The sequence below is a fragment of the Oncorhynchus nerka genome, linkage group LG27 (genome assembly GCF_034236695.1).
Source record: "Oncorhynchus nerka isolate Pitt River linkage group LG27, Oner_Uvic_2.0, whole genome shotgun sequence".
Classification (NCBI taxonomy): domain Eukaryota; kingdom Metazoa; phylum Chordata; class Actinopteri; order Salmoniformes; family Salmonidae; genus Oncorhynchus; species Oncorhynchus nerka.
The window spans coordinates 57785459-57857547 of NC_088422.1; the positions used below are offsets into that span (position 1 = coordinate 57785459).

The 72089-nt window shown below is 43.3% G+C and overlaps 1 long non-coding RNA gene across 1 annotated transcript; it reads left to right on the plus strand.

Moving 5' to 3' along the window:
* The first annotated feature begins 18929 nt into the window (after positions 1–18929).
* LOC115111092 (uncharacterized) lies at positions 18930–29040 on the plus strand. Its single transcript, XR_003860767.2, has 3 exons — positions 18930–19255; positions 26976–27037; positions 27728–29040. It is a non-coding gene; the product is annotated as an uncharacterized LOC115111092 (long non-coding RNA).
* The last annotated feature ends 43049 nt before the right edge of the window (positions 29041–72089 follow it).

Sequence of the window (72089 nt, forward strand, 5' to 3'; positions counted from 1 at the left end):
CCTGCCTGCCTTTCTCGTCCCGACTCCCGTCCCCTACACGTTCTTTGCTAAGGGACAGCTGGAGATCGAATTTCAATATAGAATTTTTTTTGCAAATGTCAGAGAGACAGACCACAAGTTTTATACAAATCTCCACTATTGAAAACCAATTGCTAGTCTAAAAGAAATGGGAGATAATGTCTAGATGCTTTTTACAGTGGAGATCAAGCTTATATATTGTCTGGCTGGGCTGATGAGACAGTGGATTGCACAGTGAGATGGAACAGAGTAAATAGGCATTTCAACATCATAGCCTTAGCCGGTGGTAACTTGTGGAATAAAAACTGTCTGGAATGTTGTTTTAACCAATCAGCGTCCAGGATTAGACACACCCATTGTATAATAATGTAATAATGTACTGTATGAGGTATTGTTTTATTTATGATGCAGGCTGTTGTTTTGTTGTATTGTAATTGTTTTATTCCTGTTTGGACCCCAGGAAGTGTCAGGGTTTTCCTGTCAGAGACAACTAATGACACCTGCCTCTGATTGAGAACCATACTAGGCCGAAACATAGAAATACCCCAAAACATAGAAAAACAAACAGACTGCCCACCCAACTCATGCCCTGACCATACTAAATAATGACAAAACAAATTAAATAAAAAGGTCAGAACGTGACAGTACCCCCCTCAATCAGGTGCGGACTCCGGCCACAAAACCTTGACCTATAGGGGAGGGTCTGGGTGGGCGTCTGTCCGCGGTGGCATTGAAAAACAAACTGACTGCGCGGGACGCAACTCACCCCACTTCAACATTGTCTTAGTCCGCTTTATTGTCCGCCTCCGTGGCTTTCTAACCATGGCGACCCCTCTAAATGACCCCACTGGACTGAGGGGCAGCTCTGGACAGAGGGGCGGGGGTTCTGGGCTGAGGGGCTCTGGCGCCTCTGGGCTGAGGGGCTCTGGCGCCTCTGGGCTGAGGGGCTCTGGCGCCTCTGGGCTGAGGGGCTCCGGCAGCAGCGCCGGACAGGCGGGAGGCTCCGGCACCAGCTCCGGACAGGCGGGAGACTCCGGCACCAGCTCCGGACAGGCGGGAGACTCCGGCAGCGCTGGAGAGGAGGAAGGCTCCGGCAGCAGCGCCGGACAGGCGGGAGCACCTGTACGGATGAGCCAGAGAGACAGCCTGGTGCGGGGGGCTGCCACCGGAGGGCTGGTGCGTGGAGGTGGTGACGGATAGACCGGACCGTGCAGGCGCACTGGAGCTCTTGAGCACCGAGCCTGCCCAACCTTACCCGGTTAAATGGTCCCGGTCGCCCTGCCAGTGCGGCGAGGTGGAATAGCCCGCACTGAGCTATGCAGGCGAACCGGGGACACCGTGCGCAAGGCTGGTGCCATGTAAGCCGGCCCAAGGAGACGCACTGGAGACCAGCTGCGTAGAACCGGCTTCATGGCACTGTGCGCTTCACAGCATAACACGGTGCCTGTCCGGTCTCTCTAGCCCCCCGGTAAGCACAGGGAGTTTGCGCAGGTCTCCTACCTGGCATAGCCATACTCCCTGTGAGCCACCCCCCCAATACATTTTTGGGGCTGACTCTCGGGCTTCCGTCCGCGCCGCCGTGCTTGCTTCGCCAACTCCATTCTCCGATAACCCTCCGCACACTGCTCCATCGAATCCCAGGCGGGCTCCGGCACTCTCCCTGGGTCGACCGCCCACCTGTCTATCTCCTCCCAAGAAGTATAGTCCATACCGTACTCCCATGTCCATTCCTCTTTGCGTTGCTGTTGCCCGTTACCACGCCGCTTGGTCCTGTTGTGGTGGGTGATTCTGTCAGGGTTTTCCTGTGGTGAAGTAGAGGAGGACCAAAACGCAGCGTGGTTATATTGACTCATGTTTAATAAAAACAGATAAACATGAACACTACAAAACAATAAACGTGGAAAACCAAAAACAGCCCTATCTGGTGCAAAACACAGAGACAGGAACAATCACCCACAAACACACAGTGAAACCCAGGCTACCTAAGTATGATTCTCAATCAGAGACAACTAATGACACCTGCCTCTGATTGAGAACCATACTAGGCCGAAACATAGAAATACCCCAAAACATAGAAAAACAAACATAGACTGCCCACCCAACTCACGTCCTGACCATACTAAATAATGACAAAACAAAGGAAATAAAGGTCAGAACGTGACAGGAAGAGTGAATACTAAATAGCAATTAAAGAGAGTATTATTATGAGTCCAGCTATTGACCAGAATGCAGGCCATAAGTGGAGTTCTACAGAAAATCATCAAAATGCAATACCCTTATCCTTAAGAACCTTTTTCATGCAATTCAATGTGGTGGAGATCCACACTATGTCTCAGTCATCAGTCATTACAAGGAAACAAACGTAGAAAGAGAGGGAAAACTATAAGCCTTGGCCAGGATAGGTGATTACTTTTTATCTAACAATCTAACATGGACACCTGCTACCATCTGCTATTGGACATACAGTGCCTTCGGAAAGTATTCAGACCCCTTAACTTTTTCCACATTTCGTTACGTACAAATATAGCTCTAGGTCGACAATCATTTCACAATCCTGTTATTGATCTGGCTTGATTCAGCGTGAGACATTAATATGTATGAATTGTTTTTATTGTTACTGCTGGCTTAGCACACAATATTATAATCAATAACGCCTACTGTGGTTGGTGTGTTTAATTAGGGATCTCTATCAATGTTATTGAATTGTGTTCAATCCCCCTAAGGGTGTATTAAGTTGAACTGTGGTTGCATAAATATTTGCTTTCAGACCAATTATTGTTGGCTAATGTCTGTGGGCTAAATCAGTCGCCTTGCGTATAATGTCTACCCTGCAATTGGAAGGATGAGGGTTCGATCATGAGTTGATTCATACCAAAAGACTTAAACAATTGGGACGTGATGCTTCTCAGCATTAACCCTGTGAGACCCAAGCATAAATCAAAATGAAGGAAAAAAATGTGTTATATTTCTAATAGGCCTATGATTGTGAAAATAATACCTTTAGTAACATTTGGTTGTCCTTTCTGGTTTAACTTGGAGAGAAAACCTCCTATGTTACTTCTTTTTTATTTTTATTGATTTATTTCCATTTAACCATGAATTGAGAACAAGTCAATGGCATAAAGAAAGCAGTTCGAAAAACCCACACAAGTTACACATGGAGTAAAACAAATATACAGTCAATTACAGTAAAAAAAACAAGTCTATATACAATGTGAGCAAATTAGGTGAGAAGGGAGGTAAAGGCAAAAAGGCCATGGTGGCAAAGTAAATACAATATAGCAAGTAAAACACTGGAATGGTAGTTTTGCAATGGAAGAATGTCAAAGTTAAAAATAATGGGGTGCAAAGGAGCAAAATAAATTAATTAATTAAATACAGTTGGGAAAGAGGTAGTTGTTTGGGCTAAATTATAGGTGGGCTATGTACAGGTCAGTAATCTGTAAGATGCTCTGACAGTTGGTGCTTAAAGCTAGTGAGGAGATAAGTGTTTCCAATTTAAGAGATTTTTGTTGTTCGTTCCAGTCATTGGCAGCAGAGAACTGGAAGGAGAGGCGGCCAAAGAAAGAATTGGTTTTGGGGTGACTAGAGATATACCTGCTGGAGCGTGTGCTACAGGTGGGAGATGCTATGGTGACCAGCGAGCTGAGATAAGGGGGACTTTACCTAGCAGGGTCTTGTAGATGACATGGAGCCAGTGGGTTTGGCTGAAGCGAGGGCCAGCCAACGAGAGCGTACAGGTCGCAATGGTGGGTAGTATATGGGGCTTTGGTGACAAAACGGATTGCACTGTGATAGACTGCATCCAATTTGTTGAGTAGGGTATTGGAGGCTATTTTGTAAATGACATCGCCAAAGTCGAGGATTGGTAGGATGGTCAATTTTACAAGGGTATGTTTGGCAGCATGAGTGAAGGATGCTTTGTTGCGAAATAGGAAGCCAATTCTAGATTTAACTTTGGATTGGAGATGTTTGATATGGGTCTGGAAGGAGAGTTTACAGTCTAACCAGACACCTAAGTATTTGTAGTTGTCCACGTATTCTAAGTCAGAGCCGTCCAGAGTAGTGATGTTGGACAGGCGGGTAGGTGCAGGTAGCGATCGGTTGAAGAGCATGCATTTAGTTTTACTTGTATTTAAGAGCAATTGGAGGCCATCATTGAAGCTTGCCTGGAGGGTTGTTATGTCAAGAAGGGCCAGAAGTATACAGAATGGTGTCGTCTGCGTAGAGGTGGATCAGAGACTCACCAGCAGCAAGAGCGACCTCATTGATGTATACAGAGAAGAGAGTCGGTCAAGAATTGAACCCTGTGGCACCCCCATAGAGACTGCCAGAGGTCCGGACAGCAGACCCTCCGATTTGACACACTGAACTCTATCAGAGAAGTAGTTGGTGAACCAGGCGAGGCAATCATTTGAGAAACCAAGGCTGTCGAGTCTGCCGATGAGGATGTGGTGGTTGACAGAGTTGAAAGCCTTGGCCAGATCAATGAATACGGCTGCACAGTAATGTTTCTTATCGATGGCGGTTAAGATATCGTTTAGGACCTTGAGCGTGGCTGAGGTGCACCCATGACCAGCTCTGAAACCAGATTGCATAGCAGAGAAGGTATGGTGAGATTCCTGTTTGTTGACTTGGCTTTGAAGACCTTAGAAAGGCATGGTAGGATAGATATAGGTCTGTAGCAGTTTGGGTCAAGTGTCCCCCCTTTGAAGAGGGGATGACCGCAGCTGCTTTCCAATCTTTGGGAATCTCAGATGACACGAAAGAGAGGTTGAACAGGCTAGTAATAGGGGTGGCAACAATTTCGGCAGATAATTTTAGAAAGAAAGGGTCAGATTGTCTAGCCCGGCTGATTTGTAGGGGTCCAGATTTTCAGCTCTTTCAGAACTTCAGCTGAATGGATTTGGGAGAAGGAGAAATGGGAAGGCTTGGGCGAGTTGCTGTTGGGGGTGCAGTGCTGTTGACCGGGGTAGGAGTTGCCAGGTGGAAAGCATGGCCAGCCGTAGAAAAATGCTTATTGAAATTCTCAATTATGGTGGATTTATCAGTGGTGACAGTGTTTCCTATCTTCAGTGCAGTGGGCAGCTGGGAGGAGGTGTTCTTATTCTCCATGGACTTTACAGTGTCCCAGAACTTTTTAGAGTTAGTGTTGCAGGAAGCAAATTTCTGCTTGAAAAAGCTAGCCTTGGCTTTTCTAACTGCCTGTGTATAACGGTTTCTAGCTTCCCTGAACAGCTGCATATCACGGGGGCTGTTCGATGCTAATGCAGAACGCCATAGGATGTTTTTGTGTTGGTTAAGGGCAGTCAGGTCTGGGGAGAACCAAGGGCTATATCTGTTCCTGGTTCTAATTTTCTTGAATGGGGCATGTTTATTTAAGATTGTTAGGAAGGCATTTAAAAAAATATCCAGGCATCCTCTACTGACGGGATGAGATCAATATCCTTCCAGGACACCCCGGCCAGGTCGATTAGAAAGGCCTGCTCAAGTGTTTCAGGAGCGTTTTACAGTGATGAGTGGAGGTCGTTTGACCGCTGACCCATCGGATGCAGGCAATGAGGCAGTGATCGCTGAGATCTTGGTTGAAGACAGCAGAGGTGTATTTAGAGGGGAAGTTGGTTAGGATGATATCTATGAGGGTGCCCGTGTTTAAGGCTTTGGGGGGTACCTGGTAGGTTCATTGATAATTTGTGTGAGATTGAGGGCATCAAGTTTAGATGTAGGATGGCTGGGGTGTTAAGCATGTTCCAGTTTAGGTCGCCTAGCAGCACGAGCTCTGAAGATAGATGGGGGCAATCAGTTCACATATGGTGTCCAGAGCACAGCTGGGGGCAGAGGGTGGTCATAGCAGGCGGCACGGTGAGAGACTTGTTTTTAGAGAGGTGGATTTTTAAAAGTAGAAGTTCAAATTGTTTGGGTACAGACCTGGATAGTAGGACAGAACTCTGCAGGCTATCTTTGCATAGATTGCAACACCGCCCCCTTTGGCAGTTCTATCTTGTCTGAAAATGTTGTAGTTTGGAATTAAAATTTCTGAATTTTTGGTGGTCTTCCTAAGCCAGGATTCAGACACAGCTAGAACATCCGGGTTGGCAGAGTGTGCTAAAGCAGTGAAAAGAACAAATTTAGGGAGGAGGCTTCTAATGTTAACATGCATGAAACCAAGGCTATTACGGTTACAGAAGTCATCAAAAGAGAGCGCCTGGGGAATAGGAGTGGAGCTAGGCACTACAGGGCCTGGATTCACCTCTACATCGCCAGAGGAACATAGGAGGAGAAGAATAAGGGTCATGCTAAAAGCAATAAGAATTGGTCGTCTAGAACGTCTGGAACAGAGAGTAAAAGGAGGTTTCTGGGGGCGATAAAATAGCATCAAGGTATAATGTACAGACAAAGGTATGGTAGGATGTGAATTGGAGGTAAACCTTATTGAGTGATGAAGAGAGAGATATTGTCTCTAGAAACATCATTGAAACCAGGAGATGTCATTGCATGTGTGGGTGGTGGAACTAATAAGTTGGATAAGGTATAGTGAGCAGGACCTACAGTGAAATAAGCCAATAAACACTAACCAGAACAGCAATGGACAAGACATATTGACATTAAGGAGAGGCATCCTTAGTCGAGTGATCAAAAGGGTCCAGGGAGTGGAGAGGTTGGTTTGGGGGTCACGGCGATTTAAACAGCTAGCCAGGACATCGGTAGCAAGCTAGCATAGGATGGAGGTCTGTTGTTAGCCACCTCTGCGTTCCGTCAGTAGATTAGTGGAGTTCCGTGTTGTAGAGGGGATTAGTCCAAATCACACAACAACAAAAAAATAAAAACAATAGATATAGTTATAGAGGCCCAAGAAGAAACATAATAATAATAAAAATAAATAAATTGTCCGATTGTCTATTCTGAGAGCAGCCGGTAAGACAGCTAACGGTTAGCCCGCAGATGGGCGTTCAGGTAACGTCGCGACGGAGGAGCCAGCCGGATCTCCTTCGGGTAGATAACGTCGGCAGTCCAGTTGTGAAGGCCCGGTGGGGCTTCCAGTAAAACGGGTCCGGATAGGTGACTGCAGCCCAGGAGTGATTGACGGAGCTGGCTAGCTCCGGAGTAATTGATGTTTGCTCCGGAATCGGAAAGCAGATAGACACACGGATAGCAGCCAGCTAGCTGTGAGATCCGGGAGTGAATGTCCAGAGAGCAGTTGAAATCGGACATGGAGAGAAAAATCGGTCCGGTATGTTCCGTTCCGAGCTGGCGATAGATTTTCGAGTTAAAGGATAGCTGATGACCACAAACCGTGGTTAGCTGAGTACTAACGAGCCAGTAAAGAAGCTAACAGCTTCTGATTAGCTTCTGGCTAGCTTCTGGCTAGCTTGGAGTTTCTGGCTAGCTTCTGGCTAGCTTCTTGGAGGATTGCAGATTTGAGGTAAATAATACGTATTTATACATATCAATTGGTGAGGCAGGTTGCAGGAGAGTATATTGAAGATGAGTTGATGGAAAATAAAAATAAAATGTATGTGTAAAAAAGTTGTAAATATATATATATATACACGACACGACAAGACGAGGACAAAAGACGTCTGAACTGCTATGCCATCTCGGGCATTCACTCTTTACCATAACATGAATGGTAGTCAATGGCATGACAGCAAAAACCCACCAATTGTTTTTAAGATCTCCCTTTTTTGGTCATTTAAATGTGCAGAGGGAATATCAAAGTTACTCCTGAAGTATCTGGTAGTCAATCGGTTTTAACATATGATAATTTATACAGTACTTTTCTTTTCCCAGTCTGTAATCCCTGTGACCACCATTGGCTCTGTTCCCAAGAACTCCAAGGTAACCTGCCTAAATGACTATCGCTCCGGAAGCACTCACGTCTGCAATTCTGAAGTGCTTTGAAAGGCTGGTCATGAGACACATCAACACCATCCTTCCAGACACCCTAGACCCAATCCAATTTGCATGCCGCCCCAACAGATCCACAGACGACGCAATCTTAATTGTCACACTGCCATCTTCCGCCTGGACAAGAGGGGAAATAACTATGTGAAAATGCTGTTCATAGACTACAGCTCAGCGTTCAACACCATCCTCCCCTACAAGCTCATTACCAAGCTAGTGTCCTGAACCCCTCCAACAGCAACTGGATCCTAGACTTCCTGACGGGCCGGCCCCAGGTGGGGGCAACAACACCTCCATCAGGTTGACCCTCAACACTTGGGCCCTTAGGGGTGTGTGCTTAGTCCCCTGTTCAGCCACGGCCACTCACGACTCCAACACCATCAACCATTTTGCTGACGACACAACGGTTGTAGGCCTGCCGCATGATCACCAATGACGATGAGTCAGCATACAGGGAGGAGGTCAGAGACTTACATGTGTAGTGCCAGGACAAGAACCTCTCCCTCAATGTCAGTAAGACCAAGGACCTGATCATGGACTATAGGAGAATGAAGGAAGAGCACGCCCCCATACACATACACATGGCTGTTGTGGAGCGGGTCAAGAGGTTCAAGTTCCTTGGTGTCCACAACACTAAGGATGTAACATGGTCCACACACAACGATTGTCACATCTACTCCCACTCCCCCTCTCTGGCACTCGTTGTCACCAGATTACTCATTATTACGCACACCTGCCACCATTGTTACACACACCTGCGCCTCATGAGACTCACCTGGACTCCATCACCTTCCTGATTACCTCTCCTATATCCGTTACTCCTTTTGGTTCTTTCCCCAGGTGTTATTGTTTCGGTTTATATGTGTCATGTCCACATGCTACTCCTGTTTCTTGTTCTGTTCCACGTTCGTTTATTTATTAAATTCACTCCCTGCACTTCTTTCCTGAATATTAGCGTACACGCTACAGAATAACGCCTCGACAAAGGGAAGCAACAGGGATTTGTTTTGCTTTTTTACTGGTGATGTCGGGTCCAAGGGCGGCTTCCGAAGCAACCGGGGATGCCTCAGCTGGCTTGTCAGTCTTTCATGCCTCAGCTGGCTCGACAGGTTCACAAGCCTCGGGTTGGCTAGTCAGACTTCCATTGCCGAAGCTACCGGGGATGCCTCAGCTAGCTCGTCAGATGGCTCTACAGGTTCCTTCACCTTAACTGTCTCTACAAGTTCCCACGCCTCAGCTGGGTCTACAGGTTCCCACGCCTCAGCTGGGTCTACAGGTTCCCGCGCCTCAGCAGAAGCGACCGGCCTGCTCCTGGTCCTAGGTACTGTCCTTTTGTTCGGCGTCCTGCAGCTGGAGCCCTGCGTCAGGGAGGGGGGTACTGTCACGTCTACTCCCTCTCCCCCTCTCTGGCGCTCGTTGTCGTCAGTTTACTTGTTATTACGCACACCTGCAACCATCGTTACGCGCACCTGAGACTCACATGGACTCTATCACCTTTCTGATTACCTCCCCTATATCTGTCACTGTCTTTGTTTCTTTCCCCACACGTTATTGTTTCAGTTTATATGTTGCATGTCTGTACGCTATTCATATTTCTTGTTTTCTTGTTTATTTATTAAATTCACTTGCTTACCGATTTATTAGCATAGACGTTACACCGACACAGTCGTGAGGGTACAGCAGCACATCGTCCCCCTCTGGAGTCTGAAAAGATTTGGCTTGGGCCCTCGGATCCTCAAAAGGTTTTACAGCTGAACCCTCGAGATCATCTTGACTGGCTGAATCACCGCTTGGTATGGGAAATGCACTGCCCTTGACCGCAAAGCACTACAGAGGGTGGTGCGGACAGCTGTGTACATCACTGGGGTCGAGTTGCCTGCCATCCAGGACCTCTATATCAGGGGTGTCAGAGGAAGACCCAAAAAATGGCCAAAGACTCAAGCCACCCAAGCCGTAGACTGTTCACCATGCTACCATCTGGCAAACGGTACCCGGAGCATGAGCTATTGGACTCACAGGTTCTGAGACAGCTTCTACACCCAAGCCATAAGACTGCTAAATAGCCAAATAATGGAACCCAAACTATCTGCACTGACCCTACACACACTCACTAGACTATATATACAAACACTATACACACTCACACACACTACATTGACATTCCACACAAACACATGCAAATTCACATACACTACATATGTACACACACACACACACACAAACACACATACAGTGTATTCGGAAAGTATTCAGACCCCTTGACTTTTTCCACAATTTGTTACGTTACAGCCTTTTTCTAAAATGGATTACAATTTTTTTCCCTCTCATTAATCTACACACAACACCCCACAATGACAAAGCAAAAACAGGTTTTTAAAAATGTTTGCAAATGTATTAAAAATACAAAACAGAAATATCACATTTACATAAGTATTCAGACCCTTTACTCAGTACATGGTTGAAGCAGCTTTGGTAGTGATTACAGACTTAAGTCTTCTTGGGTATGACGCCACAAGCTTGGCACACCTGTATTTGGGGAGTTTCTCCCATTCTTCTCTGCAGATCCTCTCAAGCTCGGTCATGATGGATGGGGAGCGTCGCTGCACAGCTATTTTCAGGTCTCTCCAGAGATGTTCGATGGGGTTCAAGTCCTGGCTCTGGTTGGGACACTCAAGGCCATTCAGAGACTTAACCCGAAGCCACTCCTGCGTTGTCTTGGCTGTGTGCTTATGGTTGCTGTCCTTTTGGAAGTTGAACCTTCGCCCAAGTCTGAGGTCTTTAGCGCTCTGGATCTGGTTTTCGTCAAGGATCTTGAACTATGTGAAGAATTAATTTGGGCTGCAATTACTGAAGCTGGCAACTCTAATGAACTTATCATCTGCATTTGGGTCTTCCTTTCCTGTAGCGGTCCTCATGAGAGCCAGTTCTTGCAACTGCACTTGGAGAAACCTTCAAAGTTCTTGAAATGTTTCGTATTGATTGACTCTCATGTCTTAACGTAATGATGGACTGTCATTTCTCTTTGCTTATGTGAGCTGTTCTTGCCATAATATGGACTTGGTCTTTAACCAAATAGGGCTATATTCTGTATACCACCCCTACCTTCTCACAACACAACTGATTGACTCAAACACATTAAGAAGGAAAGAAATTCCACAAATTAACATTTAACAAGGCAAATTCTGTTAAATGAATTGCATTGCAGGTGACTACCTCATGAAGCTGGTTGAGAGAATGCCAAGAGTGTTCAAAGCTGTCATCAAGGCAAAGGGTGGCTACTTTGAACAATCTCAAAGATAAAATATATTTTGATTTGTTTAACCTTCTTTTGGTTACTACATAATTCCATATGTGTTATTTCATAGTTTTGATGTCTTCACTATTAAAAATAAAGAAAAACCCTTGAATGAGTAGGTGTGTCCAAACTTTTGACTGCTACTGTATATATGGACATATCTGAGGGGTCACGTGCCCATGTCCTCCCTATTGGCATGAAGCCTTTGACTGAAATAACTGTGCAGGAGATGTGTCACGCTGCATGAGGCAAATGGTGGTCACAGCCAGAAGAGGACTGGCCACCCCACATATGCTCTCTCTAATTCTCTCTTTCTTTCTCTCTCTCGGAGGATCTGAGCCCTAGGACCGTGCCCCAGGACTACCTGACATGATGACTCCTTGCTGTCCCCAGTCCACCTGACTGTGAAGAGGAGGACTGGCCACCCCACATAGCCTGGTTCCTCTCTAGGTTTCTTCCTAGGTTTTGGCCTTTCTAGGGAGTTTTTTCTAGCCACCGTGCTTCTACACCTGCAATGCTTGCTGTTTGGGGTTTTAGGCTGGGTTTCTGTACAGCACTTTGAGATATCAGCTGATGTACGAAGGGCTATATAAATACATTTGATTTGATTTTAAGGTATCTGTGACCAACATATGTTTTCCCAGTCATGTGAAATCATTTCGAAATACACGTTTTCACTTTTTCACAATAGCTATTGTGTGTAGGCGGGTGAGATTTTTATTTTATTTAATCCATTTTTATTTTGGGGTGTAAACACAACAAACTGTGGATTAAGTCAAGGGGTATGAATACTTGTTACATCCATTTGTGGACTCACAAATTAATAATATAAAGCCCTTGATTCTTGAAGAATGTAACTTATAAACGGTCATTCCCCATCAGAACCCAAAATATCAGCTTCTCTTACTCCAATGTGTGTAAATGTAAACACTGTATAGCCTCGAAATATGGATGACCAGTCCCTCTGTCTATGCATTTGAGAGTGGTTACATTTCTCCAGTCCCACCCCTCAGCTTTTTAGCAAAACAGAGGCAGGGTCACCGCTTTGTTAATTTTTAAACAGCAGATTCTAACTTTAGATGAGTTAAACAGTAGGCGTATAATAGGAACTATATTTTTTTCATTGAAATCTATAGCACCCTTAATAATAATAATTTACGACTTACGTCAGGGGCAGGCAACCCTGTTCCTCGGGTGCCGCAGCTAATTGATCAGTTCAGTGATTGCCTAAATTCAACCCACCTAGTCTTCCAGGTTGGTTCAATCAAAAACATGAAGTGCCGGACAAGGCTTGCCTACCCCTGATCTACCTACTGTCTCTACTAAGGTATGTTGCTCTCCAACATGCATGTTCTGTACATCTCAATGGAATAGAAGTCAAAGAAAAATAACAATATTTGTATTTTACATTTTTATATATTTGACCACCTAACTCCCTGACCGACTGTCTCTTGACACGATTAACATTTTAGAGAAAACTTGAGAGAAAACAAACTCCAAATGTGGTTTAAAACATCAAGGCACGGTGGAATAAAAACAACAACTCACTGCAAACTGAGGTTTTCATTTCAGTGGGCAATGACTCACTGTATGAAATGAACCTATAAACCCTTACCACTAGAGAACTGCCCGGTCCCAAATATATCCCTATACTTTTATCTCTGTGTGCTGATCAAGTAAAAGGAGGTAAAGAAAGGGCATGATAAGGAAACCTCTCCACTCTCCAACTTTAGGAGTGCATCTCAACCGTCTAAATCAGCATCTTTCCTTTATTTCCCCCTGTCGCTACACATTGATGTGGATCAACTTTACAGTTTATCCAAAGGTAGGTGCCCGCAAGGAATTTGCTTTCACCTATCCTGTGCTTTCAGATCATTGCAAATTAAGGAAAGGAGACAAGAGGATAGGAAGAAGGGAGGATTTTAAAGCATTGGAGCAGGCCCCTGGATAGTTAGTAATAATAATAATAATAATAATCTGTTTATGAGGCATTTCTGTTGCCTCTCAGGGACTCTGTTGCCACTCAGGGACTCAGTCAGACCTTTGAGGGTTTTTTGAATTGCAGATTTCTAGAATACTAATCCTGTCTTGTCAACCTTGAAGCCCTGTAGCACCTGGGCCAAGAAGACACATCCCCCTTGAGTCACCTGTCACCCAATCATCAAGCACACACACACCCACACCCACACACACTTCAATGATGTCTCTAGACACTTCTTAACAAATTCTAACCTGACTGATACAGTTATGCAAGCATGCACACAGAGAGAGAGAGAGAACCTCACAGACATCCAGACCAAAACAAACGCTCCTCCAGTCTTCCAACGCATAAACCTCTCCAGCACCCTGGACGGATGATTTGGAACGCTTAGTCACGTCTGAGATGAAGTGATAACGATAAATTAATTAACTTCCGTCTGAAAAACGCTCCTCCTCAGTAAGACTGAGAGGGATTGGTGAGCAGGAGAACTAAATCTGTTCCCTTCTCTCTGGTGAGAAGCCATTTACATAGGAGCCGTTTGCTCTTCAAGCCCGCATGGTTCTCCTTTCTACCATGAAGCAGCATTTTGCCCTCCCCTGGAGTCTGAGGGAGGTTTTTCCTCTTTCACTTTGATTCAATTGTATCAAATTTCACACTGAGCAAAGTTGGGGAGCACGTTTTGGAGCAGGATTGGGAGTACAGGCTTTCGGATTCTTTCAGAAAAATAGGATGTGGAAAAAGTAGTCTGCTATTCAGTCAGTTACTCCCTGCTGTACTGTGTCAGGGCGCAGACACATTCTGGACATGACATTGAGATTTTAGAAAATGTGAAACCCTAGTTGGAAAATCGTACCACTTATTGTAAATGTTTGGGATTGTGGTGTGAACAGAATAACATACAGAGGTGAAGCCTAGCCCATCTAGCCAACCATCCTAAACTCATCTAGGCAGGTTTTGATGTTACTCTTTTTCAAGCAACCCCCCCTTGAACCTCTAAATTGATCTAGATTGGACCCTGGAAGGACATGGTTTATTTAATGTAAACCTCTACACACTGTGAGGCACACCAGTACCACGCAGTGCTCAAGGCCTTGCAGTGTTTGACTTGGAGCCCATTTAGCTGCTGGCAAGTAGATAGACAGAGTACAGAGCAGCGTGAGTGGGTTTAATGGGACTCTGCTATGAACTGGGGCCAAGCTGGACTGCAGGCCTGTTTTAACAGTGAGGCTGCCAGAGCAACAGAGAAAGGGACAGGCACCAGGTTGACCAACCAGTTAGAGATGCCACCCAGCATAAATCATGAGGGTAGTTGGGTCTGTGTGTGTGTGGAGGGCGTGGGGGGGGGGGGACCTATAACCTTTAAGTTCAGATTGTTGTCTACTCTTTGCCTTGGTTTGGAGTGCTGAGTCAGCAAGTGTTTCAGCCCCAAGTACAGTGGTAAGGCTCGCTGCATGGTATGTCTCTCTCTTTCTCTTTCTCTGTCTTCCTCGCTCTCTTGCTCTCTCCTCTCCAGGCCTGTAGATAGTTCAGATTGATGGGGCTAACCTTCTCCCTCCTTAGTCAATAGCCTAGCGCGCTTCGTCTCCATCACACATATCGAGCCGTCTGAGAAACAGACATCCACAACAATATAATTATCCTTTAGATTATGGAAATCCCCTGAACCAACCTCACAACTGCTCCCCATTGTGTCTGGCCAATCAACTCCAGAGGCTCCATTAAATCAGAAATATTTATGTCCCTGCCTCACATGTGCCTGGTGTGTAGAAATGATGCCTAAATAATAAAGAATAACATTGGTGTCACTGAACTCACTTACCCATGTTGAGGCATACATGTGTGGTAGATCTATCATGTGTGATAGATTTAGGAACTGCTGACGTAGTGTCTCATTATAATCACAAACCCAACAAGACCATATTGATTTAATGTGTTTCATTGATTTTACTGACTGTGTAGTGTATGAGTGCTAATGAAAGAGAGATACATTGACTATATATTAGAAATCAGTATACTAAATCAACTGGCAGATCTGTCAAAACCCCATCATAAACAGTCACTTTGTCACTACTGCCTACACCTTAGCTAGCTAGCTTAGTTTATACTGCATCGATGGATTCCCAGGAGAGCAAAATCACTAGATTTTTAAATAGCAATGTTTTGCTATGAGCTGGTTAAGACGATTAATGGCATCAACTTATTTGTGACTACTTTTTGACACCTGAGTCGGAGAGAGTTTGCACACACAGCATGTTAATGTTTTTAAATGGATGTAAATTGTAAAGTCTTTGTCTGTAATGTATATTTCGTTATAGGTTGGACCCACGGTAGACTAGATGTTGCCATTGGCTAATGGGTATCTTAATAAATCAAATCAAGTCTACACCAGTGCCTCCGCAGACAGCACAGACACCGACTCAGATGAGCTCACCGAAGTCGAGGACAATCCACTTGAGGAGGTAACTGAGGAAGACCACCCATTAATGGTGGATCCGTCAATTACCATGCTTCAGCTGGTCGAGGGGGAATATGTCAGTGATGCTGGACAAGAAATTAAAAAGGCCCGCAAGTTCAGGTGCACTTGCAAGTCCAACGAAGGAAAGCCCTGTAATTTGCTGTTTACCCCAGAGGAGACGGTCAAGAGACGTGACCAGATTAATTAACTCACAAATGGGAAGTGCTTGCCATTCAAGTTTAGTTGGCTGTGAGTGTTTAATGTGTACAGTGTGCTTGTCTGTGTCTGCCTATCTGTGAGTGTCTGTGTTTGTATGATGAGGCACAAGTAGACTGACTAGCTAGTCAGTGTATTACAGCAAAGTGTGTGTGTGGTATGTAAGAGAGAGAAGTGGGGGATGTGTAGCCCATTAACATTTGCAGTAACTTATGAGACCTGTGTGTGTGTGTGTATGCGTGCGTGTGTTCACGCATGCATTTTAATGAGTTCAGGTTGTGTGGGTATTGAAAGTTTGTTAAATATTACTTGAAAATGTATAGTGCGTTTTGTTATGTTACAGCCTTATTCTAAAATGTATTAAATATAATTTTTGCCCTCATCAATCTACACACAGTACTCCATAATGACCAAAAAAACAGGTTAGAAATTTTATAAAATAAAATAAACTAAAATATCACATTTATGTCAGTATTCAGACCCTATACTCAGTACTTTGTTGAAGGACTTTGGGCAGCAATTACAGCCTCGAGTCTTCTTGGGTATGACGCTACAAGCTTGGCACACCTATATTTAGCTCATTCTTCTCTTCAGATCCTCTCAAGCTCTGTCAGGTTGAATGGGGAGCATTGCTGCACAGCTATTTTCAGGTTTCTCCAGAGATACTCAATCGGATTCAAGTCCAGGCTCTGGCTGGGCAACTCAAGGTTCAGAGACTTGTTCACACATGTCTCGAAATCACTCCTGCATTGTCTTGGCTGTGTGCTTAGAGACGTTGTCCTGTTCGAAGGTGAACCTTCATCCCCAGTCTGTCCTGAGTGCTCCGGAGCGGGTTTTCATCAAGGATCTCTCTATACCTTTCTCTATTCATCTTTCCCTCGATTCTGACTAGTCTCCCAATCCCTGCCCCTGAAAAACATCCCCAGCCACCACCATGCTTCATCGGAGGGATGGTGCCAGGTTTCCTCCAGACGTGATGCTTGGCATTCAGGCCAAAGAGTTCAATCTTGGTTTCATCAGATCAGATAATCTTGTTTCTCATGGTCTGAGAGTCCTTTACGTGCCTTTTGGCAAACTCCGATTGGGCTGTCATGTGCCTTTTACTGAGGAGTGGCTTCCGTCTGGCCACTCTACCATAAAGGCCTGATTGGTGGATTGCTGCAGAGATGGTGGTCTTTCTGGAAGGTTCTCCCATCTCCACAGAGGAACTCTGGAGATCTGTCAGAGTGACCATCGGGTTCTTGGCTACCTCCCTGACCAAGGCCCTTCTCCCCCGATTGCTCAGTTTGGCCAATCGGTCAGCTCTAGAAAGAGTCTTGGTGGTTCCAAACTTCTTCCATTTAAGAATTATGAAGGCCACTGTGTCTTGGGGACCTTCAATGCTGCAGTCATTTTTTTGGTACCCTTCCCCAGATCTGTGCCTCGACCCAATCCCTTCGTGGAGCTTTACGGACAATTACTTTGACCTCATGGCTTGGTTTTTGCTTTAACATGCATTGTCAACTCTGGGACCTTATATAAACAGGTGTGTGCCTTTCCAAATCATGTACAATCAATTGAATTTACCACAGGTGGATGTTGTAGAAACATCTCGAGGATGGTCGATGGACAGGATGCACCTTAACTCAATTTGAGTGTCATAGCAAAGGGTCTGAATACTTATGTAAATAATAATTTCATTTATTTATTCATTTTTAATTTACCTTGACAAAACCTATGAAATAACACATTATCCAGTACAAGTGACAGCTTTTCACACTCTTGGCATTCTCTCAACCAGCTTCATGAGGTCGTCACCTGGAATGCATTTCAATTAACAGGTGTATCTTGTTAAAAGTTCATTTGTAGATTTTCTTTCCTTCTTAATACGTTTGAGCCAATCAGTTGGGTTGTGACAAGGTAGGGGTAGTATACAGAAGACAACCCTATTTGAAGAATTGTTTAACACTTTTTTGGTTAAGACATGATTCCATATGTGTTATTTCATAGTTTTGATGTCTTCACTATTATTCTAAGTAGTATATATATATATATATATATATATATATATTTTGGTTAAATGTGACACTTCGCGGGCACGTGACTACAGTTTGTATTGAATTGTGGGTCATATCAACCCCACAAGTGATCAAAGTTCTTCAATCACTCCCTCAAGCTAAATCTAGGGTCGAAGTGGTAACGTTAGTGAACTGGACCTCCAATTAAGATAGCAATCTAATTGCATCCGGTTTCGACGGGGACTCGCCCAAGGTAAAGTGGCTAGCGCGAGGGCTGAGATATGGAGGAGTGGAGGAGGAAGCAAGAGAGATGGAAGATGGAGATAGAGAAGATGATGGAGAGGCGAGTGCGAGATAGAGAGGGAAATGGAAGAGAGGAGGAGGAGGGCGGAGGAAAGGGAGATGTGTGAATTTATGGAGCTCCAGCGGAGGAGAATAGCAGAGATCTACAAGACGGAGACATCCGTGCGGAGAGATGCAGAAGAATGGAAAGATGGCATTAGAGAGGAAAGATGAGTGGAAGGAGTCTAAGAGAGAAGCAGAGGATGATGAGGAAAGAGCAGCAGGATGACAGACAGAAAGAGGCGAGACAGAGATACATGGAGAGGCAAAGGAGGAGAAGAAAAGGAGAAGTGAGGAGAAAGAGGAATGGAGAAAGTGGATAGAGGAGAAAGAGAAAAGGAAGTGAGAGGAGGAATATAATAGGATGCAAAAGGAGGGGAAGAAGAGCGAGAGAAATGTGACAGGAGCAGAGGGAGGAGTTGGTAGAGCCGAGGAGGGAGGTGGAAAGACCATGTCTGGAGAATATAAAGCGGAAGAAGGAGGATGAGATTGAGATGGAGGAGATAGTGAGAGAGCTGGCCACAAATATAAAGCTAGTGAGGAAATAGCAAAAGATTGAGGATAAAAAAAAATAGAGCGGAAGAGTTCATCAAGAAGCTAGAAGAGTCCATAATGAAAGTGGTAGAGATGAGAAGAGAGGTGGAGAGAAAGTCTAAAGAAAGGGGGAGGAGGAAAAGAGAAAGAGGAAGCTGGAGAGGGAGACACAGAGAGATAGGAAGCGAAGACTATTTGAGGGGGAGAGGAATAAAAACATTGGAGAGAGAGTGAGCTGTTTGAGCAAAGAAAAAGACAGAAGATGAGACTAAGAGCTATATAAAAAACATTTGTACTGGTTATTAGAATTGAAGATGAGAACGAGCAGAGAGAATAGAAAGCTAGAAGAGCAGAAAAAAGAGAGAGGCGGAGAGGAGAAAAGAGGTGAGGCCAACAATGTCAAGAAGAGACCAAAAAAAAAAATGAATGAATGGGTGGCGGGAAAAGACGACAAGAGAGAGCTGAATAACACCGCTGTGGGAATTTACGATAACCTCTGCCAATTGATAAAGGTTGGTCAAAAACAGATTGCGATAATGGTGTTTGAGGAGATGATCCCAAAAGATGAGGAAAAGAAGGAGAGGAGTGATGAAAAAAAAATAACCAAGGGTGATAATAGCGTGAGTGAGAAAATAATATCTAGGCCTGGTGACGAAAGAGGGGAAAACAGAACCGAATGGACAGAGAGTGAGGATGAGGAGGGAACGAATGGTGTGAAAAGGAAGGATAACATCAAGAAGGAAAGGTTGGATGATCAGAGGAAAGAAAGGGATAAGGTAGCACTGAAAGAGAAAAGCAATGATAGATGGAAGGGTGCAGGAAAGTGGAAGGGTGAAGGAAAGCAAAAAGAGAGCAGTGAGGATTAGGCAGAAAAGAATGCAGTGAAATAAATATAGATACTATCCAGAAGAAATGTCCTGAAGAACCAACATCTCAAATCAAATTTTAGTGGTCACATATACAGTTGAAGTTGGAAGTTTACATACACCTTAGCAAAATACATTTAAACTCTTTCACAATTCATGACATGTAACCCTAGTAAAAATTCCCGGTCTTAAGTCAGTTAGGATCATCCTTTATTTTTAGAATGTGAAATGTCAGAATAATAGTAGAGAAATTATTTATTTATTTCATCACATTCCCAGTGGGTCAGAAGTTTACACACACTCAATTAGTATTTGGTAGCATTGCCTTTTCTTGCGTCAAATGTTTCAGGTAGCCTTCCACAGGCTTCCCACAATAAGTTGGGTGAATTTTGGCCCATTCCCACTGACAGAGCTGGTGTAACTGAATCAATCCTTTTTCGCACACACTTTTTCAGTTCTGCCCATAAATGTTCTACAGGATTGAGGTCATGGCTTTGTGATGGCCACTCCAATACCTTGACTTTGTTGTCCTTAAGCCATTTTGCCACAACTTTGGAAGTATGCTTGGGGTCATTGTCCAATTCAAAGACCCATTTGCGACCAAGCTTTAACTTCCTGACTGATATCTTGATGTTGCTTCAATATATCCACATACAGTGGGCTCTGAAATTACTGGCACCCCTGCCTAGCAATGCACAAACAATGGTTAAACAAATATAAACAATTTAATTATAGAGATAAACTCAAAATACCAACATTTGAGAAATAATGTACTTTATTAATGTTTCAATGGAACCAACCAAAATAATTTATTGATTAAGTTAAAATCAATGTCCTCCAAATCAAGGTTTCACAATTAATGAAACTTAAAGATTACTGTATATAACATCTACCAAAATTAAACCATAGATAAACTTAAATAAGTGGAATTTAATTTAAGTCTTAATTTTAAAATAACTATATTGAGACATTACATCACTTCCGGTTTCACTAGGGTATAAAAATAAGGTAACACACATGCAGTATCCCGCTGTCATCCAACACCATGAAGAAAACAAAAGAACTGGCAGTTCAAAAGAGACAGATGGTCGTAGACCTTCATAAATCTGGTAATGGCTACAAGAAGATCCATAAATGATTGAATATACCACTGAGCACTGTCAGGGATATTATTAAAAAATTCAAAAGATTTGGAACAGTCGAAAACATCACGCGTAGGGGACGAAAATGCATTTTGCCCCCCAGGATAGGAAGGAGGATGGTGAGAGAAGCAACAAAATCTCCAAGAATCACTGTGAAATAAGTGCAGGCCTTGGTGGCGTCTTGGGGTCACCATGTTTCAAAAAGCACCATCAGACGAAATCTTGACTACCACAGGCTCTTTGGAAGGGTTTCCAGAAGAAAGCCATTTCTGACCACAAGACACAGACGCAAGCGCTTGGAGTTTGCCAAATGTCATTTAAATTATGACTGGAAGAAGGTGCTCTGGTCAGATTAGACAAAAATTGAACAGTTTGGTCAGATACAGCGTCGGCATGTTTGACGTCGAAACAGAGATGCATACAAGGAGAGGAACCTCATACCCACGGTGAAATATGGAGGGGGGGAGGTCACTGATGTTTTGGGGCTGTTTTAATTCCAGAGGTCCAGGGGTAATGGTTAAGATTGATGGCATAATGAATACCACCAAGTATCAGGCAATTTTGGCTGACAATCTGGTTGCCTCTGCCAGAAGGCTGGGACTTGGCCGTAGGTGGACTTTCCAACAAGACAATGACCCGAAACATACCTCAAGATCCACACAGAAATGGTTCTGTGACAACAAAATCAATGTTCTGCCATGGCCAAAATCAGTCGCCGGACCTCAATCCAATCGAAAACCTGTCGGCTGAGTGGAAGAGGGCAGTTGATAAGCGCAAACCCAAGAATGTGAAGGATCTGGAAAGGATCTGGTGCAAAATCCCTCCAAATATGTTCCTTAACCTTGTCAAACATTACAGGAAAAGACTCCATGCTGTTATCCTTGCCAGAGGTGGTTGCACTAAGTACTAAATGAGGAGTGCCAATAATTATGAAACCTTGATTTTGGTTAAATTTATTTTGTATTAAATAAATTGTATGATTTTGGTTGGTTCCATTGAAATGTTAATAAAGTACAGTATTTCTCACGTTTGTATTTTGAGTTCCTCTATAATTATATTGTTTATATTTTTTAAAGTATTGTTTGTGCATTGCCAGTCAGGGGGGGCCAGTAATTTTGGAGCCCACTAATTGTCCCACCTCATGATGCCATCTATTTTGTGAAGTGCACCAGTCCCTCCTGCCGCAAAGCACCCCCACAACATGATGCTGCCACCCACGTGCTTCACAGTTGGGATGGTAAGCCTCCCCCTTTTTCCTCCAAACATAACTATGGTCATTATGGCCAAACAGTTATATTCTTGTTTCATCAGACCAGAGGTCATTTCACCAAAAAGTATGATCTTTGCCCCCCATGTGCAGTTGCAAACCGTAGTCTGGCTTTTTTTAATGGCGGTTTTGGAGCAGTGGCTTCTTCATTTACATTACATTTACATTTAAGTCATTTAGCAGACGCTCTTATCCAGAGCGACTTACAAATTGGTGCTTTCACCTTATGACATCCAGTGGAACAGCCACTTTACAATAGTGCATCTAGGTCTTTTAAGGAGGGGGGGGTGAGAAGGATTACTTTATCCTATCCTAGGTATTCCTGAAAGAGGTGGGGTTTCAGGTGTCTCCAGCACTCCGCTGTCCTGGCGTCGTGAGGGAGTTTGTTCCACCATTGGGGGCCAGAGCATTTTTGACTGGGCTGAGCGGGAACTGTACTTCCTCAGTGGTAGGGAGGCGAGCAGGCCAGAGGTGGATGAACGCAGTGCCCTTGTTTGGGTGTAGGGCCTGATCAGAGCCTGGAGGTACTGAGGTGCCGTTCCCCTCACAGCTCAAAGGCAAGCACCATGGTCTTGTAGCGGATGCGAGCTTCAACTGGAAGCCAGTGGAGAGAGCGGAGGAGCGGGGTGACGTGAGAGAACTTGGGAAGGTTGAACACCAGACGGGCTGCGGCGTTCTGGATGAGTTGTAGGGGTTTAATGGCACAGGCAGGGAGCCCAGCCAACAGCGAGTTGCAGTAATCCAGACGGGAGATGACAAGTGCCTGGATTAGGACCTGCGCCGCTTCCTGTGTGAGGCAGGGTCACTCTTGTTGTAGAGCATGAACCTACAGGAACGGGCCACCGCCTTGATGTTATTTGAGAACGACAGGGTGTTGTCCAGGATCACGCCAAGGTTCTTTAGCGCTCTGGGACGAGGACACAATGGAGTTGTCAACCGTGATGGCGAGATCATGGAACAGGCAGTCCTTCCCGGGAGGAAGAGCAGCTCCGTCTTGCCGAGGTTCAGCTTGAGGTGATGATCCGTCATCCACACTGATATGTCTGCCAGACATGCAGAGATGCGATTCGCCACCTGGTCGTCAGAAGGGGGAAAGGAGAAGATTAATTGTGTGTCGTCTGCATAGCAATGATAGGAGAGACCATGTGAGGTTATGACAGAGCCAAGTGACTTGGTGTATAGCGAGAATAGGAGAGGGCCTGAACAGAGCCCTGGGGGACACCAGTGGTGAGAGCACGTGGTGAGGAGAGACGGATTCTCGCCACGCCACCTGGTAGGAGCGACCTGTCAGGTAGGACGCAATCCAAGCGTGGGCCGCACCGGAGATGCCCAACTCGGAGAGGGTGGAGAGGAGGATCTGATGGTTCACAGTATCGAAGGCAGCCGATAGGTCTAGAAGGATGAGAGCAGAGGAGAGAGAGTTAGCTTTGCAGTGCGGAGCGCCTCCGTGATACAGAGAAGAGCAGTCTCAGTTGAATGACTAGTCTTGAAACCTGACTGATTTGGATCAAGAAGGTCATTCTGAGAGAGATAGCGGGAGAGCTGGCCAAGGACGGCACGTTCAAGAGTTTTGGAGAGAAAAGAAAGAAGGGATACTGGTCTGTAGTTGTTGACATCGGAGGGATCGAGTGTAGGTTTTTTCAGAAGGGGTGCAACTCTCGCTCTCTTGAAGACGGGAGGGACGTTCAGGGATGAGTTGATGAGCGAGGTGAGGTAAGGGAGAAGGTCACCGGAGATGGTCTGGAGAAGAGAGGAGGGGATAGGGTCAAGCGGGCAGGTTGTTGGGCGGCCGGCCGTCACAAGACAGATGTCATCTGGAGAGAGAGGGGAGAAAGAGGTCAGAGCACAGGGTAGGGCAGTGTGAGCAGAACCAGCGGTGTCGTTTGACTTAGCAAACGAGGATCGGATGTCGTCGACCTTCTTTTCAAAATGGTTGACGAGTCATCTGCAGAGAGGGAGGAGGGGGAGGGGGAGGAGGATTCAAGAGGGAGGAGAAGGTGGCAAAGAGCTTCCTAGGGTTAGAGGCAGATGCTTGGAATTTAGAGTGGTAGAAAGTGGCTTTAGCAGCAGAGACAGAGGAGGAAAATGTAGAGAGGAGGGAGTGAAAGGATGCCAGGTCTGCAGGGAGGCGAGTTTTCCTCCATTTCCGCCCCTGCCCGGAGCCCTGTTCTGTGAGCTCGCAATGAGTCGTCGAGCCACGGAGCGGGAGGGAGGACCGAGCCGGCCTGGAGGATAGGGGACATAGAGAGTCAAAGGATGCAGAAAGGGAGGAGAGGAGGGTTGAGGAGGCAGAATCAGGAGATAGGTTGGAGAAGGTTTGAGCAGAGGGAAGAGATGATAGGATAGAAGAGGAGAGAGTAGCGGGGAGAGAGAGCGAAGGTTGGGACGGGCGCGATACCATCCGAGTAGGGGCAGTGTGGGAAGTGTTGGATGAGAGCGAGAGGGAAAAGGATACAAGGTAGTGGTCGGAGACTTGGAGGAGTTGCAATGAGGTTAGTGGAGGAACAGCATCTAGTAAAGATGAGGTCGAGCGTATTGCCTGCCTTGTGAGTAGGGGGAAGGTGAGAGGGTGAGGTCAAAAGAGGAGAAGAGTGGAAAGAAGGAGGCAGAGAGGAATGAGTCAAAGGTAGACGTGGGGAGGTTAAAGTCGCCCAGAACTGTGAGAGGTGAGCCGTCCTCAGGAAAGGAGCTTATCAAGGCATCAAGCTCATTGATGAACTCTCCGAGGGAACCTGGAGGGCGATAAATGATAAGGATGTTAAGCTTGAAAGGGCTGGTAACTGTGACAGCATGGAATTCAAAGGAGGCGATAGACAGATGGGTAAGGGGAGAAAGAGAGAATGACCACTTGGGAGAGATGAGGATCCCGGTGCCACCACCCCGCTGACCAGAAGCTCTCGGGGTGTGCGAGAGCACCTGGGCGGACGAAGAGAGAGCAGTAGGAGTAGCGGTGTTGTCTGTGGTGATCCATGTTTCAATCAGAGCCAAGAAGTCGAGGGACTGGAGGGAGGGGATAGGCTGAGATGAACTCTGCCTTGTTGGCCGCAGATCGGCAGTTCCAGAGGCTACCGGAGACCTGGAACTCCACGTGGGTCACCACCAGATTAGGGTGGCTGCGGTGTGGATTTGTATGGTCTGTGCAGAGAGGAGAGAACAGGGATAGACAGACACATATTTGACAGGCTAGAGAAGAGGCTACGCTAATGCAGAGGAGATTGGAATGACAAGTGGACTACACGTCTCGAATGTTCAGAAAGTTAAGCTTACGTAGCAAGAATCTAATTGACTAAAATGATTAAAATGATACAGTACTGCTGAGGTAGGCTAGCTGCGTTGTTGACACTACCCTAATCAAGTCGTTCCGTTGAGTGTGAAGTTTCTACAATGCTGCTTTTCGGGGGCAAGCTGGCTAGCTAGCAGTGTTGGTTACTTGCTGAACGGCCTTTCAAGTTATGTCGATATAGGACTCATTTTACTGTGGATATAGATACTTTTGTACCCGTTTCCTCCAGCATCTTCACAAGGTCATTTGCTGTTGTTCTGGGATCGATTTGCACTTTTCACACCAAAGTACGATCATCTCTAGGAGACAGAATGTGTCTCCTTCCTGAGAGGTATGACGCCTGTGTGGTCCCATGGTGTTTACTTGCGTACTATTGTTTGTACAGATGAATGTGGAACCTTCAGGCATTTGGAAATTGCTCCCAAGGATGAACCAATTTTTCTTCTGAGGTCTTGGCTGATTTCTTTTGATTTTCCCATGATTTCAAGCAGAAAGGCACCGAGTTTGAAGGTAGGCCTTGAAACACATCCACAGGTACACCTCTAATTGACTCGAATGATGTCAATTAGCCTATCAGAAGCTTCTAAAGCCATGACATCATTGTCTGGAATTTTCCATCAACTTCTGACCCACTGGAATAGTGATGCAATGTGTTATAAGTGAAATAATCTGTCTGTAAACAATTGTTGGAAAAATTACTTGTGTCATGCACGAAGTAGATGTCCTAACCGACTTGCCGAAACTATAGTTTGTTATCAAGACATTTGTGGCGTGGTTGAATAATGAGTTAACCTCTAGAGAGTATGTGGGATGCAAGCGCGCCCAAGTCAAGTCTGCATACTTCCTTTGTCCTCCGACCAAAATGGCTTTTTACTCGTCGTTTTTCAAAATAAAAGCCTGAAACCATGTCTAAAGACGGTTGACATTATTGGAAGCCATAGGAACTGCAATCTGATTTTTAACCCATTGGATTCTCTATAGGCATTGAGTTGAAAAACAGCGACATGAAAATAATTCCACTTCCTAGATAGATTTCGCCTGCCATATCAGTTCTGTTATACTCACAGACAATTAACAGTTTTGGAAACTGTAGTGTTTTCTATCCAAATCTACTAATTATATGCATATCCTAGCTTCTGGGCCTGAGTAACAGACAGTTTACTTTGGGCACGCTTTTCATCTGGAGGTGAAAATACTGCCCCCCTACCCAAGAGAGGTTAAAGGAGAGGACTCGAGACAGAAGGAGGGGGCCTCACGAGACATACAGTAGATAACAGAGAGACAGGGGGACAGAGGGAAGCAGCAGGACAGCATGTCACAGAGCAGAGGTAGGACATAGGCTAGAGACAGAAAATAAAACAGTAGTAGTTAGATTGTGGAGTTATTTAGGGCTCTATTCAATCTATAAAGCTGAAGATTCCACAATATACATTTAAAGGGTAATTTCCGATTGAGTATATACAGCATTTACCATAAAAGCAGTCTCCGCTAAAGCGGGAACATAGTCTTAACATTTTAATCACGCTTTAAAGCTGAACTTCTGCGTGGTGGATTGAATAGTCCTAAAATCAATGTTCAAATTCAGGTGTGCTGTGAGTCGCATGGCAATGAATGTGTGTATTTCAATATATGAATATGACATGTTAATTTTTCCCTCTTCTCTCCATCCGTCAGATTGTTCAATTTCTTCCCTTCCCTTCGTCACTTCCAACAAGCACGGTGCAAAGGGTAAAAATGTAGGCTTACTCATTTGTCTATTATTTCCTATGTTACTGTAAGTCCCAATCAGTGGTGTAAAGTACCTAAGTAAAAATACTTTAAAGTACTTCTTAAGTCGTTTTTTGGGTTATCTGTACTTTGCTATTTATATTTTTGATAACTTTGACTTTTACTCCACTACATTCCAAAAACAAAATAATGTACTTTTTACTCCATACATTTTCCCTGAAACCCAAAAGTAATGAAAGCTTAGCAGGACAGGAAAATGGTCCAATTCACACACTTATCAAGTAAACATCCCCGGTCATCCGTACTGCCTCTGATCTGACTGAATCACTAAACACAAATGCTTTGTATGTACATTATTGTCTACATGTTGAAGTGTGTCCCTGGCTATCCGTAAATAAATTTAAAAAACAAGAAAATCATGCCATCTGGTTTGATTAATATCAGGAATGTGAAATGATTTTTACTTTTGATTCCTTAGGTATATATAAAAGCAAATACTTTTAGACATTCAATCAAGTATTATTTTACTGGGTGACTTTCAGTTTTACTTGATTCATTTTCTATTAATGTATCTTTACTTTTTAAGTATATATATATATATATATATAAGTATATATTGAGTACTTGTTCCATCACTGGTCCCACTGATGTTGTACTAAGCCGTCCTCTCTTCTCCTTTGACTTTTCCATCTTTGCAGCAGGGGGAAAAAGCCCACCTCTCACCACTCGTGCCGCAACAACGGTAAAGAAGGGCTGGCGGGATTGATTTAACAATGGGTGGATGATTCCTTTTGCTGATTCACAACCGTTTGAATATACACAATCTCACTTTACACCCACTGTCTCCCTCTCTTGCCCTTTGGAGATATCGATGGTCACTACAGTAACATGGGGCGGTAGGTAGCCTAGTGGTTATAGCGTTGGGCCAGTTACCGAAAGGTTGCTTGATCGAATCCCTGAGCTAACAAGCTAAAAATCTGCCCCTGAACAAGGCAGTTAACCTACTGTTCTCCGATAGGCCTTCCTGTTTTATACAGACTGCATTATTTTAACTGACTTGCCTGGTAAATAAAAAAAGTGACATGTTGGTCGCAACAATTGATAACCGTTAACACAATAAAAAAAAGTACTGAATCAGAAGTGTCTGTACCTTTTCATACAGTAGAATTCTGCCCCGGCATAGAATGTTCGGTATTGTTTTCCTGACAACAATACACACGATCGATGGCTGTGCTGTTCTTTGATGGTAGGGTGTTTTCATTCTACGAAATGTCTTGGTAAGTAAAGGCATTTAATGAACTTTAACCTACTTTTTAAGGAGAAAGAGGCCTGCGCACAGGCAGCTCAAGATAATTTGATAGTTCTGGTCTCCCAGTGTACGTTAGTCCTGCTTCAGAAGCGGCATTGCTTTACAGACAAGTAAAATACCTTTGAAACTATCTCCAGAGAAGCTTTTGTGCTGGCATTTAAATGCCATAGTGTACAGACAAACAAACATACCGTAGCCAAGGTGTTTTCAAGGTGGCACATTCCATGTCTGATCTGTGTTAATCTGCAAAATTGTAATTATTCGCCTACCTCCTCATGCCTTTTGCACACAATGTATATAGACTCTTTTTTTTAAATGTATTTCTACTGTGTTATTGACTTGTTAATTGTTTACTCCATGTGTAACTCTGTGTTGTTGTCTGTTCACACTGCTATGCTTTATCTTGGCCAGGTCGCAGTTGTAAATGAGAACTTGTTCTCAACTAGCCTACCTGGTTAAATAAAGCTGAAATAAAATTTTAAAAAGTGTATCTTTGCAGCTGGGATAAAGAGTTTAGCTAAGATCCTGAAGCCCCTAAAGAGCAGAAAGTAACCAGTCGAGGTGAGTGGAAAGGTGACCGGAAAACATGCTGGAAACCTTTAGAACACACAGAGAATGTTACATTCATACAGTTGAAGTCTGTTATTCACTGTCAAATTACTTCTAATGCTCTCCTCTCTCTTTCAGATAATTACATTTAGTGACAAGAATCTACAACTAAAAACAAAGCTGTCCTACAAAGAGAGGGGATGGTTTTCTATACTATCTCTACTATTTTCATACTGATTTAATTGTTCCTTAATTCATGCATTTTGAATAAAGATGCTAGCATTGAACATCTATATGTGCTTTTCTTATTAAAATGTTTCATTAAGAGGTCAAGACGTGAAATTAGTTCATAATCACAAACACACACACTACAAATGTGGCCCAACCAAAATTAAATGAATTTGTTTCCACCAATGCCTTTGTTACGCCCCTGAAAACAGGGGAGAAATAATCACGAGAGTGATACGGTGTTGTATTCTCAAGTCAACATTTAGTTCAAACATTTCACAAAAGTAACACATTACATAACAGAAAACCCATTATACAAATAACACAGCAACATATCTTATTAACAACACGCACGTTCATTCACAATCGACATAAAATGGCAGCTACTCTCAGTACGATGCTATCCTTCACTTCAACCGAGCAGGGCTAATATTACTCTCTTCAACCTTAACTCGAACTTCCTCAAGACGTTACTAAAACACACCTTAAACACTCTTGACATGTTCGCTAGTTATAACATTTAAATTACTATTTTTATCATCAATAAAGTACCTGAAAACAGGGGAGAAATAATCACGAGAGTGATACGGTGTTGTATTCTCAAGTCAACATTTAGTTCAATGAGAAAAAGACCGCGAATTTCCCCAGGAATATGGGTGGAGACCAGAGCAATCGATCTCCGGCTCATAGATTAAAAGCATTTCGTAGATCACAGATTAACACTTTTAGGCACCACAAAATAAAGTAATCAATATAACGTTTACACATTACTCTCACAATTCGTACCCTTTGACAGATTTGAACTTTAACACAATTATATGAATGTTATCAATCTCTATCAACTAATACTGAATGCATATTTTAACCTTAGATGTTTTAAGATCCTCACATACTATGAACTTACTAATACTTTTCAATGTATAACAGGCTATGAATATGTCCTTTAACCTGTCACACTCTCCCCGACAAAATAAATGTTGTCCCAACATTACCAACATTGTCTTCTTCAACAGTTCGTATGCACTGGACCTAGAAAATCCTCTTCTGTAAGGTAGTACTTGAGCAGAAGTCACGGGTCACAGTTCAAATATAACTAACAAGTTATATTCACAGTCCATATCTGTTGACCAGCTATATAACATAAGCAGTATTTTCTCATACTATTGATCAACAGTCCATCAATTTTAATGATCTATATGCATAGTCTGTAAATTGTCTCTTTTGACAGTCTGTGAAATCTGACAGTAGTCCATGGTCAAACATGTCAACTCTGTAGCCTCATGTTTGCTGAAGCCCATACATGTAAGGTGGCTGAAAGTAACATTGCTGTAGTGATGGCAGCCATGGAACCAGTCCTGGTGCAGAGTAGACAGGGAACAACTGTGGCTGTATACTGTAGCAGGAAGGGATACCAAGCTGATCATAGGTGATACGTCTTGGAGGGTGTCTCTCTTTTGTGGCAGCTGGTAGGCTGGTTCCTCAGGTTCAGAAGCATCAGTATATGAAGGAAAGGCACTTGGTGGACGATCATCAGGCAAATTTTCAGCAGGCAAGTTACTCTCCTCAGCAGGCAGGTCTTTAACTGTTGTTGTCTCCTCCAGCCGCTTTTCAACAAGAGGCTGTGCTGGTAGCGTATCAGGGACTGGCACTGCAACTGTCCGTTTCACTGTTGGGGGCCTGTGTTCCCACTCCCTCGCTGGTTCAGCATTCCTCTCCTCAGGTACTGTAGGAGATGTGGGAACCTGTAGCGGATCATGATGAAGGTCATATTCATCCCCACTGTCTTCATCAGAATCTAGAGTCTGTGATGCAGGCTGGTGTCTCCTCGTTTTCTGACTTTTGTCCACTTTGGTCATTTCTGGTTGTGTCTCAAAAGGTAAGTGGTCACAGGACATGAGCAGATTTCTGTGCAGGACCCTGGAGCGTCCCCTACCCTTTTCTGGTCTCAATTCATAAATCGGCAGGTCTGAACCCATTTGTCTCACCACTGTGTGAATTGTATCTTCCCAATAGTTACGGAGTTTTCCTGGTCCTCCTCTTGGTGTCAGGTTTTTAATCAGAACTCGCTCGCCAGGCTGTAGCACTGAACTCCTAACTTTAGTGTCATAGTACTTCTTACTTCTTTCAGCGGCTTTCTGAGCATTTTCATTTGCAATGGCGTATGCTTCTTCCATCCCTCGTTTCCAGTTCTCCACGTATTCTCGCTGGTTACTGGAACCTGCCTCTGTGCACAATCCAAAGAGCATATCAACTGGAAGCCTGGGTGATCTCCCAAACAGAAGATAAAATGGTGAATAGCCAGTCACTTCGCAACGGGTGCAGTTATAGGCATAAACCAGTTTGTTCAGAGACTCCTTCCAATTTGACTTTTGTGTCTCAGTTAGTGTCTTTAACATTTGCAACAATGTTCTGTTCATGCGTTCCGCTTGACCGTTTCCCATCGGGTGATAGGGTGTTGTCCTGGACCCCGCCATGCCACTGAGTTTCTTTAACTGATGGAACAACTGATTTTCAAATTCTCCCCTTGGTCATGGTGGATGCGGGACGGGAACCCAAACTTCAGGGCAAAATCATTGAAGATGAGATTTGCAGCAGTTTTACCTGACTTTGATGTGGTGGCGTAGGCTTGAGTGAAACGTGTAAAATGATCAACAATCACGAGGATGTACTCATATCCTCCTTTGCATCTGTCGAGATGAAGGAAGTCTATACATACCAGTTCAAATGGCTGTGTTGTCACAATGTTTGTCAGAGGAGCTCTTGTTGCATGGGCTGGCCTTTTCTGCTTGACACAGCTACAAGTTTTAGTCACATAGTGCTCGATGTCAGATTGCATATATGGCCAGAAGAAGCGGTCACGTACTAGTGATACAGTGCGGTCAGTACCTTGGTGTCCCATGTTATTGTGCAACTCTTCCATCACTTTACCTTTGTACTGCTCTGGTAGAACTAACTGCTTGCGGGCTGTAGTGATTCTGTACAAAATGCCATCACTGTCTATTGTCAATTTGTCCCATTCTCTGAATAGGCATTTTGTCTTTGGACTGAATTTCTTTTGCTCTTTAACTGGCGGTTTGGAACCCGACAGTTTGAAATTGAGCACAGGACGGATGACTGGATCAGATTCTTGTGCTTCTCTAATCCCATCTTTTGGGATCGAGCTGGTTGTTGCAGTGGTTGTCTCACCTTCAGCTGATACTGACATAGATGCAGCTGAAAATGACCAAGGTACAACAGCCTCTTTCTGTACCTCAACTGCTTGTATCGTGGCGGCGATGGTGTCTGGTGGAAGCTCCTCAGAACATTCTCTCATCAGTGACTCTACATCCAGTGGCATCCTTGACAAAGCATCTGCATCACCGTTCTCTCTGCCTGGCCTGTACTTTATTGTAAAGTGGAAATCAGCCAAGTCTGCAACCCACCTGGAAGTGGTTGCGTTCAGTTTTGCAGTAGACAGAATGTAGCAGAGCGGGTTGTTATCGCTGTATACAGTGAAGGTGGGAGCATAGTACAAATAGTCATGGAACTTATCAGTGATTGCCCATTTTAGAGCTAGAAATTCTAGCTTGCTCGAGTGGTAGTGATAGTTCTTCTCAGCTGCTGTTAAGGTTCGAGAGCCATAAGCAATGACCCTAAGCTTCCCCTCTTGCTTTTGATAAAGAACTGCTCCCAAGCCTTGGTGTGACGCATCAGTGTGTACAACAAATGGCTGAGTGAAATCAGGGAAACCTAAAACTGGTGGGTGAAGCAAACACTCAATCAGCTGTTCAAGTGCCTGTTGATGCTGGTCAGTCCACAGGATTGGCTTGTTTGAGGGCACCACATGACTTACTTTCTTTGTTTTTGTTTTCCGTGGGTGGTCAGGTAATTTCTCTGAATCTGCTTTCAGGAGGTCATACAGGCAGCTGGCACTCCTAGAAAAGTCTTTGATGTACTGCCTGTAGTACGTGAGTAAACCAAGCATTTTTCTGAGCTGGCCCACAGTCTCTGGTCTGATTTCTTTCAATGCTCTTACTGCTTCAAAATCGGCTGGGTCAACTCGGCTGCCCTCTGCAGACACTATTCTGCCCAAATAACGGACCTGGGGTTTAAAGAGATCACACTTACTTGGTTTGAGTTTAATGCCATACTCTCTGAGACGCTGCAAAACTTTTCGCACATCATTCACATGGCTGTTGAATGTTTTACTGAAAACTAGCGTGTCGTCCAGATAAGGAATGCAGATGTTATCCCGGAGCCCTTCCAAACACTCCTCCATACACCGCTGAAAAGCTGCAGGAGCGTTCATGAGGCCGAATGGCATACGTATCCACTCATAGAGTCCCCACGGTGTCACAAATGCTGTCAGTGGTCTGCTTTCTTCAGAGATGAACCCCTGGTGATACGCTTTCCCCTGATCTAAGAGGGAGAACCAGGAATTACCACCTAAACTGTCCATGATGTCTTGGACCCGAGGGATGGGCTGGCGGTCGGGATGTGTCTTTCTGTTCAGATCTCTGTAATCTATACACAACCGGAGGGTCCCGTCCTTCTTACGAACGCACACGACAGGTGAGGAATATGAAGAGTTTGACTTCCTAACCCAGCCCTGGACTATGAGGTCATAAATGTAACCCTTCATCTCCTGATACAGTGGCCTGGGCACTGACATGTATGTGCGCTTTACTGGTTCAGAGTCCTTTAGAGAAATAGTCATTTTCAATCGTTCAATGCAGCCAATGTCATTGTCTGATCTGGAGAAGGAGTGACACTCTTCTCTAAGCATTTGCCTAACAACCTCTCTCTGTTCTTCGGTTAGGTGAGTTAAATCTACTGGTGGATCCCACTGTTCAGTAGCAGTACATGGGGTTCGAACGCTGGTGTGATTCACTGTGGCTGAGGTGACAGTTTTTTCAAAGACTTGGGCAGGTAACACAGTCATAATGGTTTGTACTGTACCGATGATTGTGCGTCCTAGCAGGGCAATGTCGTGGTCAGTGGGGTTAGAGACATCAAGCAGGATAACTGGAAAAACACCTTTACTGACTCTGACTAGTGTGTCAAAGAACTCAAGGTCATCTGGCCACTGCGGGTTCAGGTCTGGCTGGAAAAGCATTGTCATGTCATCTTTGAAAGGCTGGGAAGCTACACGGCACTCAATCTGAATGCTACTGTGTTTTGGTACAGCAACCTTCTCTTTCTTGGTTTTCACTGCGTATTCATCTGTCTGTTCTGCGCTAACAGCCTGTATAAAAGCTCTCACCTTGTTTCTTTTGAGGCTTGGGAAAGCTGTTTTTACTGTACTGTATCGTTTAGTCTTTTCGGTCATTGTCAAGATGTGCTCGATAACATTGAAACCTATGATGGGATGAGATAGGTGACAGCCTTTCATTACCAGCACTGGGATGATCAGTTCCTTTGTTTGGTCAGTTTCAGAGGCTAGACGAAAAGTTGTTTCAATCCATCCCAGGTACGGCATTTCAGTCCCATTTGCTGCAGTCAACCTTAGATCATCAGGTGAGTCCAAGATTTCTGAAACATCTCTCAGCCTTGCGTTTGGGAGAGATTCCTCTTTCCATCGTTCATCAATGACCGATACCTGAGAGCCTGTGTCCCATAAAGCTTGGAGGTGGTGGCGATTCAGGTGACACTCAATAAGGCACTGTCTGCCGACTAGCGAGGTGACCTTACGGGGTGGCAACCTTGAGCTAGGGATGGTAAGGAGTGGGCATTTTCTCTGTGCAGGAAAACCTTTCACTGGTAGAGTCAATTTTCAGGTGAGTGCATTTTTTCTTATGTTTAGTCCAATGTTGGTTTTGACATACTTTGGAACAGTACAGTGTCTCTTTACATGATGAACATTGTTTCAGGTTCTCAAATGACTCTTCTCTGGCACAATTTGCACATTTCTGGGACTTTTTGGTAGCTACGGTTAACACTCGTCCCTCAGCGGTAACCCGTTTCCGTTTAAAGGGGCCTCCCTTGATGGCCTGGCTCCCCGGATTTTACATCCAGCTTGAAAATGTCCTCCACTTCCACATCGGAAGCAGTGTGTGCAGCGTGCATCTGTTCTGGCCTGCTGGCAGACAAAACACCTCCTTGGAGCTTGAGCAGAGTGGTTGGTATACCGGTTAGGTGCATATTGATGCTGTGCAGGGTCAAGTGCTTGGGACCGACTGTAGTTGCTGTAATACTGCTGCTGGGAAACCGGTGGCTGGGGGTCCCTATCTGGCCTCCTAACTGGGGGTGGGGCATAGGCACCAGGCTGTGACTGAAACATAGGCTGCTGTAATGTCTCCTTAATCTGAGCAATCTCTGCACTGAGACCTTTTAGAGAAGCTACACCTGTCTTAAGTTCAGCTAACTCTGTTAACAGTTCTGCGGGTATCGTAGCTTTGGCTTCCTTCACAGGACACTTTGCAGATGGCATATCCTCTAACTGGACTACACTTACAGTTGTAGCAGGCTGTGGGGCATTAAACCGCTTTTTGTTTCGTCTTTCTCTCTCATTAGCACAAGCAATGTTAAGCTTCTCTAGCAAAACCTCATCTGATGTTTCGCTCTCTAGCAGGAGAGGCTGCATGTCTATCCTGATACTGTCACTCTGGAGACCCGTAAGGACTGTGTGTAAACACATGCTCTGGACTAGAGCAGGGTCATACTTAAGCCCTGATTCTGACTCCTGGGATGCAAACAGTACTTTTTGCCTCAAATCTAAAACGCGCATCAGGAAGCTTTGAGGGGTCTCCTTGCTATGCTGTGCTTCTGAAGCTAGCTGTTTGTAAAGCTCTGTTGCACTCTTCTCTTGGAAGTGGGAACGCAGGATACATCTAAGTGTGGGAAGAGTAAGCTGGGGTTTACCTTCCAAGTAGCTGCGTAGCTGTGAGCCTGGAGAAATAGCCCTGACTACTGCGTCTACTATTTCTACCTCAGGATATCCTCTGTTAAGTCCATTTTCAATCTGATGGGCAAGGCTGGAAAAAATCAGTTTTTCTTTTTGGCCCGGTTCACCTATCTGACCAGAAATTTTAAACTCTTTGCGCCAGTATGAGCTGGGCTGTGCATTGGGTGAGAGCGGCACGCTCCCCTGAAGATTGGCATGGTGTTGGGGCTGACGCAGAGAATCACTGGCTTTGGCTGCAGTAATCTGCTCAGTTCCCACCCCTTGTTGTGGGGTTACAGTTCTCAGTTCCTCTATTCTGTGATGTGTTCCAGCTGGTTCAATATCATGGTCACCTTGCCCTGTTTTGTTATCTCTGCCACTGATCATCTCTGTCATTTCGTCTCTAAGTAGCAACAATTCCGACATGCCGCCATCTTCTAACTCTGTGACTTCCTCTCTTTCAAGGAACATCATAATGCGAGTCATTAATGCTATGCGGGATTTGTCTTTAACATCTCTTCTCTGTTCGCCTGATATTTCAAGGAAATCACATATCTCTAGTAATTTGTCTTTAGTCAGGGTGTGTAATTCTCCTACTACCTCTTCCTGTAGTTCTTCCAAGGCGCTTGTCATGTTGACAGAACAGGAGGAACTTTTACTGTGCAGGAGTTGACTCTGAATTAGATGGTCCTTACTGTCTCTGATGGTCGATCAATGGCCTCAGTTGACACGTACTTAACCACTAACTTCCAACTTCCCTCGAACAGCAACACTTTCCTCACTGCAGCCTGCCTGAGTTGTTATGTGGAGATTTAGCTGGCTCGGAATTCAGCGACCAGGGTGTGGAAACTGGACATCTGAGCAGCAATCTCAGCGGAGCCTCCAAAATGTTACGCCCCTGAAAACAGGGGAGAAATAATCACGAGAGTGATACGGTGTTGTATTCTCAAGTCAACATTTAGTTCAAACATTTCACAAAAGTAACACATTACATAACAGAAAACCCATTATACAAATAACACAGCAACATATCTTATTAACAACACGCACGTTCATTCACAATCGACATAAAATGGCAGCTACTCTCAGTACGATGCTACGCCCCTGAAAACAGGGGAGAAATAATCACGAGAGTGATACGGTGTTGTATTCTCAAGTCAACATTTAGTTCAAACATTTCACAAAAGTAACACATTACATAACAGAAAACCCATTATACAAATAACACAGCAACATATCTTATTAACAACACGCACGTTCATTCACAATCGACATAAAATGGCAGCTACTCTCAGTACGATGCTATCCTTCACTTCAACCGAGCAGGGCTAATATTACTCTCTTCAACCTTAACTCGAACTTCCTCAAGACGTTACTAAAACACACCTTAAACACTCTTGACATGTTCGCTAGTTATAACATTTAAATTACTATTTTTATCATCAATAAAGTACCTGAAAACAGGGGAGAAATAATCACGAGAGTGATACGGTGTTGTATTCTCAAGTCAACATTTAGTTCAATGAGAAAAAGACCGCGAATTTCCCCAGGAATATGGGTGGAGACCAGAGCAATCGATCTCCGGCTCATAGATTAAAAGCATTTCGTAGATCACAGATTAACACTTTTAGGCACCACAAAATAAAGTAATCAATATAACGTTTACACATTACTCTCACAATTCGTACCCTTTGACAGATTTGAACTTTAACACAATTATATGAATGTTATCAATCTCTATCAACTAATACTGAATGCATATTTTAACCTTAGATGTTTTAAGATCCTCACATACTATGAACTTACTAATACTTTTCAATGTATAACAGGCTATGAATATGTCCTTTAACCTGTCACACCTTCACACGCTTGCACTTTACAATCCTTAACGAACAAGTTTCCTCTTCTGCATGAGCTTACCTCTGACAATGACTTTGCCATGATCTGCCTCTGTCAAGTCTACTCCTGCTCCTGCCCCCGGCGCTCGACGTCACTGGTTTACTAACCACCGGTCCTGGCAATTTTTATTACGCACACTTGCACCTCATCATGAGGCACACCTGGACTCCATCACTACCCTGATTACTTCCTATTTATCCAGCACTCCCTAGCATCAATCTTCAGGCAGTATTGGTTCAGTTTTCATGCCCAGATGCTGGGCTTGTTTTATATACTCGTTATTATTAAACTCACCATCTGTGTTTATGTTACAGTCTCACTGAAACATGGCACAGTGAGGGTGACTGTTACCATCTTAACGGAGCAGCTACACCTGTATACAAATACATTGAAAAGATGCCAGGCACGGTGGAGGCCTTCCTGTTTTATACAGACTGCATTATTTTAAATCCACTGACTGAAGCTGACTGTAAACAACCAAAAGCTCTCACGGTTATCCTTGTTCACCCAAGTGCTTTATGACTGCTGAGTTCTTTAATCTGCTGCACTGTCTAAACCATGTACAACACGTAAATGTTCCCCACCCACAACCGTGGACACACATTTGGACCTCATTATCCCTACCTCTGATTTGGATGTCATCGTGCTAGGTGTCTCTGACCGGTCCAACTCCTCTCCAATGCCCAAAGAGGACCATTAAAGATGGTGGCAAGCATGTCTTTTTTTGTCTGGTCAGTGTCCATGTCAGAAAACCTTTTTGTGGATTTGTCCCCATTTAGCTTTGTTTTATCTGGCTGAGAACATTGGACAACATTGCAATTTTGCATACAGAGTTTTTAAGGAAGACGTAAATAAAACAGGTCTGCTGAAACTTTTGAGGCCTACTTGAATATACCTCGACTCCCTACTCTGCACTTGCATTATCTGAGCAGACACTTGCCTACTGCTGCTTTCATCCTTCCACTTGACATTGTGCCTTTCATATTTTTGGACCAATCCCAAACTTGAACTCCATTTGGTTTAGTCTACTTTTTCTTACTTTCCCGTGGGCCGGTGTAGCGCTTGCCTCCCTCCCAGCTCCACCGACCTGTACTGGATACTTTATGCCCTCCAAGGTGCTTCTCTCCTGGCTATCATACTGGTAACACAGACTCCATTGCATTGCTGTGTTGATGGCATTTAATCGAATTGAGTAAGTCACCGTTCTCCTTGCTGTCGTTATGCTGGTGAGTTATGTGCCTTCCTTGTGTTTATTGTGGGTCCTAGTCTGGTTTCTAGTCAGGTTGGGTTCTGGCTCGCTGCCCATAACTGTGGTGATCCTACAAACTGTGTGATTCAATCTAACTAACTATCAAACTGTGTGGATTGATTGACTTTTAGCTGATAACTTTGCCAACCTGGATTTTAACTGACTTTTTCCAAAATGTTGTCTACCACTTCAGAGACTATGGTGATTGTTTCATCCCATGTCGGAGCTGCACCTATTTTTGCACAGTAACGGGATAATGTTGTGGAATGTGGACACTGTCAGCTTATTGAGGAATACATGTCTGAGTTAGACATCCAGCTGGACAATCAGAGTAAGCAAATTGAGACATTGCAGCGTATCCTGGATAGGTCCCACTCTAAGAGCTTTTTCTTTTCTACTCCACTGCCTTCTTGGAGCAGAAACTCTGTGCTACCCGGGGCCTACGGTGAAGGATATCACAGGATTTCTTCCGTCCGTCCTACAGCCAAGGGCTGCTGCTGTCATAGTGCATGTAGGATCAAATGATATCAAAAGATTAAATCAGAGCTAATGACACAGGATTTTATTGAGCTGATCAATAACCTGAAAGGCTCTGAAAAGCAGCCGATTATCTCTGGCAATAATAATGCCTCTCTTGAAAAAGCCAAACCTTGACCCAGAAAATATAAAAATGATCGACCTATATCAAATCTCCCGTTCCTCTCAATGTTTGAACCAGCTGTTGCGCAGCAACTCACTGCCTTCCCAAAGACAAACAATGTATACAGAACGCTTCAGTCTGATTTTAGACCCCATCATAGCACTGAGACTGCACTTGTGAAGTTGGTAAATTACATTTTAATGACGTCACACCATGGCTCTGCTTCTGTCCTGGTGTAATGAAAGCATGGATTAACTTTTCTGCATAATTTTTGGACAGAAAGTTTCAGATTTTTGCAATGTTACGAAGATGGTAAAAAGCTGTCCTTAAAATAGTCTTGATAAGTTGGTCAAATGAGAGATCAGGATCCAGAGTAAAGGTGAGGTCCTTCACAGTTTTATTTGAGATGACTGTACAACCATCAAGATGAATTGTCAGATACAACAGATCTCTTTGTTTCTTGGGACCTAGAACTAGCATCAAAGTAAAACATTTGCCGCCATCCACTTCCTTATGTCTGAAACACATTCTTCCGGCATATGAAATTTCGGGGCTTCACCATGTTTCATCGAAATGTACAGCTGTGTATCGTCCACATACAGTGAAAGTTAACATTATGTTTTCGAACAACATCACCAAGAGGTAAAATATATAGTGAAAACAATAGTGGTCCTAAAACAGAACCTTGAGGAACACCGAAACTTAGTTGATTTGTCAGAGTACAAACCATACACAGAGACAAACTGATATATTTCCCAACAGATAAAATCTAAACCAGGCCAGATCTTGTCCATGTAGACCAATTTGGGTTTCAAACTCTCCAAAATATTGTCATGATCAATGGTGTCAAATGCAGCACTAAGGTCTAGGAGCACGAAGACAGATTAAGAGTCTTGGTCTGACGCCATTAAAAGGTAATTTACCATCTTCATGCGTAAAGTTTCAGTGCTATGTTGGGGCCTAAAATCAAACATTTCGTATGCATTTGTCTTCAGGAAGGCAGTGAGTTGCTGCGCAACAGCTTTTTCAAAAAGATTGACAGGCATGGGAGAGTCGATGTAGGCCGATAGTTTTTAATATTTTCTGGGTCAAGGTTTGGCTTCTTCAAGAGAGGCTTTATTACTGCCACTTTTAGTGAGTTTGATACACATCCGGTGGACAGGGAGAAGTTTATAATGTTCAACATAGGAGGGTCAAACACAGGAAGCAGATATTTCAGTAGTTCAATTGGAATAGGCTCCAGTATGCAGCTTGAAGGTTTAGAGGCCATTACTATTTTCATGAATGTGCCAAGAGATATAGGATTAAAAAGCATGAGTGTCTCCCTTGAGCACAGGAAGCAGCTCTTTCAGTAGTTTACAGTGCCTTGCAAAAGTATTCACCCCCTTAGCATTTTTCCTATTTGGTGCATTACAACCTGTAATTTAAAAATAATTTAATTTGGATTTCATGTAATAGACATACACAAAATAGTCCAAGTTTGTGAAATGAAATGGAAAAAAAAATACTTATTTAAAAAAAATCAAAAAACAAAAATGGAAAGTGGTGCGTGCATTTGTGTTCACCCCCTTGCTATGAAGCCCCTAAATAAAATAGTGTGCAACCAATTACATTCAGAAGTCACATAGTTAGTTAAATAAAGTCCACCTGTGTGCAATCTAAGTGTCACAGGATCTCAGTATATATACACACACCTGTTCTGAAAGGCCCCAGAGTCTGCTACACCACTAAGCAAGGGGCACCACCAAGCAAGTGGCACCATGAAGACCAAGGAGCTCGCCAAACAGGTCAGGGTCAAAGTTGTGGAGAAGTACAGATCAGGGTTGGGCTATAAAAAAATATCAGAAACTTTGAACATCCCACAGAGCACCATTAAATCCGTTATAAAAAAATTGAAAGAATATGGCACCACAACAAACCTGCCAAGAGAGGGCCGCCCACCAAAACTCACAGACCAATCAAGGAGGGCATTAATCAGAGAGGCAAGAAAGAGACCAAAGATAACCCTGAAGGAGCTGCAAAGCTCCACAGTGGAGATTGGAGTATCTGTCCATATGACCACTTTAATTCATACACTCCACAGAGCTGGGCTTTATGGAAGAGTGGCCAGAAAAAAAGCCATTGCTTAAAAAAAAAAGCAACCACGTTTGCTGTTTGCCAAAAGGCGTGTGGAAGACTCCCCAAACATATGGAAGAAGGTACTCTGGTCAGATTAGACTAAATGTCTGGCGCAAACCCAACACCTCTCATCACTCCGAGAATACCATCCCCACAGTGAAGCATGGTGGTGGCAGCATCATGCTGTGTGGATGTTTTTCATCGGCAGGGACTGGGAAACTGGACAGAATTGAAGGAATGATAGATGGCGCTAAATAGAGGGAAATTCTTGAGGGAAACCTGTTTCAGTCTTCCAGAAATGTGAGACTGGGACAGAGGTTCACCTGCCAGCAGGACAATTACCCTAAGCATAGTGCTAAAGCAACACTCGAGTGGTTTAAGGGGAAACATTTAAATGTCTTGGAATGGCCTAGTCAAAGCCCAGAGCTCAATCCAATGGAGAATCTGTGGTATGACTTAAATATTGCAGTACACCAGCAGAACCCAACCAACTTGAAGGAGCTGGAGCAGTTTTGCCTTGAAGAATGGGCAAACATCCCAGTGGCTAGATGTGCCAAGTTTATAGAGACATTCCCCAAGATACTTGCAGCTGTAATTCCTGCAAAAGGTGGCTTTACAAAGTGTTGACTTTGTGTTACGCGGAGTGAAACAAGGAAACCCAAGCGCAGACTCCGATGAGGAGACTGGGATGAAGTAACCAAGGTATTTATTGAAACACAGCGGGAAGATTGAGTGCAGGCCAGGGGAAGCTCGGACTGGTTGCAGGAAACCAGGTGCGGAGGCTGGACCGAGAGGCATTGGGACAGGGTAAGCAGATCCGGAAGGGAATCCAAGGGAGCAGTAGGGTTGGGAATCCAGGGCAGAGTGGCAGGATGAGAAGATGTGGGACTGGAGACAGGGACCAGAGTCAGAGCGGGCAGAACTGTAGCGGAGTGGGAAACCGTGTCAGGCAAGGAAAACAGGCACCTCAAAAAATAGTAACAAGCGGCTAGAAACGTTGGCTGACTGAGCAGAGATTACGATCTGGCAGTGTGGAAGTGGCAGGACTGAGTATCTGTAGAGGTCTTGATTATGGAACAGGTTACATCTTCAAAGTGGTAAGCATGTTGTGTCAATCAAATGATACAACCCCCCCCCAAATCAATTTTAATTCCAGGTTGTAAGGCAACAAAATATGGAAAATGCCAAGGGGGTGAATATTTTCGCAAGCCACTGCAGTTGGAATAGGGTCCAGTATACAGCTTGACGGTTTAGAGAACATTACTATTTTCATGAATGTGCCAAGAGATATAGGATTTAAAAACATGAATGTCTCCCTTGATCCTAGGTCCTGGCAGTGTTCTGCAGACTCAGAGCAACTGGGATCATGATCTTTTTGTCAAATAAGTTCATGAATTTATCACTGCTGAAGTGAAAGCCATCCTCTCTTGGGGAATGCTTTTTAGTTGGATTTGCAACAGTGCCAAAAATAAATTTTGGATTGTTCTTATTCTCCTCAATTAAGTTGGAAAGATAGGATGATCATGCAGTAGAGAGGTCTCTTCGATATTGCACAGTACTGTCTTTCCAAGCTAGTTGGAAGACTCCCAGTTTGGTGGAGCGCCATTTCCGTTCCAATTTTCTTGAAGCTTGCTTCAGGGCTTGGGTATTTTCTGCATACCAGTGAGCTAGTTTCTTACGACAAATGTTTTTTGTTTTTAGGGGTACGAATGCATCTAGGGTATTACGCAAGATTAAATTTAGTTACTCAGTTAGGTGGTTAAACCGATTTTTGTACTCCGGTGCCCTTGGGTAGGTGGAGGGAGTCTGGAAGGGCATCAAGGAATCTTTAGGTTGTCAGAGAATTTATGGCATGACTTTTGATGATCGTTGGTTGGGGTCTAAGCAGATTATTTGTTGGGATTGCAAACATAATAAATTAGCTGTCTGATAGTCCAGGATTATGAGGAAAAACATTTAGATCCACATTATGTATTGCAAAACAAGGGACAGAGTATGACTGTGGCAATGAGTATGTCAGGAGACATGTTGGACAAAACCCACTGAGTTGATGGTGGCTCCGAAAGACTTTTGGAGTGGCTCTGTGGAGTTTTTCATGTGAATATTATCTGCCATGACTACAAGGCCCGATAGGAATTGTTAATGGTACAGGTTCCCCAAGGGGTACCCCCCCCTCCGCTCAACTGAAACAGTGGCGCACAGAATGCAAAAATATTCTTAGAAATATTTAACCTCCATACATTAACAAGTCCAATAGCGCAAATGAAAGATGAACACCTTGTTCATCTACCCAGCGAGTCATATTTCTAAAATGTTTTACGGCGAAAACATAGCACATATGTATGTCAAACCACCACAAAGACACAGACAATATGTAGCCATTTTGTCGAACAAAAGATGCAATCACAAACGCAGGATTAAAAGAAAAATAATTCACTAACCTTTTGAAAATCTTCATCAGATGACAGTAATAGGACATGTTACACAGTACATTTATGTTTTTTCAATAATATGCAATTTATATCCATAAATCTCTGTTTACATTGACGCCATGTTCAGAAAATGCAAAAAAAAATGTCCGGAGAAATTATAGATAGCTCCGCCAGATAACGCCAGATAACAGCAATACACATCATAAACTTTGACTAAATATACATGTTCTACATATAGTTAGAAAGATACACTGCTTCTTAATGCAATCGCTTTGTCACATTTCTTTTTAACGTTACAGAAATCAATAATCTGAGACGGCACTCAGACATAAGCAATATTTCTCCGCTATGTTGGAGTCAACAGAAACACAAAATTACAACATAAATATTCCCTTACCTTTGATGGTCTTCAATCAGAATGTAGTGGAAGAAGACATACTTACCCAAAACATTGTTTGGTTTCAAGTCGTGTGTCTTTGTATTAGCATATGCTGCAAGTTCCAGCTGAAATGCTACCAAAAATTACTTCTGGTCACGAACAGTTGCGCATCAAAACTTCAAAATTACATATTATATGTCGACTAAACTGGTCAAACTAAGTGCAGAATCAAGCTTTAGGATGTTCTAAACGTACAAAACAATTATCTAATCTATCGGACATTCTTGCTTGCTCTCAGGCATTCTGGAACAAAGGGACGTCTCTCCAAAATGCGCGCCCTCCTGACTTGGTATTTTCTCGCGACACTCAGTCCCGCGGGATTTGCACAATTAAACGCTGTACTGAATGAGGACATCTAGTGGAAGACATAGAAAGTGTCTCCAGATCCATAGCTGGTTGGGAAGGGTGGGGGCGATGACGTCAAAGTTGCCCCAAGTTTCAGGCTCCCAAAAATAGTTTGGGAGATTACCTGCCCTGTGAGTTCTGCTATACTTACAGACATAATTCAAACGGTTTTATAAGCTTTAGAGTGTCTTCTATCCAATAATAATTATTATATGCATATATTAGCAATTTTGGACAGATTTTTTTTCAGTTTACTATGGGCACGCAATTCATCCAAAGGGGGCAGTATTCTGCCTATCCTTAACTTAACCTGTGAGAACTCCATGAGGAACGTGGTATATGGCCCAGGAGGCCTGTAAACTGAAGCTATAAAAAGTGATTGAGTAGGCTGCATAGATTTCATGACTAGAAGCTCAAAAGATGCAAAGTTAAAAATATAAAAAATAAATGTAAATGTAAATTTTAGCAACACCTTAGCCTTTGTGGGATGCACGGGGGATATGGTCACTAGGGTAACCAGGAGGAGAGGCCTCATTTAACACAGTAAATTCATCAGGCTTAAGACATGTTTCAGTCAGACCAATCACATCAAGATTGACAATAGTTCATTGACAATAACTGCCTTGGAAGTGAGGGATCTAACATTAAGTAGCCCTATTTTGAGATATGAGATTTCACCATCTCTTTCCATATTGACAGGAATGGAGGAGGTCTTTATTCCAGTGAGATTGCTAAAGCGAACACATCCATGTTTAGTTTTGCCCAACCTAGATCGAGGCACAGACACAGTCTCGATGGGGATTGCTGAGCTGACTACACTGACTGTGCTAGTGGCAAACTCCACTAAGCTGGCAGTCTGCCTGGCCTGCACCCTATCTCATAGTGGAGTAAGAGCCCTGTCTATGTTCATAGATGAGATGAGAGCACCCCTCCAGCTAAGATGGAGTCTGTCACTCCTCAGGAGGCCAGGCTTGTTCCTGTTTGTGGGTGTCTCAGAAAGAGGGCCAATTATCTACAAATTCCATTCTATTCTTTTGGGAGGGGCAGAAAACAGTTTTCAACCAGCGATTGAGTTGTGAGACACTGCTGTAGAGCTCATCACTCCCCCTAACTGGGAAGGGGCCAGAGACAATTACTTGATGCCGACACATCTTTCTAGCTGATTTACACGCTGAAGTTATGTTGCGCTTGGTGACCTCTGACTGTTTCATCCTAACATTGTTGGTGCCGACATGGATAACAATATCCCTATACTCTCTACACTCAGTTTTAGTCTTAGCCATCACCATCAACAGATTAGCCTTTAGGTCGGTAGCCATGTCCTCTGGTAAACAGCGTATGATCACTGGATGATTCTTTTAATGTCTAATACTGCGGGTAATGGAGTCACCAATGACTAGGGTTTTCAATTTGTCAGAGCTAATAGTGGGAAGCTTTGGTGGCTCAGACCACGTAACGGGTGGAGGAGAGACCAGAGAAGGCTCGGCCTCTGACTCCGACTCGTTGCTACGAGATCACTCGTAGTGAACTTAATAATTATCGCCCCATTTCAGTGCTAGCTTGCCTAGCTACAATTCTTGAATCCTTGTTAAATGTACAACGTTGCTCTTTTTTTTATCTGAGAAAAGTATTTTGAAGGTAAAGAAATCAGGATTTCGGCCTGGTCATAGCATTATTAGAGCAACGACTTTAGTTAATAATAATCTTCTCAATGCTTTAGATACTAAAATGAAATGTGCTGCTTTGTTTGTGAACCTGTCAAAAGCTGTTGATCATGCAAAAAAAAAAAAAGTTGGCCTCGATAGGCTTCAGCTCTGATGCCTGTTCATGATTTCATGATCATCTTAGTAACAGAACTTACGCCATCGTGATTGATGGGGTTACATCTGAATTCCTTCATGTACATAAAGGTGTAAGACAGGGGGCTATTTACATAAACACATTGGTCAATCTGTTAAAATGTCATACTGTTACTTATGCTATTGCCACGACTGTTGATCTGGCTTTGTCAAAACTATATTCAGATTTTATAGCTATGCAGGAATCCCTCGCTGATTCCAAATTTGTGCTGAGTACAGGCAAAACGAAATACCTGTGGCTTTCAAACTCTCGTAAGAATGTTTCAGAAGGACTACATATTCACTCATTAGATGGTTCTCCAGTAGAACATGTGCCCGCATAGAAATACTCAGGCATTTGGATTTAAACAGATTTTACGTTTAAATAAACATATTTAAATAAACATATATATATATATATATATATATATATATATATATATATAAATAAACATATATGGCTGGATAAGAAACTAAGATTAAAAGTTGCCTTTTTCTATAGAAACAGATTGTGACTTTATTTTATTTAACTAGGCAAATCAGTTAAGAATAAATTCTTATTTACAATGACGGCCTACCAAAAGGCAAAAGGCCTCCTGCGGGGACGGGGGCTGGAATAAAAAATATATATATAGGACAAAACACACATCGCGACAAGAGAGACAACATTACATAAAGAGAGACCTAAGACAAAAACATAGCATGGTTGCAACACCACCTGACAACATGGTAGCAACACAACATGGCAGCAGCACAACGTGTTAGCAGCACAAAACATGGTGCAAACATTATTGGGCACAGACAACAGCACAAAGGCAAGAAGGTAGAGGCAACAATATATCACACGAAGCAGCCACAGCTGTCAATGATTGAGTCTTTGAATGAAGAGATGGATATAAAACTGTCCAGTTGGAGTGTTTTTTGCAGCTCGTTCCAGTCGCTAGCTGCAGCGAACTGAAAAGAAGAGCGACTCAGTGATGTGTGTGCTTTGGGGACCTTTAACAAAATGTGACTGGCAGAATGGGTGTTGTATGTGAAGGATGAGGGCTGCAGTAGGTATCTCAGATAGACGGGATTGAGGCCTAAAGGGGTTTTTATAAATAAGCATCAACCAGTGGGTCTTGCAACAGGTATAGAGATGACCAGTTTATGGAAGCGTATAGAGTGCAGCGATGTGTCCTATAAGAAGAGTTGGTGGCAAATCTAATGGCTGAATGGTAAAGAACACCTAGCCGCTCGAGAGCACCCTTACCTGCCAATCTATAAATTATGTCTCCGTAATCTAGCATGGGTAGGATGGGCATCTGAATCAGGGTTAGTTTGGCAGCTGGGGTGAAAGAGGAGTGATTACGATTTAACTTTAGCCTGCAGCTTTGATATGTGCTGAGAGAAGAACAGTGTACCGTCTAGCCATACTCCCAAGTACTTGTATGAGGTGACTTCCTCAAGCTCTAAACCCTCAAGAGCTAGTAATCACACCGGTGGGGACAGGGACATTCTTCTTACCAAACCGCATGACCTTTCTTTTGGAGGTGTTCAGAATAAGGTTAAGGGCAGAGAAAGCTTGTTGAACACTAAGAAAGCTTTGTTGTAGAGCGTTTTACACCAAATCCAGGGAAGGGCCAGCTGAGTATAAGACTGTATTATCTGCATATAAATGGATGAGAGAGCTTCCTACTGCCTGAGTTATGTTGTTGATGTAAATTGAGAAGAGCGTGGGGCCTTGGATTGAGCTTTTGGGTACACCCTTGGTAACAGGCTGTGGTTGAGACAGCAGATGTTCTGACTTTATACACTGCACTTTTTGAGAGAGGTAGTTAGCAAACCAGGCCAAAGGCCCCTCAGAGACACCCATACTCCTGAGCCGGCCCACAAGAATGGGTCTACCGTATCAAAAGCATTGGCCAAGTCAATAAAAATAGCAGAACAACATTGCTTAGAATCAAGGGCAATGGTGACATAATTTAGGACTTGTGACACATCCATAACCTGAGCAGAAACCAGATTCCATACCAGAGAGAATACCTTAGATATCAAGAATGCCAGTAGGCTGATTACATTTTTCCAACACTTAAAAAACAGTGCAAAATAGAAATTGGCCTTTAACGGTTAGGATCAACTTGATCAGCCCCGTTAAATAAAGGACGCACCGTAGCGTGCCTTCTGAGCAATGGGAACCTCCCCAGAGAGGAGAGACCGGTTAAAAAGGTCAGAGATAGACTTGGCGATGATAGGGGCTGCAACCTTAAAGAAGAAAGGATCTAAACCATCTAACCAATGTTAGTTTGGGGTCAAGTTTAAGGAGCTCCTTTAGCACCTCAGACTCAGTGACTGCCTGCAGAAAGAAACTTTGTAGTGGGCTGGGGAATATGGGGGAGGAGCATCGGGGCTGGTCGCATTAGAAGTGGTGGGAGGTGAGGAAATGTTGGATGGGTAATGAGGCATGGCTGAGTCAAATAGGAATAGTGACTTAATGAAGAGGTGGTTAAAAATCTCAGCCATGTACTTTTTGTCAGTAACAATCACATCATCAACATTAAGGGACGTGGGCAGGTCTTTAACTGTTTTCCAGAACTTCTTTGGGTTAGATCCACAGAGAGAGAACTGCTACTTAAAGTAACTAACTTTGGCCTTCCGAATAGCCTGAGCGCACATATTTCTCCTTTGCCTGAACGAGAGCCAGTCAGCCTGAGTATGCGTGTGCCAAGCCTTTTGCCAAATGGAATTCTTGAGATGGAGTAACTCTGCCAAATCACGGTCGAACCAGGGGCTGAACCTGTTTTTAATTCTCCTTTTCTTTGAGGGGCGTGTTTGTTAACAATACAGCTGGAAAAAAAAGAAGGTGCAAGTGTCTTATACACAGGGAATCAAACTGATTCTATACCAATTTACAGAGGCCAGGTCATGAAGGAAGGCTTGGTCATTAAAGTTTTTTTTTAGCAACCGCATCTATGACAAATCAGGACAGTAGTAGAAGTCAGATTATTCATTCAACCTTTTTATCTGTTCTTTATTACGGTGATTTTGTTTATTAAAGTGCACCTGCTACTACTCTTAAACCTTTTGATGCCATCTACCATAGTGCCCTTCGTTTTGTTACAGGTGACAGTTTTGATACTTATCCCTCCATCCTGCATCAAAAGACTTTGCTAAAGACCCGTAGATCTTTACATTACTCCCTTTTTGTTTTTGAAGGCCCTACTTGTTTAGAAGGCATCTAACTTTGCTGTTGAAGTATATACACCTGAGTTGCCTGACCCGTTCACAGGATTGGTTAACTCTTGAGGTTCCTAGGGTCTCCACCGAGCTAGGTAAATCTGCTTTTAGTTTTAATGCACTGTATTGGTAGAACACAATTAAAAATTCATTTCATCTTGATTTTCTGGTGCCGTTCGGGCAATTTAAGGTATTGATTGGGGACTTATTTGTGGAGGAATTTAACTGTTTTTCTGGGTGATTTGTGATGTTTTATTTGTGGTTCCCATGACTGTATTTTTGTATTTTAATGTGTATTTGTTTGGGTATAATGTATGTTGAGTATATACAGGGTACATTTGTAAAAGAGACCTAGGTCTCCATATAATTACAATTTAAATAAAAGGTAATTTTTTATTTATTATAATAGTTCCTTAACCTGAGGAAACATAGAAAGGAAAGCTCCACCCAAAATGCATCATACGGGCCAGATTTGTGTGGGGTTTTACTTCAACCCATCCCCCTTTCAGGAACATATCCAGCCCACCTTTGAATCTGACTGCAGTGAGCTGGCCCTCAATGACATGGTCAATCTGTATAACAGCACTTTGAGTAATATCCTGAACATCATTGCCCCTGATACAACATGTGAAGTAACATTCCAAAGCTTGTCTCCTTGGACCACTGATGAACAGCGCAGAATGAAGACTCATGGCCGTAAGTTTGAGAGACATTTGGATGAAGGATGGCATCACTATCCACCTGCTGGCCTATATAGACCACCAGGCACGCTACTCTGATGCCTTAAAAGCAGCATGATTAAGCATCTACTCTGCAGGTAGCCCCAGAACCCTGTTTTCTACCATCAAGCACCTTTTCAACCCTGCAAATGTATGCTCTCCTGCAGCCTCATCTGAGCAGTGCAATCGATTCTCAGATATTTTCAAGAAAAAAAGACACCATCAAGACGAACATCATGGCCTCTAGGAAGGCTGCAACCCACCTCATGAGCCCACAACCCAAAAATCCCATCCTCCGCGGTCAACCATTTCTAAAAAATTAAGGCCACCACTTACTCCCTAATCAAAACCTGCTCAACTAGCCTGCTTATGTTTGTCACCACCCTGATCAACAAGTCCCTGCTAACCAGAGAGGTACCATCGATCTTCAAAACAGCTGAAGTCACCCCCTTACCAAAGAAACCCGACCTTGACCAGGGCATCCTATACAACTACAGGCCCATCTCCAACCTCCCCTTCCTATCAAAAGTACAAGAGAAAGTGGTTGCAAACCAGCTTCAAATGCATATTTCATCAAATCTGTACAAGGTTTTCTAGTCTGGTTTCTGGCCCTTGCACAGCACCGAAACAGCTCTGGTTAAAGTTACCAAATACCAACTGATGGCTGCTGATTCAGGATCTCCTAGCATCCTCCACCTCTTAGATCTCAGTGCTGCTTTTGACACCGTAGACTACAACATCTTCCTGCAGTGTCTCAGAAAGCATACTGTTGTCTCTTGGAATAGCCCTGAACTGGTTCTCATGCTACCCCTCCAATACGTCACTATTGGAGAGTCCAGATCGGAGGATTCTTCCGTCACATGCGACATCCCACAAGGGTCAGTGCTGAGCCTATCCTGTTTTTAATTTACACGTTCCCTCTCGACCAAATCCTCAGAGATTATAATATTAAACATCCACTGCTACGCTGATGACACCCAGGTTTACATTAACACCAAACTGGACACCATCTCTGTCTTAGCAAAACTCAGCAGCTGCCTAGAGGACATCCGGGCATTGATGAAAGAGAACTTCCACCAGTTGAAAAGTAATAAGGCTATGCTTATTGGGCCACCCAAGCAGGTCACCAGTGCTGGAAACATCTGCCCAGGACATCCTCTTCTGCTCTGTCATCTACAACCTATAAAGTGTGATCCTTCATTGTTCTTTGATGCCCACAGAAAACTAAAATGGATCAAACATAATTTTCCATTTTAAAAACATTGCCCAAGTCATACCATCACCCTCCCAGCCAGATGGAGAGAAACTCATCCACGCCTTCATCTTCTCTCGGACCAACTACGGCAATGCGCTGTTTGGCGGCCTCCCAGCCAAATCACTACAGAGGCTCCAACTAGTCCAGAACAGTGCTGTCAGGTTCCTGACCAGGACCAAGAAGTCAGACCTAGGGCTGTTACTGTGACCGTATTACCACCTCAACGGCAGTCACGAGTCATGACTGCAGTTAAATTCCATGTGACCTTTTAGTCACGGTAGTTAAGCTTCTCCAAGCTCTGATGCTGCTTATGTTCATTAGTAGCCTACCAAACTTGTTAACTGTCTGGTATTCAGCACTCTATTGTCCCTATAATCACTCTGACATCAATGCAAATCGAAGCGAACATCTAATCAAACACTTCATGAGAGCCCATGAGCTCACTTTGCACAATATTTCTATAGGCTATGCAATTGCGGGAGAAAACAGAGTGATGGCCTCTTATGAAGACGGGGATCCCATCAGATTTCTATAGGCTAGGCCTACTATATTTATTTCTCAACTTTCCTAGTATTAAGGAAATTGTTTCTCTTTACAACAGGAGTATAGCCTACCTGGCTGGCAGGAAATTGAACCACAGGAAAAGCATCCTCCATTTGCTATTTAAGTGCATAGATTACATGTTTCAAGACAGGTGCATGATAATGGTCCATTCTAAATCAAAACATATTTCACATATATATTATTAGGTATACAGTCGTGGCCAAAGGTTTTGAGAATGACACAAATATTAATTAATAATATTAAAGTCTGCTGCCTCAGTTTGTATGATGGCAATTTGCATATGCTCCAGAATGTTATGAAGAGTGATCAGATGAATTGCAATTAATTGCAAAGTCCCTCTTTGGCATGCAAATGAACTGAATCCCCCAAAAGCATTTCCACCACATTTCAGCCCTGCCACAAAAGGACCAGTTGACATAATGTCAGTGATTCTCTCGTTAACACAGGTGTGAGTGTTGATGAGGACAAGGCTGGAGAGCACTCTGTCATGCTGATTGAATTTGAATAACAGACTGGAAGCTTCAAAAGGATGGTGGTGCTTGGAATCATTGTTCTTCCTCTGTCAGCCATGGTTACCTGCAAGGAAACACGTACCATCATCATTGCTTTGCACAAAAAGGGCTTCACATGCAAGGATATTGCTGCCAGTATGATTGCACCTAGTTCAACCATTTATCTGATCATCAAGAACTTCAAGGAGAGCGGTTCAATTGGGCGCCCAAGAAAGTCCAGTAAGCACCAGGACCGTCTCCTAAAGTTGATTCAGCTGCGGGATCGGGGCACCACCAGTACAGAGTTAGCTCAGGAATGGCAGCAGGTAGGTGTATCTGCACACACAGTGAGGCGAAGACTTTTGGAGGATGGTCTGATGTCAAGAAGGGCAGCAAAGAAGCCACTTCTCTCCAGGAAAAACATCAGGGACAGACTGATATTCTGCAAAAGGAACAGGGATTGGACTGCTGAGGACTGGGGTAAAGTCATTTTCATTGATGAATCCCCTTTCTGATTGTTTGGGGCATCCGAAAAAAAGCTTGTCAAGGTGAGCGCTACCATGAGTCCTGTGTCATGCCAACAATAAAGCACCCTGAGACCATTCATGTGTGGGGTTGCTTCTCAGCCAAGGGAGTGGGCTCACTCACAATTTTGCCTAAGAACACAGCCATGAATAAAGAATGGTACCAACACATCCTCCGAGAGCAACTTTTCTTAACCATCCAGGGACAGTTTGGTGACGAACAATGCCTTTTCCAGCATGATGGAGCACCTTGCCATAAGGAAAAATTGATGACTTAGTGGCTCGGGGAACAAAAAAATATATATTTTGGGTCCATGGCCAGGAAACTCCCCAGATGTTAATCCCATTGAGAACTTGTGGTCAATCCCCAAGAGGCAGGTGGACAAACAAAAACCCACAAATTCTGACAAACTCCAAGCATTGATTATGCAAGAATGGGCTGCCATCAGTCAGGAAGTGGCCCAGAAGTTAATTGACAGCATGCCAGGGCGGATTGCAGAGGTCTTGAAAAAGAAGGGTCAACACTGCAAATTTTGACTCTTTGCATCAACTTCATGTAATTGTCAATAAAAGCCTTTGATACTTATGAAATGCTTATAATTATACTTCAGTATTTCATAGTAACATCTGACAAAAATATCTAAAGACACTGAAGCAACAAACTTTGTGGAAATTAATATTTGTATCATTCTCAAAACATTTGGCCACGGCTGTATGTAAAAGCATGAGGTTGTAAGTAACAAGAATTTTCACAGGACATAGAAATGTCTGATATGGGCAGAAAGTTTAAATTCTTGTTAATCTAACTGCACTGTCCAATTTACAGTAGCTATTAGAGTGAAAGAATACCATGCTATTGTTTGAGGAGAGTGCACAGTTATGACTTGATGTATTAATAAACCAATTAGGCACATTTGGGCAGACTTGATACAACATTTTGAACAGAAATGCAATTGTTCATCGGGTCAGTCTAAAACCGTGCAGATACACTGCTGTCATCTAGTGGCAAAAATCTAAAATGTGCCTAAGCTGGAATAATACATTGTGGCCTTTTGTGCATTTCAACAATGAAAAAAATGTATAAATGTTTTAAGTTAAATATTTATAATACTGTATTTTGAATTTCGTGCTTCACCGGCTGTTGGCCTGGTGGGATGCTACCGTCCCACCTGCCCATAAGAAGATAAACTCCTTGGCCTGAATTCCAAGCGTCACATCAGGAGGAGACCTGGCACCATTCCTACGGTGAAGCACAGTGGTGGTAGCATCATCCTCTCGGGATGTTTTTCAGCGGCAGGGACTGGGAAACTAGTCAGGATTGAGGGAAAGATTAACGGAGCAAAGTACAGAGAGATCCTTGATGAAAACCTGCTCCATAGCGCTCAGGACCTCAAACTGGGTCGAAAGTTCATCTTCTAACCTGACAATGACCCTAAGCACACTGCCAAAAGTATGGAAGAGTGGGCTTTGGGACAAGTCTCTGAATTTCATTGAGTAGCCCAGCCAGCTGTATCACAATTCCAGTGGGTCAGAAGTTTAAATACACTTAGTTGACTGTGTCTTTAAACAGCTTGGAAAATTCCTGATAATGATGTCATGGCTTTAGAAGCTTCAGATAGGCAAATTGACATCATTTGAGACAATTGGAGGTTTAGCTGTGGATGTATGTCAAGGCCTACCTTCAAACGCATTGCCTCTTTGCTTGACATCATGGGAAAATCAAAACAAATCAGCCAAGAATTGTAGACCTCCACAAGTCTGGTTCATCCTTGGGAGCAATTTCCAAACGCCTGAAGGTACCACGTTCATCTGTACAAACAATAGTACACAAGTATAAACACCATGGAACAAAGCAGCCGTCATACCTCTCAGGAAGGAGACAGAACGTGTCTCCTAGAGATTATCGTACTTTGGTGCGAAAAGTGCAAATCAATCCCAGAACAACAGCAAAGGAATATGTTGTGAATATGCATTGTTAAATTGTGAACAAGAGACTGAGGAAGTGTGTACAGCCTGTGCAAAAATACAAAACGGAGCACATGCCTTTCAAGTGACTTTTTTCAAATCAACATTAGTTGCATCATGCAGCCTTAAAACGTTAAAAAAATCAAATCATATAACCCAACGTTTGTATCGCATCAAAATGTGCATAAATAAGCATATTTGAGGACCTGTTTCTTTGTTAACCTCTCAACACAGAATAGCTGCATGTGCTCACTCCCTCAAATCATTTGGCGAAATATCCGTTCAATTGTATTCTTCATTCCATAAAATAATGCCATGGAATTCTAAGCAAATCTTGTCTACTAAATTAACTTGTGTAGCCCACAGCCATATGGCATAGCCAGATCAGGGCCTAATATAAGGACAATTCAGAGTATGCCATTCTGTTCTTCTGAAATAGACCACATTTTCTTCATATCATGTTTCTTCAGACCTCCTCTTTCATCTTAAAGAGGAGACCAGCTCCTCTTTCATTTAAAATAAATCATGGATTTACTGTGATGGTGTAGGCTATATTTCAGGCTATATTTCAATGATTTATTAGACTTTTTAAAATGTACAGTAGATATTCCAAAGGTCTGCATCAGTGACTTCAGAAGCCAGGTGATGCTAACTGTGTTTATGTTAACATTTTCATACGTGAGTTCCAGATATCTCTAACGGTCGCCCCAGCGTGAGTTTTTATGCACTTGATGTCAGAATGAGCTCACTGTTCCAAAATGTGATTGTTACAGGGCAGTTAATAGGCTGGTTCAACTTAACATTTTTTAACACGTTTTTGTTTTCTAACAACAGTTTGAATTGAAGTGTGTTCCAACCCCTCATTAGTTCACATAAAATTAGGCCATTTCACTTTTGCGGACAATTTGGTTTTTTAAGCATTACTGACCGGGACCAACTTCCCCAAGCATTGTGTCTGCAATTGTGTCTGCAAATCAAGTATGCAGAAATTTGCACATCTCTAGTTAAAACAGGACCTGCACACACACATTTTCCATCTGGTGCCTGCATCGCATTCATTGTTGTTTCCTTACTATTTTTTTATTTTTATTTAAACCGGACGACACTGGGCCAATTGTGGGCCACCCTATGGGACTCCCAATCACGGCCGGATGTGATACAGCCTGGATAATAATACTACATAATAATAACTTTGGAAATGTGTGCGTTTATTTCAAAGTGCCTTATTATGTTATAATAGTTTCTGTATGTCACGTTATGTTGTTTCTACTGTAGCTCACTGTATATATGGAGTAAAATATATTTGTGTGTATTCCTTATAACCGGAGACACGTGAGGTAACATTACTGATTTCATATAACCTTTATGGTGTTATATTCAATCGTGCTCATATAGCTAGCTACATTTCTATTAGCTCGGTAAAACCAATGCTCATTGCGTCAGAGAAGTATTAGCTTGTGTTGTATGTTGATGCTACCCTGGCCTTATGACCATGGTTTGTTTTCATTTGGCCTATTTAGCATAGCTCTGTTCTGCCCTGCCCTTGTGGAGCTCAACAGTTACTGTTTCTTACTGTTATAACTCATATTTGTGATTTTGTCAATGCAATATATTATGTTAACAGCCGTTTTATTGCTACTTCTTTGTAATATTGTTTTATTGATATATCCTGATATTGTATTCTAATTACTAATAATCCCTCTTTACTATTTACTCTCAGAAACCACAAACACAAACAGTATTTGCCAATATCATACCTGGAACTGGACATATTTTTTTAGCTGAATATTGAGGCCAGCTTTTATATGCTAGTGTACACTCCTTAACAGTTTTACTGGATGAAAACACAGCAAGAAAACACGTAGGCCAATATGTAATAGTCGTCTATTTTATTAAAGTATTCGTGATGGTTGAACAACAACATCAAAAACTTGTTTTACTAGAGGAAAAAAACTGAATATGCATAACCCATATTTCATATTCATGTAGTGATTGAACAACAACTGCATTCCCCCCTCCACCTCTAAAGGCATGGTATCATGGCAGTCACCTAACAGGACAGTCTGTCAGTAATTGCTGCAGATGTGCTCAATAGTGCTTGAGCATATGATACTTCTCAAAGCATGGTGAAACACATAGAGGTGTGTCACAAGCCAAACACATGTTCTTCCTCTGCTTCCTTCTTTTGGTGCCAGACAGGCAGACTTTGCAGTGCCTCCATGTACAACTACCTTGAGCAGCAGTTTGAGGGACTTTGCAGGGAAAATGATGTGCAGTGAGGCGTAGGGGATTGTCTGCAGCAGGACGGCCCAAAGTGGATGGGCGCATATGGGTGTGGTGCTCCTCCAGCAGCTCTCTCATGAAGTTTTCTCTGTAATTTTGGTAGGTAATTACTTTCCCTATGGGGAGAGGTTGTGAGGAGGATGAGGGAAGGGAGAGGATGATGAGGCAGTGGGTAGGTGGGTGAGATATTGCAACTATGATTGCATAATGTAACTGTATGTGAACTGTATGTCCAATTACAATAATTGTAATTAGTAATCATCTCACCTGTTAGTTGGCAGTGAACTATGTGGCCATTGAGGGCAGTAGTGTTGATCAGATGGAAAAATATTTTCTTATACCACTTGGTAATTATCCGAGGGCATTCCACACAGCTGTTTATCATGTCTGCCTTATCCACTGCCCCCATTTTGAGGTTATAGTCAAGCACACAATCTGGTTGGATCTTTCTCTCTCCTGTCAGGTGGTCCACCTTCCCTGTGGCCGACATGGTTGCTGTGGAGAGGACATGGACATCTTGTTTGTCATGCAACTTTACTGCCAGCTGTTGACCATTCTCCTTAAACTTCACCTCCCCTCTCTGCATCTTCCTGCATCCGATTTCCAGGCATTACCTTCCTGTTCGACCTGACTGTCACACAGGCCCCTGTGCTGTTGGAGAGCAGATGCTTGAAGAGTGTTGGACTGCTGTACCAATTGTCTACATACAAAGTGTGTCCCTTGCCGAGATGAGGAGCCAGCATGGTCATCACTGTGGACCCGGACATCCCAAGCCCCTCATAATGTTGGATGTCAGTGTAAACTATAATGTCCTGGACAAATTGACGGAACGCCAGCCTACCCTTCCATAACATCAGGGACTCATCAATGCATAGGTTCTTGTATGGCACAAAGACCAGATCAAATGATATTGTCAGGCTGATGAGAACATTTCTTATTTTGTGTAATGGGTCATTTAGATTGGCAGTAGCATTGTTGACAAAGTGCAGGCAACGCAGCAGAACTAGGAAGCGGTCTTGGGGAAAGAGGGTGGCAAAGAAGGGAGTTGCAAACATAGGATCTGTGCTCCAGTATTCCCCTAGAGAGTTCTTCTTTACTATCCCCATGAGAAGGACTGTCACCAGGAAGGTATACATTTCAGTAATTGTGGTTGTCACCCATTTTTCAAGTTACCCCCTCACTCCTGGCTCTCTCTTCTCCTGTAGCTCCAAGGCATAACAATTGGTCTCCTCTACTATGTCTCCCACCAGCTCCTCTTTCAGAAACGGCTTGAAGCACTCTGCCTCAGTTGTAATTGGCAAGGGGTGTTGCACTCCAGATTGGGACTCATCAAAGCAAAACAGCAAGGCCAGGAGGGGTGAAATGGCTGGTGGTCTTCCAGCTACCACAGAACTCCTGTACTGTATCGACTGTCGGTCTGCCTCCATCACCACCAGCATCTTCAAAGGGACGTGGGACTTTGTCAGTGAACAAAGGATCCTCAGATTCAAGGTTCTCAATGGCTACAAGATTGGGGGGCAGCTCCTTCCTCACTGTCACTGTGAGAATCTGATTCCTGACTTTCATACTCAGACTCCTTGTCAGAAGTTATAAAAATCTCCAGAAATTCCACATTTGTGAAATTTTGAAAGACATTGCTAATGCTACAGCTTAGCTCACTAGCTATATACAACAACACTGAATCGTTCAGAGTGGGAGTGAGAGGTCATGTGATTGACTGCCAGCATGTGCCACTTGTATCAATAAATCACTATCAGAAAATGTTTTGTGTGGTAATTATTTATTTATTTACTGTTTTATTGACATGTTTTCAAGTACTGGTGACAAATTATGCATTCCGATTCTTTCATAGATTGTAATGGACACATGTTATATGTGTAAAATACTTTTTAAAAGGTTTTACTGATTATGATGAGCTAAGCTAATTCCATCTATGTGTGGAGCCATGTTTTGTGACATACAATGCATTTTGAGTTATACGTAAATGTCTGTTGGACCAAAGATTTTATAACTAAATGAGGTGAAGGAGGGTTCACTCATTTTTAGAGTAAACTTCTGGAAGAGAATGATGTGATATAAATGATGGTAGACGACACACCCTTTTCAACATGAATACTATAGAACAAACTAATCTTGTCTCCTCTTATTATCTTTGGTTGATGGGAAAATACAAACATGGCGGCTCGCACAAACTACCCATCGTCGGATTACTTTAGATTCTTAGAAAGTGTTTTACTCAATATGTTTGATCAATGGTGAGCTCACCCGTGATGTGATTAATTATAAATAGTAATTGCCATTAGCTAATACATATTGTAGTTTTTGTCAGCCAAGAGTTATACAAATATGACTGCTTCTGTTAGGTCAATCTTTCCTCAGCTGTGAATGTCTGAACATTGCATCCAAAAATAAACTGGTCACATTCTGGACATAACTTTGTAAGGACTGTGTTTCTCTGATAAAACAGCGTGAACAGCTCAAATGCTGATTGTTGCGTCAATCGAAACGTGACGTTCTAAATAAGCGTTCTAATCAAGCGTTCTAATCACACTGGTTTGAGTTTACTCTACAGGGACCACTGTAGAATGATCACACCCATTTGTTGGTACGTGTAAAAAGTTTCATTTGCGGTCAATTACCGTGAGACCAGTAGTTATTTGCTTGTGTTGTGGAAATTCTAATCAAGTGAGAGGGACTTTGCCATTTTTTCAAACAATCAATCTTTGTTACACAAATTGCAATAAGGAAGCTGGTTGATCCCACACTCTTGAGTGTGTGATGGAGAATTTAAAATCATTCAGAGAATACAGGGTATTTTATAGGAGACCTAATAATGCTTAGTCATGGCTGATTCCATCCCTCCCGGCAGGTCATAAGCTACCTTGTTTCTTCTTGTGACCATATGTATTGGGGGTGTGAAGTCATAGCGCACAAACAAATGATAATGTTACTCCTTTCTGCTGATTGGGGTGGCAGGGTAGCCTAGTGGTTAGAGTGTTAGACTAGTAACTGGATGGTTGCACGTTCAACCCCCCGAGCTGACAAGGTACAAATCTGTCATTCTGCCCTTGAACAGGCAGTTAACCTCTTCAGTCGACCCTCTACTTTTTTGAACATTTTGTTAAAAATCGCGCAACATTTCAGCGCCCTGCTACTCATGCCAGGAATATAGTACGTTCATATGGTTAGAATGTGTGGATAGGAAACCCTCGGACGTTTTTAAAACTGGTTAAATCACGACTGTGGCTATTACATAACGTGCGTTACATCGGAAAGCGCAGGAAAACCTGATCACAGAAAATGGAAATAAATATCCTTGCACCACTTCCAGCAATTGTTAACAGTGAGCCGAATTAGATAAGACCGAGCATTCAACTCCCACAGCATCCGCATGTTGTCGAGTATCTTGTGAATTTAATCATCTTTGATTCTTGGTTGAACCGAAAGAGGGGCACCGCTTACCTCCGGTCTCCGCCCAGATCATTCCGGAAGAGCTCTCTCCTGAAATTTTTTCCAAGACGACAGCTAATGATATTTACATCGCCTACGGATGATTTTTATCGCTTATTAACGTTTACTAATACCTAAAGTAGCATTACAAACGTATTTCGAAGTGTTTTGTGAAAGTTTATCGTCTACTTTTTGAATTTTAAAAAATGACGTTACGTTGTGAAATCGCTGTTTTTTTTCGTTTATCACACAGTCTACATATAACGATATCTTGGCTTTATATGGCCCGATTTAATCGAAATAAAGACCCAATAGTGTTTATGGGACATCTAGGAGTGCCAACAAAGAAGATGGTGAAAGGTAATGACTGTTTTCTATTTTATTGTGCGGTTTGTGTAACGCCGAAATGCTAATTATTTTGTTTACGTCCCCTGCTGTGCTTTTCTGTTGTAGTGTATTGGTGCATGCTATCAGATAATAGCTTCTCATGCTGTCGCCGAAAAGCATTTTAAAAATCGGACTTGTTGCCTGGATTCACAATGGATAGCTTTAATTTGATACCCTGCATGTGTATTTTAATGAACTTTTGAGTTTTAACTAATACTATTAGCATTTAGCGTAGCACATTTGCATTTCCAGAGCTCTAGTTGGGACGCAAGCGTCCCAACTAGAGGCAAGAGGTTAACCCACTGTTCCTAGGTCGTCATTGAAAATAATAATTTGTCCTTAACTGACTTGCCTAGTTAAATAAAGGTCAAAATATATATATATATATATATAATGTTTAACATTGCTCAAGCCAGCCTCGGTTCACCTCATGTCTCCACATCTGTGTCCTTGAAAGATTAGTAAAAGAACAGGATGGACCAAAGAATTGTTGTCACTCTGAGGCGCTTTATCTTATGTGCTGTGTGACCAAGTTAGTCAGAGACCGAAGAGGACTTTGTAACAATACAGAGATTGATTTTGTTCCTCAAGTTTATCTCTATCCCAAGCCGCAAGTTATCTCTGAATCACCCATGACCTTGACGATGAGCCCAGACCAGCTTTTGGGAGCAGAGAGGGGGGAACCATCCTTTCTCAGAAGCACAGTATTGCAAGTTATGAAAATCTCTTCTCCTATTATCATGACTACACGTGAGGATCACAATGGGTCAGATCAGCTTGGCAATGGCTGATAATCACCAGACCCTCTCCCACCAGCAAAGGAGGGAGGGGGGAGAATGGTGGGGGTTTTGACACCTCCACACATCAGTCGTAAATTTATGCAGCAGAGAACTCTCTCTCTAGCTCCTTAGTATCAATCAATGGAATGTCTCGAGAATATTTTTGTCAGCCCAAAACTCTAATGTCTAAATAGTGAACTTTTGGAACAATATTTCTAACATCTGAATATGGGAAATGGTCAGTGCGTAGATGTAGAAAACGAATGTCAAATTGTTTGTCAGTTTGCGATGTTATTAAAAACTGTAGGAACTAAATACTTTAACTTTGGAAGGCTACCCCCTTTATCTGTCAAGTTTCCATCCAATACGTTGTCTATGTGATACAAAGAATTGATGAACGAAGTTGTTAAGTAGCCACGCCCAGAGTGAGGTCAGAGAGCTTGTCAGTGTGATAAACTGCCCTTTTTTTAACATCAGACCAGAAAGACGTGTGGTCCACACGTTGAAATGGTTAGAACATCTGAAACTCTTAACCTCTTGGTGTTAGGGGGCAGTATTTTCATTTTTGGAAAAAAAAACGTTCCCGTTTTAAAGGGGATATTTTGTCAGGAAAAGATGCTAGAATATGCATATAATTGACAGCTTTGGATAGAAAACAAAGTGGTCACATGGTGTAAGTGGTCACATGGTGGCTCCGAGAGAGATTCTCGCGTAAAGTACAGAGGTAGCCATTACTCCAATCGGTCCTAGAGAAAAATGAATTGTCCCGACGGATATATTATCGAATAGATATTAGAAAAACACCTTGAGGATGGATTCTAAACAAAGTTTGCCATGTTTCTGTCGATATTATGGAGCTAATTTGGAATATTTTTCGGCGTTGTGGTGACCGCAATTTCCGGGCGATTTCTCAGCCAAACGTGAAGAACAAACGGAGCTATTTCGCCTACAAAAATAATATTTAGGTAAAAAATGAACTTTGGCTGTCTACCTGGGAGTCTCCTGAGTGAAAACATCCGAAGTTCATCCAAGGTAAACGATTTAATTTGATTGCTTTTCTGATTTCCGTGACAAGTTTTCCTGCTGATAGCAAGGCATAATGCTATGCTAGGCTATGATAAACTTACACAAATGCTTGTCTAGCGTTGGCTGTAAAGCTTATTTTGAAAATCTGAGATGACAGGGTGATTAACAAAAGGCTAAGCTGTGTTCCAATATATTTCACTTGTGATTATCATGAATAGGAAGATTTTCTAGGAAGATTTATGTCCGTTGCGTTATGCTAATTAGTGTCAGATGATGATAACGGTCCCGTTCACGGGTTGGGTGTCACTACAGGTTAACACGAGGTGAAGAAAAAAAACTTACTAGACCAGGATACCGGCAATCTGCAGCTGCGCGTTTGAGTTAAAAAATAATAATTACGTTTCAGGAAAATTGACCGTTTTAATCAGCCCGCTAATTTTTAACTGCAGTCCCTGGGAGTGGTTAAAGTGTGTAAAGTGGTTTGGAACTTTTACTATTTACTGTAGGAAGTGGAGCAGAAAACTCCCCTCTCAGACAATGATTGGTACGGCTAAGAAGCTGTTCTTAATAAACAGCACATTGGAGACAGGACATTGTGACCTCTGGTGGACAATCAGAGCATGTACAAGTGGCCCATAGGAAACTTTCCGAGAGGGCTTGATTCCGACCGAGATAAACGACGAACGAACGGCATTCAACAAGTAAATACATTCATAATTTATTTTTTCCAAATGGGCGGCGGTTCGTGTGCAACGTATATGATTAATGTGAGGACAGTCCTAGAATGTATAAATGTCTACCTATACGATAAATGTCTCTCTATTTTCCCCACCCCCTTCTCAATCTTTGTGTAATAAGCCGCCATATCTTGTCAGTCCACTAGGGACCTTTGTCTCATGTAAATGTGTATGTGTAATCTGTGTTATTATTTATTTAGCTAGTAAATAAATAATTAAACCAATTTGTGTAGTACTGAATAATGCTCAAGGTTGGGTTTCTTGCAGATTCAAGAAGGTTACGACTGTTTAGAATGAGAATTCATATGAGGTAATGATTAAGTGACTGTTATCAATATATATATATTCTAGAGTTTATTTTGTGAGATGGTTTCTCATTAACTTCTTGGTGTCCGGATGAATGCATGCCCAAATTCAACTTCCTGGATATATATTTGGATAGAAAACACTCTAACGTTTCTAAAACTGTTTGAATCATGTCTGTGAGTATAACAGAACTTATTTAGCAGATGAAACTCCGACGACAAACCATTCCAATTTTGTTATGAGGTCTCTCTCTTTTCAATGTGTTTTATTGGGAATCCAGATTTCTAAGGGACCTTCGTGCAGTTCCTATCGCTTCCACTTGATGTCAACAGTCTTTAGAAATTGGTTGAGGTTTTTCTTTTGTGTAATGAAGAAGTACGTCCATCTTGAACGAGAGTCACTTGAAGTGTACTGTTAGATAGAGGCGCATGACCAGAAAGCTAATTACAGTTTGTTTTCCTCCTGTATTGAACACAGATCATCCCGTCTTCAATTTTATCGATTATTTAGGAATATATCTAAAGTTGTTTTACAAAAGTAGTTTGAAATGTTTTTGCAAGTTGCTCAAGTTGGAACCGGTGTTGTTCCGTATCAAATGCGCCAAATAAATGGACATTTTGGATATATATCGACGGAATTAATGGAACAAAATGACCATTTGTGATGTTTATGGGACACATTGGAGTGCCAACAAAAGAAGCTTGTCAAAGGTAAGGCATGAATTATATTTTTATTTCTGCGTTTTGTGTCGCTCCTGCAGGGTTGAAATATGCTTCTCTCTCTTTGTTTACTATGGTGCTATCCTCAGATAATAGCATAGTTTGCTTTCGCCGAAAAGCCTTTTTGAAATCTGACATGTTGGCTGGATTCACAACAAGTGTAGCTTTAATGTGCTATCTTGCATGTGTGATTTCATGAAAGTTTGATTTTTATAGTAATTTATTTGAATTTGGAGCTCTGCATTTTCACTGGCTTTTGGCCAGGTAGGACGCTACCGTCCCATATATCCCAGAGAGGTTAAAAACGTATTCTGTGTGGCCCCAAATCCTAATGAGTTAGTTGTTATATGATTAATTTAATTGAGTAACATTAAAGGGGAATGGAAACACTTTAGGAAGTAAATCTAAGCAAAGAGATGCATTCAATCCACCAAAACAAAACGTGCGCATTTAATATAAAAACGTCTCTGTATTTGAACGCCATAAAGGTTTATTTGACCGATGGTTAGATTCATTTTAAATTGCCATAGTAACGAAAGACGCCAGTGTGTCACTGGCAGGAATCAGCAAATTGTCTGTGGTATTGAGTTTGAGGGGATTTGGTTTAGGGGTGGACAATTAAGATTTCAACAGCAGGTAGTAATTCAAACATGAACTGTATAGCGCCAGGCTGTATGAATTGGCTCCAAAAAAATCCCTCTGTAAACTACCATCGGCTGCCCAAGGACCTACAATTTTTGAAGAAGTGGCTCCATGTTCTGAAGAGGAAGGATGTGCCAGCTTGAGCTAGCAGGATCTGCAGACAGCATTTCTCGGAGGCAGACTTTGCGATGAAGGGCACTTTGTATGTTATGGTGTAGGGGTTACCGACCGACCATCATCAACATCGCTGACTTTGGAGTCAAGCAAAAGTGACTGAACGGAGGAGACAACGTGAGTCAATGCAATGAAGCCTGTTAACCAGTCATGATTGTTGTTGACTAGGCTAGCGTTAGACACTGGACAACTTTGCTGCAACTCTTGTTGAAGGTAACCAGTTAATTGAGTCTGAAGTGTTGTGTAACACCCCACAACAAATAACGTTAGCAAGCAACTCAATTGCAAATAAGATAACAACACAGTTTATCCGTGTACCCCTGTTATTAGGTCATGTTAGTTACTGTAGCTACAGTTGATGTTGGAAAATTACATACACTTCGGTCAGTTATCATTAAACTTGTTTTTCAACCACTCCACAAATTTCTTGTCAACAAATTATTGATTTGGCAAGTCAGTTAGGACATCTACTTTGTGCATGACACAAGTAATTTTTCCAACAATTGTTTACAGACAGATTATTATCCCAGAACAACAGCAAAGGACCTTGTATAGATGCTGGAGGAAACAGGTGCAAAATTATCTATATCCACAGAGTCCTATATCAACATAACCTGAAAGGCTGCCCAGCAAGGAAGAAGCCACTGCTCCAAAACCGCCATAAAAAGCCAGACTCCGGTTTGCAACTGCACATGAGACAGAGATCGTACTTCTTGGAAAAATGTCCTCTGTTCTGATGAAACAAAATAGAACTGTTGGGCCATAATGACCAATGTTATGTTTGGAGGAAAAAGGGGGAGGCTTGCAAGCCGAAGAACACCATCCCAACTGTCAAGCATGGGGGCGGCAGGATCATGTTGTGGGGTGCTTTATTGCAGGAGGGACTGGTGCCCTTCACAAAATAGATGGCATCATGAGGAAGAAAAATGTGGTGGATATATTGAAGCAACATCTCAAGACATCAGTCAGAAAGTTAAAGCTTGGTCGCAAATGGGTCTTCCAATTGGACAATGACCCCAAGCATACTTCCAAAGTTGTTGCAAAATGGCTTAAGGACAACAAAGTCCACTTTGGAGTGGCCATCACAAGGCCTTGACTTCAATCCTATAGGAATTTTGTGGACAGACCTGAAAAAGTGTGTGTGAGCCAGGAGGCCAACAAATCTCACTCAGTTACACCAGCTCTGTCAGGAGGAATGGGCCAAAATTCACCCAACTTATTGTGGGAAGCTTGCGGAAGGCTACCCAAAACATTTGACACAAGTTAACTTCTCTAGGGTAAGGGGCAGCATTTGTAATTCTGGATGAAAAGCGTGCCCAAATTAAACTGCCTTCTACTCAGGCTCAGAAGATAGGATATGCATATAATTGGTAGATTTGGATAGAAAACAAAATAGGGTCTGTGAGTATAACAGAACTGATTTGGCAGGTGAAAACCTGAGAAAAATCCATTCAGGAAGTAGGATTTTTTTAGTGTGTTGCAGTTTTCTCTTCAATGCCATTACAGTATCCATTGACTTTGGACTCAAATTGCAGTTCCTATGCCTTCCACTAGACGTCAACAGTCTTTAGAAATGGTTTCAGGCTTGTATTCTGAAAAATGAGGGAGTAAGAGCAGTCTGAAAGAGTGGACCGTGCCGTGTCACAGAGTCATGCACGTGACCGAGATAGTGCCTTTCTTGTTTACCTTTTATATTGACAACGTCATTGTCCGATTGAAAAGTTATTGATTATTTAGGCTAAAAACAACCTGAGTATTGAATATAAACATCGTTTGACATGTTTCTATGAACTTTACCGATCCATTTAGGATTTTTTTTGTCTGCCTGTTGTGACTGCGTTTGAGCCTGTGGATTACTGAAGAAAACGCTAACAAAATGGAGGACTTTATCGAACAAAACCAATATTTATTGAATAAATTAATGAAGATCATCAAAGGTAAGTGATTAATTTTATCTCTATTTCTGACTTGTGTAACCCTTCTACTTGGCTGGTTACTGTTTGTAATGATTTGTCTACTGGGCGATGTTCTCAAATAATCGTAAGGTATGCTTTCGCCGTAAAGCATTTTTTAAATCTGACAGCGTGGTTGGATTCACAAGAAGTTCATCTTTAAACCTATGTAAAATAGTTGTATATTTTCTGATTTTTTATAATGACTATTTCTGTATTTTAATTTGGCGCTCTGCAATCTCACTGGATGTTGGCCAGTTGGGACGCTAGCGTCCCACATACCCTAGGTTAAACAATTTAGAGGTTAAACAAGGTTAAACAATTTAAATGCAATGCTACCAAATACTAATTGAGTGTATGTAAACTTCTGACTCACTTGGAATGTGATGAAGGAAATAAAAGCTGAAATAAATCATTCTCTCTACTATTTTCTGACATTTCACATTCTTAAAATAAAGTGGTGATCCTAACTGACCTAAGACAGGCAATTTTAAAAGGATTAAATGTCAGGAGTTGTGAAAACTGAGGTTAAATGTATTTGGCGAAGGTGACTTCAACTTTATCTTCCACTTCAGATAGTCAAGCACTGACCAGCAGCATACCACCCTGCATACCACTGCTGGCTTGCTTCTGAAGCTAAGCAGGGTTGGTCCTGGTCAGTCCCTGGATGGGAGACCAGATGCTGCTGGAAGTGGTGTTTGAGGGCCAGTAGGAAGCACTCTTTCCTCTGGTCTAAAAAAAAATAATATCCCAATTCCCCAGTGCAGTGATTGTGGACACTGCCCTGTATAGGGTGCCATCTTTTGGATGGGACATTAAACGGGTGTCCTGACTCTCTGAGGTCATTAAAGATCTCATGGCACTTATCGTAAGAGTAGGGGTGTTAACCCCGGTGTCCTGGCTAAATTCCCAATCTGGACCTCAGACCATCACTGTCACCTAATAATCCCCAGTTTACAATTGGCTGATGCATCCCCCTCCTCTCTCCTGTAACTATTCCCCACGTTGTTGCTGCAAATGAGAATGTATTCTCAGTCAACTTACCTAGTAAAATAACGAATAAATAAATAAAACTGTCATAGATTTGTTTAAGTTATGTGTTGTTAGCTCCACCTCATTTAGCTAGACTGAAGTTGACATGGATAATGTTTTCTGAAAGACATATGTCCCTGTATTTGCTGTATGTGTATGTGTTGACAAAGCATACAAGACAGGTAGATTGTTAATGCCAACTGAAAAATATGGCTTCAGTTGTCTTAACATTTTTGTTTTCAGGATGACATCTTCATCCCTGAAAATGTTTTCACCCTGGAGGAGACTGCAGGAGGCAGGTGGTACATGCAAATTAATGTTATTGCTAAGGCTATTGTTTATTTCAAGTATATTCAGTGATTCTTGTATATAACTATAACCTAAGAGATGCCTATATTGTTTTCTACCAACAGAAAAGAATGGTTAGTACAGCATGCCAAACTAACCCCTGGGTGCCAGAGTGTTCCTGTGCTGCGGTCGAGAAGAGGTTCCCCGGAACCATCACTAAAGAGCTTGGGCCCAGCTAGATTGCGTTCACGGCCATCCGTATACAACCGAGTCCTGACACTATATGCCACATATGGAACTGACAGAGATTGAGATTAGTGAAGACCATAACTGGCTTTATGAACCTGAGAGCTCAGAATCACAATAATCACAGTGCAAGCCAAGATATACATTTACATTACATTTAAGTCATTTAGCAGACGCTCTTATCCAGAGCGACTTACAAATTGGTGCATTCAACTTATGACATCCAGTGGAGCAGCCACTTTACAATAGTGCATCTAAATCTTTTAAGGGGGGTGAGAAGGATTACTTTATCCTATCCTAGGTATTCCTTAAAGAGGTGAGGTTTCAGGTGTCTCCGGAAGGTGGTGATTGACTCCGCTGTCCTGGCGTCGTGAGGGAGTTTGTTCCACCATTGGGGGGCCAGAGCAGCGAACAGTTTTGACTAGGCTGAGCGGGAACTGTACTTCCTCAGTGGTAGGGAGGCGAGCAGGCCAGAGGTGGATGAACGCAGTGCCCTTGTTTGGGTGTAGGGCCTGATCAGAGCCTGGAGGTACTGAGGTGCCGTTCCCCTCACAGCTCCATAGGCAAGCACCATGGTCTTGTAGCGGATGCGAGCTTCAACTGGAAGCCAGTGGAGAGAGCGGAGGAGCGGGGTGACGTGAGAGAACTTGGGAAGGTTGAACACCAGACGGGCTGCGGCGTTCTGGATGAGTTGTAGGGGTTTAATGGCACAGGCAGGGAGCCCAGCCAACAGCGAGTTGCAGTAATCCAGACGGGAGATGACAAGTGCCTGGATTAGGACCTGCGCCGCTTCCTGTGTGAGGCAGGGTCGTACTCTGCGGATGTTGTAGAGCATGAACCTACAGGAACGGGACACCGCCTTGATGTTAGTTGAGAACGACAGGGTGTTGTCCAGGATCACGCCAAGGTTCTTAGCGCTCTGGGAGGAGGACACAGTGGAGTTGTCAACCGTGATGGCGAGATCATGGAACGGGCAGTCCTTCCCCGGGAGGAAGAGCAGCTCCGTCTTGCCAAGGTTCAGCTTGAGGTGGTGATCCGTCATCCACACTGATATGTCTGCCAGACATGCAGAGATGCGATTCGCCACCTGGTCATCAGAAGGGGGAAAGGAGAAGATTAATTGTGTGTCGTCTGCATAGCAATGATAGGAGAGACCATGTGAGGTTATGACAGAGCCAAGTGACTTGGTGTATAGCGAGAATAGGAGAGGGCCTAGAACAGAGCCCTGGGGGACACCAGTGGTGAGAGCACGTGGTGAGGAGACGGATTCTCGCCACGCCACCTGGTAGGAGCGACCTGTCAGGTAGGACGCAATCCAAGCGTGGGCCGCGCCGGAGATGCCCAACTCGGAGAGGGTGGAGAGGAGGATCTGATGGTTCACAGTATCGAAGGCAGCCGATAGGTCTAGAAGGATGAGAGCAGAGGAGAGAGAGTTAGCTTTAGCAGTGCGGAGCGCCTCCGTGATACAGAGAAGAGCAGTCTCAGTTGAATGACTAGTCTTGAAACCTGACTGATTTGGATCAAGAAGGTCATTCTGAGAGAGATAGCGGGAGAGCTGGCCAAGGACGGCACGTTCAAGGGTTTTGGAGAGAAAAGAAAGAAGGGATACTGGTCTGTAGTTGTTGACATCGGAGGGATCGAGTGTAGGTTTTTTCAGAAGGGGTGCAACTCTCGCTCTCTTGAAGACGGAAGGGACGTAGCCAGCGGTCAGGGATGAGTTGATGAGCGAGGTGAGATAAGGGAGAAGGTCTCCGGAAATGGTCTGGAGAAGAGAGGACGGGATAGGGTCAAGCGGGCAGGTTGTTGGGCGGCCGGCCGTCACAAGACGCGAGATTTCATCTGGAGAGAGAGGGGAGAAAGAGGTCAGAGCACGGGTAGGGCAGTGTGAGCAGAACCAGCAGTGTCGTTTGACTTAGCAAACGAGGATCGGATGTCGTCGACCTTCTTTTCAAAATGGTTGACGAAGTCATCTGCAGAGAGGGAGGAGGGGGGAGGGGGAGGGGGATTCAGGAGGGAGGAGAAGGTGGTAAAGAGCTTCCTAGGGTTAGAGGCAGATGCTTGGAATTTAGAGTGGTAGAAAGTGGCTTTAGCAGCAGCGACAGAAGAGGAAAATGTAGAGAGGAGGGAGTGAAAGGATGCCAGGTCCGCAGGGAGGCGAGTTTTCCTCCATTTCCGCTCGGCAGCCCGGAGCCCTGTTCTGTGAGCTCGCAATGAGTCGTCGAGCCACGGAGCGGGAGGAGAGGACCGAGCCGGCCTGGAGGATAGGGGACATAGAGAGTCAAAGGATGCAGAAAGGGAGGAGAGGAGGGTTGAGGAGGCAGAATCAGGAGATAGGTTGGAGAAGGTTTGAGCGGAGGGAAGAGATGATAGGATGGAAGAGGAGAGAGTAGCGGGGGA